This window comes from Diprion similis, chromosome 8, assembly GCF_021155765.1.
Source record: "Diprion similis isolate iyDipSimi1 chromosome 8, iyDipSimi1.1, whole genome shotgun sequence".
NCBI classification, from domain to species: Eukaryota; Metazoa; Arthropoda; class Insecta; order Hymenoptera; family Diprionidae; genus Diprion; species Diprion similis.
Genome location: NC_060112.1, coordinates 10,294,248 through 10,366,336, shown reverse-complemented (window position 1 = coordinate 10,366,336; position 72,089 = coordinate 10,294,248). Strand labels below are relative to the sequence as shown.

The following is a 72,089-nucleotide window of genomic DNA, read 5'->3' as shown; positions in this document are numbered from 1 at the left end:
TCGCTGAGCTGATAGCTTGGGACAGCTGTCCTACGGTGATCAAGATGACGAATTTTGTGGCGTCTTCGGTAAGTTAAGATTACAAAAATTCAACAGAAATGAAAATGTAATAAGATTCCCGAGGGGATTTTTACGGACAGCATAAATGCCGTTTGAAAAAATGTTCTTCATAAACAGTGTTGATGGTAAACGTATTCTCAGTATAATTCCTTTTAAATAATTTTTTGAGACTCGATCAAATTTGAAATACATATTGAAGACGGCCGTAACAATTAACGCAAAGCTGTGCTTGTATCTCTTCCTCAGTTTATATGACTTTGGTACAAGACCTACAGTTTTTTGGTTTATTAAATTTCCAGCGCCCATTTTTGGCGCTCCTAGAAAATGCCGCTCTAGGCCCGGGCTTCTCGGGCCTATAGGTAAGTCCGGCGCTGAGTAAGTCTCGTCTGCAAATTCAAGTATGATATGCTGGGGGATAATATTTGAGGTACAAGAACCTTGGGAAATAGATAGAATCATTTTTCTAAATCATAATTTGGATATCAATGATTGCGAGGAAAAAGTATGCGCGCGATACATTCTGAAGTGGATGTGGTGTGATTTAACACACCTCAAGGCTTTTTGAACAATGACAAGTGACAACGTTTAATGTCAAACAATACCAAATTATTCTGTAGAGAAAGTTTCCATTTCAACTACACGCCTGAATCTGAAGGAGGTTTGAAGTGTTGATGAAATTAGCAAATCGTGAGTCGTGATAACAGGATGATTATCGTGAAAATACCCCGATTGCAGTAGTAATCCTTACATTCGTGCTGGTCACGAGGATCGTGTTAACGAGACTGTGAGGATAACTACTCAGTTATCTTACTTGGTCTTACTTGCACTTTTTTGTTTTAATGGCTTGTTTCAACTATGCAAATCTGATATCACTGACAGGGGAGCACTTTTAATTGGCAATGTGTGGCCACAATAAAGACATTCTTACACATACAGTGATGGACTTTGATCACTCCATATACCCACGTTTCGAATCACGGATTCCTCTACAACTGTTTCACGTGATGATTTTCACAGCTCGGAGTTTGTCAAAATTACGAATTTGTTTCCTCTATCCATTAATAAATCGTGATATAACAAACATAAATTACGTCATCACAATTTTAATTATCGAAACACGGATTTCAGTAATTTTTCTTCTGAAAACTTATCAACGAAATTGAACGCTATACGAAGATGTAAAGTCTGATAATTTGGCGCTGGATTCGTGCACTGTTCACTCAAACGCGAGCGAGTGAGTCGGTAGCCGTGAAAAGATCGACCGAGGATCTTATCTTCGAATCTGTTTTACCCACTGAACAATCAACGAGTGTAGTCTGCGAAGGATCCTGCTCAGCCGACTACGGAGAAGGAAATTGATCTACAAACGTGGACAATGTCTACGAATGGAAAATCGTTAATTTGCCGTACCAGCCGAGGCGAAAAGACTTCAAAGCTCCGATAACGCAAGGAAAGATTCACATCAATAAATGAATAGTGGCTGCATTAGGTAAGAATCAAGGGCTTGAAGAAAATAGAAAGCGTGAAGTATGCATCATCTTCACGTCTATTCTATCTGCATCTCAAAATTCATGACGGACATATTATTCACTTTGATTACCGTAAAATTTCATTTTCAACTGATAAGGAGCTCAAACGTTCAATCTTTACTATATAGAGAATGATATTGTTATCAATTCAACAATTTGATTTATTGTCGTTGTGCAGGAAGCAATTAAAATACTGGACGCATATCAATGACTCACTATTGTATTCATATTTTCGTTTATCATTTAACTATTTTCGATCGAGCCTGTTCGAGATCGACGGCTCAGGTTCACACAGGGCTGAGCAATAGACAACGTTGGTTTCGCTGTTCTTTTGCTGGCGTTGAGCGGTAAGTTTCACAGAAAAATCTCGGTAAGTCGAGAACGTTTCGATCGATTTTCGGTCTGATATTTTTTAATGCTTTACTTTTTTCCTCGAACCCGGTTAGGAGGATAAATGGTTCTTATAAGATGCTGGCTGGTCAAAATTTAAGCTCGTTCTTTTGTCCACGTATCCGTTCTTCTTTAGGCAAGCAAAAAACAGTTATCATTATAAAAATATATTATGGATTTAGGTCAAAGGGATAAAGTGTACAGATACATTGACCCTACAATCGAAGTAAATCCGTCGAGACTGTCGCGAGATATAGATAGTGATCAACGCAAACCATGTCACCAGAACAGTTTGAGTTTGTAAATTTCCATGCGAAGATTCTTGAATATATCGAAGAAAATCGGATTCAGCATATAAGAAAAAACAATTCAAATGAACGGTTATCGAAATAAAAATTCTCGAAATTCACCTCCTTCGTTTAACCATTAACTCGTATACATACATTACTGCTCATGGTTCAATAGTTTGTAGTAGTCAAATAGTAAACATTCTTAAACACTTCTATACACACTTGAAAATTCTAGGCCCTGGATAGTGAGTCAAATAGCTAAGATGACTAATATTTTGTTCTGCGTGGAATCGCAGTTCCGAAATCTTCAACTTCAAATTAGTTTACAGCTATTTTTGATTACATGCTCAACATTTTTTCCTATTCAATTATGATCCTTTTGTTAGTCAAAGTACAAGCTGGATAAAAAATATCCGTACAATCGCAGTCAAGTTCCTCATTTTATAAGAAATATCAATAGATAATCATAGGTTGAAGAAAGTGAAGTAATGCTTTGACCATGCGTAGTATAAAATTCGACTTCAGCGGTTTGCATATAATTTTCCCCGCGCAGAGACCCGATTCAATAAAATTATTCAAACGTTGAGCTTTGCCTATTGTGGTAATAATTCAATTGTGTACTCTCATTAAAGTTACAGCAATATGAAAATGATATTGCATTACAGTTGAAATTTGGTTTCCACATTTTTTCGCGCCCATGGTTACATCGTTTTGAATAAATTCACCTTCATCAATTACGGTTTCACGTTAGAAATTACTGTTTTATCGTGTTCTTGTCTAGTGCATAATGGTTGTTTTTCGTAGTAAATCACAATTGAGATGAAGTAAGTCATTCATTAAGTATTTTCCCCATTAATACGCGATAAGTAGTGTAGCGTGAATAACGTTGATGATACGATTGTTGTAATGAGTAATCGAGCATCTAATACGTATTTCAATATTTATACGATAGATGTACGCATAATCTAATAAATCAGAATGAAATACGATACGCTTTCTTAAAATTAATCCACTGATCCGAAAATTTTTCTTATGTCTGCAAGAATGTTTCAAAACTATCGAATTTTTTTTAACCAAAAGTAAGTGTAAGTTTTCTCAAGAAATGATAAAATGCATTTTCAGATGTGAATATTAAATAATCCTCACCGTGAATTCAAGCTCCTCTCTCTACGCCATATAAATTCAATTGACTGTACGATGATGTCGCATTTCGCATATCACGTAACGTATATTAGTGCTGTAATATTTTAATCAAAGACACTCCGTAAGTTGTACCATAAAATGCAAATATATAATGAGAATTTAGCTTCTTCAAACATTACGGAAACTTCTGTAAATTTGTATACTTTTTTGATAGCTTTATCCTGCTGTTTGAGAGAACATATAAATTTGAGAAAAATAGTCCCACGCTTCGACGAAGCGTTTCAACCGAGATTAACCGCGATTTTACACAGTAGATATATATATATATCTATATATATGTGTGAAACTAAGCAAGGTAATAGCCGTACTTAAAATCTTGTAGAATCACGAATTTGACCGGTGTTATTCGAGTTGTATAACTTTTTAAAACGCCGCAATTATCTCACGTTTACTTATACATAAGTTTTCGTATCGTTACCTTGACCGGAGAGATGTTCGTTGTTCCTTTAGAAAATATCTATGATCTTATCGTTCAAGGCAATCATCTTTTCATTTCCTTTTTTCGTTACCTCCTAACACCGCGTTATCTGGGTGAAGAATCCGTCGGTCAACAGAGCGTTTCAATACAACTTGTAGGCAGAAATATCCGAAAATATTTTCGATAGGTTCAATCCTGTGATAAATTCGTCCTTTAATAAATTTATAACCGATGTCAGTTTGAATTAAAATAAGATTTGCCGTCAAATACTCATTCTTGATTAATTTTAGGAAACTTTAAACGATGAAAAATTATTTCGGATGCATTTACTCAGATCTCATATTCGTGTTATCGTTTACTAATCGTGATCTGCTCTAGAAACAAATAATGAACCTCAATTTTTCATCCAAATTTGTTTAAAGCTGCTTCTATTTTACATTAAAAGTATGATTGTGGTGTTTGTGATTTTATTTTACAATTTGAAATAATTATTTTCACATTTAATACTGATGCAGCTGCAATCTGTAGCCAGTCAAATCGCGAATTAATCTATCTACTAACAAAAAAACTTCTGATCAAAAGAAATGAATACTTTTTACATTTTCGCACATGTAGTATAATTTTTGCAAAAACATTTCTTAAAATAACTCAAAAGACTGGTCTTCACCACGGTCTACACCGGAAGTTAGTATCGCTCCATGACTCATCCCAGAGGTCCACCACGCAGAGTGGCAGAACGTTAGCCAAGCATACCAATGACTCACAGTCACCGTAAAAATTGATCTAAAAACCGAAGAAAACGTTATAAAAAATCAGGAGAGACAAAGAGAATTACAAACCTTTTCCAAACGGTGCCCAAAATCCCTGTTATAAGCGATTCCGCAGCCGGTGAGAAAGTGGCAAAACGCGATGCAGAAAACTGTCAACGACCAAGTAAAAATTCGAAAACAAACAAGGAGAACGTGACGTAATTCGAGAGCTGGGTTACACACGGTACGTGGGATAACAGAACTGCATACGTGATCTGAAAAAGCGGTAAAAATTCGGCTCCTTTGGTTGTATTTTTTTTTTGTTTTTTCTCTTTACCTTTTTTTTAAAATTCCTCCTTTTCTCCACACATTTTATCACAACCCCGTGTTCCGGGAGACGGAATGGCTACTGTGCGCCGGGCTTTATTGGTCAAATGTGGATTTGTGTCGAGAAGGGTTCCTTGAACCGAAGCGTCCCGTTACTGACCCACTATCGAACCCAGTGCGTCGAGAAAGACGCGTCTTCGACACAACAAATAAGTGTCGACCGCGTTCCTGGTCACATGCTCGGTCTGCGGTCACTGTCAGACGACCCACGGCTTACGGAGGAAGTCCATCTCTTGGCCATTCTCGCTCCACCGCAACGTCTAGTGCCATTTACCTATCCACGCCTAGATATATCATTAGTCATTAGAGTTACGAGTCTGGAACGGCGAGTTCCCGCTTCAAATACGTAATTTACCTTCTCGTTAATCGAATACGTCGACGAGGGATCATCCTTTGAGGATACGCTTCTTTCCGGCTATATCGTACGTATGGTTTTTCGTTTTTTTTTCTTTGTCGTTTTTTTTTTCAATCAATTTAAACAATCTTTATTTCGTGTTTGCGTTCATTCACCAACTTTCGACCAGATTCTTAGGATCGAAATTTCTATTTGGATGCAATCCAAAGAAAAAATCATTATTAAGAATATATTGTTTTCACCTTCGCATTTATGGGAATGAAAATGTTGAAAGTATTTTTTTTTTTTTTTTCGTAGCTTTCAAAGATTTAGTTTGAAATGGATTTCATACTACATACAAGAGATCAAACTTTTTGACACAAAAAAGAAATTCGATCATATTTTTGTTTTTGATGGCAAAAAATGCTGATAATTCTAAGAAAATAAATGTTCAATTTGGAAAGGCGATAAAATTTGTCGACCGCGTGTTTTTCATCGATGGTAATGCCTGAAAATTGAAAGATTTTTATACCTTATAATTTACACTGTAATATATTTGAATCGTAATTATACCGAAATTCTTACCACCAATAAAAAGCTGGCTAGATAGCCAAGAAGCAAGATATTACAGTAACACTGACAAACAATTATTTCTGTGATTATTCGGTGATTTTTATGCAAAACAACTCGAGTTGTTTACTCGTGTATGCGTCATGCATTCTTCCGTAGTTTTTCTTTTTTACTTTTTTAGTCTTCAAAGTGGTTTTAATTATTCTAAATCCATTTCTTATTTGCCTTCAAAATGCACCAATGTTTGCTGTAAATTTCCAAATTTCACTGGATCTTCAAGTTTTCGTAGAGTTCTCTAAGAAATCCTCATTCTTTAAGATTTTCTGCAATTTTGTTTGCTGTGATCTGGGTCGAAATTTTGAAAGTTTCCTTGAACGAATTACTCAGTATAATCGTTAAGAAGTAAAACAAAAATAGAATAAAACTGATTTTCATACAGTACACTGAGAAGGAAACCACCGATGTGAATAGTAATTTTAGTGATCCAATTCAGTTACATTCAACTTTATGTAATCTAGTGAATTTATTCTAACAAGTCAACATGAAGAGGCTCAATTGGATATTCTCTTTCGGGAAAGAAGATCACTCTTATATTTTTCTTGCTAATAAACCGAATATATTTGAATCGCATTCAATGAATTGGGATTCAAATATGCATAGAAATTTAGAAACTTGTGAAGTTTCTAAAGCATATTATTCAATTAAAAGTGAAAACGAAAAATTCTTCTAAAACTCTCAGTCAAGCGAATTAACTGTAAATTATTCCGGAAGTCCACACCGAGGAAAATTTTTTTTTCCTTATAGTTACCAGAAAATTATGGTCGGTCGTTGTAATAATGCTTTAAATGTAGTTAGAATTACAAAAAAATATAGTAAATTGAACCTCTCAGGGTAATTATGGTTGTCAATATTCAAAAATGACCATTTTTCATCACCTAAATAATTCCAAAAATTATCAAATCTTTATTGTGCAAACAATGGGATTTTAATAGAATTTTTTTTGCAAGCGTGGCGAATGAAATCTTTCCCACTGTCAGTGTATGCAACTGAAACTGCATTGCCAAATCCGAGGTATTAAATACAATACATTGTATCATTGCATTTACGATAGAAACCCACATGAGCAGAACTAAAGTTGCAGCATTTTTTCACAGAGCTATGACCGGGAAACGATATCGACGATGTAGTATTTATCTAGCAAGAATACAAATGACACATACATAATGTTACTTTACCTTGAACACTTAACATCCTTATGTAATCACTTTTTCACTAAGCAAGTATATATACTAGTTGAAAAAGCGACGCGAGTCAGTCAAACATTTGCCTGTTCCAACCTCACATCGAAACTTTAACTCGCAATTCGCGTCTACTTCAGAGAATCGAATCTTCAACGGGATTTCATACTCTTATACCCATAATTGAAGGTTTGACTTAGACTTAGATTTTTGTGTCACGCGGATAGATTTTATCAATATTTATCATCATCGGTATGGGGTAGTGACTAGAAAACTGCGCTTATTCGTGAATAAAGATTCTGACCAACTCTGGAAGTCCAGAAATCATACGCTAAAGTCCATTTCTAGAACACTAATCTTCTGATTCATGTATCCGATCAATGGGCTCTCAGGCTCCGATTGCGTAAGACTTTCGCTCATTTGTCATCTGACACGAGAAGAAAAATGTCTGTCCATCTTCTGTGTAGAAACGAAATGTGATTAATACTCGTGAGCCTTTGAACCTTGACAGCTATTTCAGGATGGTTGAAACTCTCGATAAAGGTTCGTTGATAAGTGACGTTCAAAAATGTATATTTGACTTCCAGATAAAAAATGCTGTGGATTACTCTGGTCTTGTTCTTTGTCGGTGGTTCCTTGGCGCAGGTTCCATTTCTGGGTGTTTGTCCAGCCGTTGAGACTGTACCAGGATTTGATGCTGCGAGGGTAAGATGTTTTCTGAAAATTTCAATTACCGACTTGTGATTCCCTCTGTAATTTGATGGTACGAATTTGAGGCGAGAAAATCTGTAAATACATGCGTTATTATACACTCTACACGGTGCGGTACTTTTAGCTTTTAGAAAGTTGTACTGAATTCACAACCGAGCATCGCATTACCGAATGACCGCATATTGTGTATTTACTGTTAAATTCCGCATCGATGCAGCGTTCCAAACGCCTGAATGACGTGTAAGTTTCGCTTGTAGAATATCATGGGAATTCTCCCAAAAACTTGACGGAGGTCGAAAAAACTTCTCGAATAAAACTTGGGCATCGTTATAATATTTATTACGTTGTTTGTTTCTTCCATTATGATCAGCGTTCTTACAATGTGCAATTTGCCGTGGAACTGCAGGCCTTGAATGATTTTCCATTGCCCTAGGGGCTTTAAGTTTTTAGATGGAACGACTATGGACTGTTAAGCTTGACAGGTTTAATCGTTGTACGGGAATCAGGTTATGAAAAAGAGGCATAATGCGCAACGGTGACGGTATCGGCGTAATCCGATGAAGTGTTGTAATAATACTATTTTGCCAATCCATTAACGATTATGTGCTCATTATGACGCTAGAAGCCACCGTTACTTATAAATTCAAAGGAATCTTTGGTTCTTTCTAACATGAACCAAATGGACTTCAAATTTACCGAAATTTACTTCATTGGAAATAATAGTGGAAGAACTCGCAACGATAATTCAAACAATAAACAGTGGGATGGCGGGATTAATAAACTTTGTTCCTGTTTCAGTACATGGGAAAATGGTACGAAGCTGAAAAGTACTTCGCCCTATTTCAATTCGGTGGTAAATGCGTGACAGCTAACTACGCACTGAGTGAAAATGGATCCATCAAGATCCGAAACAGTCAGATATCATCCATGTGAGTATAATGCGCATATACCTACCCATATGGGAGAAAGTGTTTCTGGATTGCTAATGTAGGAAATTATCTACATTATGTATGTTTGAGAAAACACTCATCGTCAGCCTTTGGCGTTGTTCTAAGTGATAGGTTTCTAAAAACGCTCTTGCGTTCTTATATAGTTTGACTATATTGCTAACAGATTTGAAATTTCTATAAGAATTTTCATCATTTTATTTGAAAAGATGTTGCACCTTCGTTGTAGAATGAATAGAAATTCAAAGCATTAGTGCACTTTTCACGTGAAGCACACGTAAGTGAAGAACACAGAAGTTCACAACTTCTCTATTTAATTCTTCGATTGATAACATAAATTAAAAGTTGATGTTCTAGCAAATCTTATCAATACAACATCCAGTAATTTTTGCAGTAAGTAAAGGCATGCATCTCAATCTTCAATGCCTCCATTACGTAGCTGTATTTAAATTTTTGCAACAACGCTTATTTCGCGGAATGCAACAAAAGTTACCGATTTCTATCTCATCGTGGAGTTTCTATTAATTACCAATATTGCCCCTGATTTCGAATGATTTCCGATCGTTCTTGGCGATTATCAGTGATTTCCAGACAGGATAAGACCATGGGAGTTCTCACAACCATTCACTCGATATCATTAGAAATCATTAGAAATTCTTTGAATTCCTTAGAACAATTCCCGCGATTTCTAACACTTGCTGCGAAGTTTCTTCATCGATATCATATAATTTCAAGTATCCGCAGTGATTTCTCGTTTCTTTCAAAAAATATTGCAGTCATTCGATTTCCTTTAATTTACAATTCAATTTCCAAGTCTTAAGTCTATGATATCTTCGTGTAAATGGCCCCTCGAATTATTCTTATCCAGAACCGGAGTTGCCTCCAGTCTCGACGGTATAGGCAGACTCATCGGCAGGGCAGATGACGCAAAATTGTCAGTCGTGTTTCCGTCACTTCCGGTTGGAATAGACGCGCCATATTGGATCGTCGACACGGACTACGATAATTGGGCTGTCGTATGGAGTTGCACGAATTTCGGTGTCTTCAGGTAATTATGGGTCGATAAATTTCCTTCAATCAATTTAAATCACTTGATCGAACGGTTTCAATTTGTAACAAAAATCATGTCTTCATTTTATTTCTTGTAGTGTCCGCTATTCTTGGGTTTTGACGAGGGAACGGAACCCGTCAGTCGCAGTTTTGGAAGAGGCGTACCGAACAATCGACAAAAACAAGATAAGCAGAGCGTATTTCCTCAGAACGGACCAAAAGAATTGTCCAGCGACGTATTAGTTACAATAGATCGTAATCCTGCATTCCCGCAGACACCATAACTCGTCATTTGCATAGTTTAAAGCGTGATAAGTCTTATTTTCTATATAGAAGAAAACAACAAATTTATTTATTAACTGCCACTCTGTTTTGAAATAAGAAATTAATTTATAAAGTTTATAATTAATGTAAATTGATCTCAAGTGACCAAAATATTCGCAATTTGTATCACTTTCGATAGGAATTTCTTCGATCGTAATTTGTACAATATATAATACATACGTTCGTACAAAACGATAATTAATCGCGGTCAATCAAATGAATGTATACGCCTTGGGGGTTCTCATTAAAGATTTTCACCCCATGAATGAACCGAAAAAACTGCGTCAGAGATCGCTAAAAATTCATAGAAATTAATACTCGACTGAAGAAATTTGCCGATGGTAAGAATTTGAAATGCTTCGTCCAGTTACCGATGTCGATAAGGGAGAAACCGCGTTCGAACTTTCTGCGACAGTTAATGTACTTATCGACTGGAATTGCACCGTCAGTTTTGATTCAACTTACCATCGCAGCGTGTGAGATTCTCAGAATTTTGTCTGATTGTACGAATCTTGATCCGAGAATTTTTTCGAGAAAATCGGTAGATATTCATATTTAAGTGTAAACTACCAAGTATAACGTATCCAAACTACAGCTACATCAAAATTTTTACCCTATAAAAAAACTAGACAAAAGTTGTATCGGATCGGCCCATATTTACGAATGAAGAATGTCTGAATGAGTTTGAAAAATAGGGACCATTTCGGAAATGGTGATGTTGATCTAAAGACAAAAGTGATGCTTGCGAGGATAATTGCGTTAGCGTATTACTAATTGTATTATTCACATGTCGTGGTACGCATGCGGCTAGAAGTACTTAGCAGTGATCACATCTTCCTGTTTGACGTGAGCAAATTATACCTTCCGTCACGTGAGCTAATACATTCGAAGGCAAGTAGCTTGTAGAGGTAAAATGTAAAATAGCCACAAGAACAACAATTTCTAATCTTCGTTGGCGTAAAAACGCGCGTTATTTGTTCTTTGAGGCTTGTCACGTTACCGCAGGAACCAGTCGCGAGCTCTCCGTCATTTCTTTTCACAACCTGTATACAACGCAATACTTCCGATGACCGCAGGAATGTCGTGCCTACAAAAATCGGCACAAAAAGCCAAGCCTTACTTGAGTGTAGGGGATTCTTGTTTCATTGCGGCGTCATCCTTGATCAAAAAGCAATCTGTACTACTTCCACGGCACGATTGAAAAATCATAGATTACAAATTATTATGAAATCACAGAAAAACTAAGTGCGTGACTGAAGAATATTGCTTTACTGATTCTTCTAACGATCAAAGTCGACATTGAAGAATAGTTTTTTTTTATACTGATGTGTAGAATTATACAGGCAGTTTTGATTAAATTATTGTAGTTATACATGAGTAAATAAAATTTCTCGTGCCTCATAACATTGTTAAAAGGTGAAAAACTGCTTAAAAAATCTTCAGCGATGTTATTTGCACGAATGAAACAATGCTTTCTACTGCATTTAGTAGATTTTACTCTTAGCAAATTTGAATAACACAAGCAATAACAGTAATGCGATACAAGGTTTTATAATTAAAACGTTTGAAATTATCAAACTCTGGTGTTTTAAATTTTGATGTTTTTGGGCTTCTTTTATCCATCATAGAGATCTCCAGCGGTTGTCTAAAGAATATTTGTTACGAACAAGTATGTCCAAACTGGATAACAATGAATTTTTATAAACAGTCTACAGAATTGGATCAAAAGCTTCAAGGTTCAATTATTCTTAACGTTCTAATTATAAGACCGTAGCTCGAATCGTTCTTGTTTTAGCTCGTAGTATTTAAATTTGCTGAAATATATTCTGAAAAATGAATGATAGTCACCAAATTCAAAAATTCATGCAAACCTGCTTTTCATTCTGTAATAATTTGGCCTTTATTCTTGAATTTGAGAAACATTGAACACTCTCGACCTCTGCAGGTTCAAATGGATGATAAAAAAAAACGTACTGAAAGCGAAGTATCAAAAAACAAAAAAAAAAACCAAAAAAAAAAAAAATAGAGCTGTGTGAGGATAAATGTTCGCTTTGAAAAATTGCATTGGAACGACGCTCTGAGATTGCTCTATTTCATTTCCATAACTGTTCTCCGAGCAACCTAATTAACAAGCTACCCGAATTCCCACGAAGAAAACAACTCTCCGGTAGTAGAGATAACCGTGACTTAATACACACCCTCCAAAGAGAGTTCGGCGTGGCTGATTCGGGCACGTGATCAGGATAGGGCGAGGGACCCGGGTCAAGGGTTCACTTCCATCAACCCCAAAGTGATTCAGGGTTGGGTTGGGGAACAGGACCGCGTAAATACGCCCCGTACGGTAGTAGAGATCGTAATCTCAAGTCTCTTACGATTAAGCAAACTGCAGGTCTGCATCGGAACACTTGTGTACCTTGGAATATAAGCGCCGAGGGCGCACTAAATACTGCGTAATTGATACACGACTCCTAAAAGCCTTTCATCAAAGAGTTGCGGATCCGAGGTATTGTGCATTTTTTCGCATGGCTCTTGAGTGCCGATTTATATGTTGTTTGGTTTTATGGGTACTTAGAAGTTGAATTAGCCTCTTGGTAAGTTTTCGGTTATAGCACTGCAGGGATAAGAAATTAGCGGAAATAACAGAAAATTAAAATTACTCGAAAGACTATAACTCGTAAATTGCTACACTGATCGTAAGAAAAATATCATTTTTTACAATAACCAGAAAATTGTGAAAGGTAAAAGAGGTATAATCGTTACGATAACAGTTTTAATATTATTATAATTGCAATAAAATGTGGTACGAGTGACTATTTCGAGTGTTTATAAGTTTTCGATGTCACATTTTTTGATTATTCCAACATCAAATCTATTTGTTTTATTTATCACATTCTGTAAAATTAATGAAAATCCAAGGATCTGTCTATTAGAATAATAAAAAAACACTTGATCCTGCATTTGGAAGTGGGAGTTGCAAGAGGAATTTCTTAAATGTGGAATTCACAAAAATTTTCTATAATGTATATAATTATATACGATTTTATGCAGAATCCAGGTGGACATTCGATTTCAGACGCATTTGTACGTGATTTTGATCAATGAGTGTAAGATCCATGAAAATGTTTGCTACATTTAGATTCAAATTCGTGCAAATTTTTGGATGGAAGTAAAAGTGTAAGTACAATATAAAATTTCGAAAATGCGATAAACATGGTTTTTGCAATTTGAAAATGTATTCGAAGGTAAACTTAGATAATAGAAAACCAAAGTATTGAAACTTCGAAATTCGTACTCATGCTTGAAAAACCTGTGAAACAGATTTTCTCGCATTTCAAAGTTCGATATTATGACTCATCTATTTTCTGATATTTGCACATTCTTGGACCCAGGCTAAATCTTTGATTATTTGACTGGCAACAACGCCTGAATCTAATCGAGCAGTCCTAACAAAATTCAACCACGAAATCAAATTTTAATTATCAATGTATATCGACCGAAAATCGTAGCGTGAGAACGGCTCACATGCAGATGCTGCATGGCGGATGCTGGACAGCCAATAAAATCTCTGCGAATGGCAAACGAAGTTAAACCGCGCAAACACTGGAATCGAGTTTCGCTCTATAGGCGCCGGCTGGGTTTAATTCGAAAATCCAAATTAAACATCAGTTTTGCCCCGGGGAGGATGGCGTTAAAAATGCATGGGAGTACATATAGTAGCGATGCAGTGCACGCGACCGCAATTGAATCAAGCCGCCCTTCAGTGGCGAAGCGACAATGCGAGGAAATTAAAGAAGTAAAACGGGCTGCGTGTGAACCCTGATCCAACCCTGATCACCACGATTTCTGCAACTGTCACGTGTCACGTGTCGTCTCTGTAAACATACAGAGACCGTCGCATTAAATTGTGTCTCGGCTTCATGCCTCATCAGCGCCGTATTGTGTCCTTCTGTCGAGCCAAAAAAAAAAGGGAAAAGGAAGAAAAGGGACGGACAGGAGGGCGGAAGACACCGGAAAATAGAGAAGGAGGGGAAGACACCCCGAAGTTCAAATGCGCATTCGTCCCACCAACTTATGCGCCACGTGAATCACCGTCCGATCGATCAAGATTTAGGACGCAAATTCACTTTTATGGCTGATTTTTTTGTGCTTTAGTTAGATTTTTTCGCGTCAGTAATTTTTATTCGTCATAAGACAGTTTTATTTCTCAGTAATTAATTTAATATTGCGATTTGTTCATCAGAATTAATATCTGCGCTATGTTGTAAAATTAAAATTTTAACGATGCCAACGCGATGAAGAGAAGTGTGTATTTGTAATTATTTCTTAACATATTACTCTGAATAAGATGACAATTAATTTATTAGATTTTCAACAATTTTCAAGTAATTGGAACTAAAGTATCGATATCTAACCTTTTTGTGACGCTAAATTCATGTAGTTTTGTAATTTTAAAGAGATCCTCGTGTATACGAATATAATAATTCAATAAGTACTAAATTTACGATTATCTTCTAATAAAATTAATAAGAAGTATGGATTTTTATAACCGGGCTATATTAAGTAAACATTTTAAACCACTAATCAAAAGTAATTCTGACAAATTTCCATTGCAGGTTTTTTAGAACACGATTTATTTTACTGACCGTTGGCAACGTATCATTCTCATACTTTGACAATAAGTTCATGCGGTTAGTTTAATTTCAACTATCGTAGGGTCCACTAACTCTTTGAAAAGAGAGTCTAAAATCTTAAATTACAAAGTTTATATCTAGACTATTATCGGAAGAAGGGAAACGTAATAAGAGAGTCGTGAAAGGAACAAGAAAAAGTTTGAGGTACGACCTACGTCGGCTTTCTGATCCCTTTGGGGAAGTTTTTTTAATTCATTCGTAATAAATTATAACCTATGGGTTGACATCGGTTACCCATATCTATGCTCTCAACTCGGTATGCATTTTTTTTCAAAATTTCTTTACACTTTTGTTTTACTTTTAATACGTCTTTCGGTGAAGCGATGAGTGCGGTAAATTGATATGGTTATAATTTACGAGCGCTTGCCGGGTAGTCATTGAATTTTAAAGCCACAATAAATTAACGCGATAATCACAGTCGGCTGATGTTGAAAAGATAACACTATTTGTAAAGCTGTCGGATTTTATAAAGGCTGGAATAATTAAGTCACGTACTATATTTAGTACTTCCTACATTGCTACGTCTTTTCTCAAGCTTTCATATACGAATGTAGATGCATGAGAGATGCAATATGGCGTTCGACAGTTTCGATCTATACCCTTTATTGATTGTAAAATTATTTTTTTTTATTTTGTATTCTTTGTTAATCGTTTATATTGTCAAATTACTCTTTGGAATATTAATTTTCATGTAATATCTGGCAAGGTTTTGAATAGATAAATTTTAGAAATTAGTATTTTATTACTTGAATCAGAATATTAAGTACATTGAAAAATGTGGAAATTGTTGATTCAAATTATTTGTCTTCGATTTTCATGTTTATAGGATCGTCTGAGTTCTTTTCGGTTATGTCCAAAAACACTCGGATTTTTTATTAAAACAAAACAATAAAAGTCAGATTTATTGAACTGAATCTTGGTTCTTTTTGATTGCTTAGATTACATTTTTGTAACCTCGATTCTTAATACATAAATCCTAATAGTATACATATCAATTGTATTTTGAACTAACATTTTTTCTTCACTTATGTAAACAAAAATAGAAGCCAAAAATAAAGGCAACTTGAATTAAAATCGGCTTCAAATTAAGTTGAATAGATTTTCTGAAGTGAGAAAACTTTCTCTCGTCGTTCGAAATCACGCAGAAGGTTAATAAAAAATTACTCAAGCTGTTTATCACTCGGGAAAAAAATTTGTCGCTGTACAGAGGTTGAATTTATAACCTTTCGACAATTTACGATTGCGTTATAAGTGTAAGCTACTAGACGATCCGTGCTAATAAATTTAAAACAAATGATAATAGTTGTAAATCTAAATATATATTAACTACATGTGTTATGTGTACACATGTGTATGTACATCTCATTGTCAGTTATTAGACTGGCTCGTTTCTCGACGTACGGCGTTTCGGTATTCGGGCCTCTCGGCTGCAGACGGATATTTTGGGGCCGTTTTAAGGGGAGCGGACACTGGGCCTAATAACAGGGTGCCGAGAGCTAAACAAACATACACGCCCACGGCTGCATCTCTCGTCAAAGGAATAAAACGAAAAGGAGAAATAAAATCGAGAAGAAAAAGAAAAAGAAAAAGTTTAAGACAAGAGTTGAAGAGGGTGGGGGGAGGGGGGGGGGGGGGTAAAAAAATAACGGTACGTATTCTGACGATACGCCAGAGGCGTACAGGTAGCCTTGGTGAACGAGGAGGAAAACGATGAACAAGAAACGATTTAGAAAAAATATTCTACCTCAGATTTATCTGAGAGATAGATTTTCGACGTTACACCGCGGCTGGCGCCGTTTCATCACGAGCCGAAGTCGAGTGTTCCATCACTTAAGTGTCTGCAGCCGACGGAACTGCTTCGGCTTAAAGTTTATTCATTACTTGCCGATAATTGAAGCCCCTGAGAATTTCTCGAGTCCTAGAGATTGCTCGAATGGCATTAGCCTCGATGTATTACGGCCAAGAAAATCTGTACATGGGTAAAATCCGTGAAATAATAAGGTGTCAAAATTTTTTTGGTTTCATAACACAGTGGAAGGCAGAATCTTTACGGCTGGAAAACGACGAGAGGAAAGGATAATGCATTCATTTTTTTTTTCATTCACCTCGAACTCTTGATACTTTAATTTATTTCAGACCGGTTGATCGAATGCGTTGCACGGAATTAATTTAATTATGATTTCAACTTATGTTTACGGTGAAATCTTTGATTAGTGAATTTTTTTTACCACTCGGTGTTACGCCATAAAAAAATCGGTAAATTTTTAATTCCAGCGAGACTCAAGACTATGATACTTTTCCAAAAGTTTATAAGAGAGTTTAAATTACCGATTACCAAAGACAATTAATTTTTCTCTTTTTTTCATTATTAATTTTATTAAGAAATCACCTAAGAATTGAATTGCGAACCGTCAACATATTTTGAATATTTCACAAATTATATTTTATGTTATTCTCCGTCTCGGTTGAATTTGAAATTAAAATGCCTGTAAGTTTTTCCTTTATCGTCTATAGATACTTGCTAACTATTATTTTTATAATAAAATGTAAGTTCCTGGATTCGAAAATTTAGCTCCATACAATTTAAATAGTGAATAAATAATGAAGGAATGAATAAGGTTAATAATTATCGTAGTTCTGTTGAAAATTTTTTTCCGCTTTCACTTGGAAAACTTCATGTCAGCGCGTAGCAAAAAGAAATCCTGAAAGAAATTTCAACGCTCGCTCTCGAAGTTTTCCCGTTTGAATTATACGGAGAAGAGGTCAATTATTTAAAAAATTGTTACTACTCAGCCATATTAAATGATACAAACTTGATTTTATAAGCATTTTATAAGCATTTTATAAAACACCAAGTCTCACACAAAGGTGTCACAAGAATTTTCAGCCACTTAAGACGATTAAAGATAAACTTTTACATAAATTTGACATTCGAACTTTTTGAGCTACGAAGTTCACCTAACAAACTCTATTGCACTGAGTGAAATTCTCTGCAATCTGCTCCCAGAATCATATCCATGTCATCGATTAATGCAACTAAATGACAACCATTTAAAAAATGACACATAATTTCTCCCATGTATTTTAAATGGTAAACCTGTGAATTTCGAGATTGATCCTTAAATATTTGATTCTTCTATTGATTCTTTTGCTTGCTATTTTGCTTGCTAGTTTACTTGACGAGAAGGTATACGGACGTTGCAGTGAAAAGTCGTTGGCAATCACCCCGTCAAAAGCAATAACATACCGGCGAACCGCCCCCGTCTTACGTCAGTCAAAACATACGTGACTTTAGCTCGGCGAGAACTTTACTACCTTGTAACTTGGAGTCAACGCTCTGCAAACGCTCCGGTATGGCATGGACGTTGCAGACATACAATACCTAAATAGCGACGTGATTAGATTCGACGAGGGATACCCTTGCGCTCAGCTTGATACCGACACGCTTGCGATTATGGATTGAGGTAGGCATTTTACTCTGACAATCGGATGTACTTCGCTGTTTGATAAGTATGAAATGGTATTCTGTACTTACTTTTTCATCGACGTGAAAAACGATCGTTTGATCCGTAATTATCATCCCGAAGTTATTTCAACCGGGAGTTAGTTAGATTCTTGTAATCCGGTGTACGTCATGCGTGAAACTTTTGAGATTACGTACGTCGAACTCACTTGATTGTCGAGGAATTTTGAGGAACCGTGAAAATCGTCGAAGGCATGTGAAATCTCGAGAGGTGACTGGATATTTTTTTTTTTTTTTTTATTATCAAGAATCTTTTCGTACCACAGTGAAATCTACCGGAACGTCATGAAACCTGCTAAGATCTTTCGTTACATCAAAAAACTTTTAAAAATCCCTCAAGTTGCATGAATATTGTGAGAGTCTAGTAAAGCATTCACTAAATTCCTCAAATTCTTTGAAAACATGCTAATTTATTTGAAGTCTACGAAAGATTAAAAATTTAAATTCTTAAATCCCATAAATTTTATAAGAAACTACAAATATTTTTTTAAGTTTACTAAAATTTTTAACAGTGCTGATAAAGACTCTTAAGCCTCTAAAAACTAATTAATTTTTTAATAAAACTATTACGTGTTATTTTGAAATTTCGATACTTGAAATACGTAAAATCTGAGCAAATCCTCTTAAATCTTGGAATCGTCTGTACATTCTAATTAGAAGTTGATCATTGTGTAGCCTCCAAATTTGGAAAGCCTTTTAGTCAAGCATGTATAACGTAGTTTACTGTATGCTGTCTAACGATCTCAAACACGCGTTCGATGTGTGAAAAGCATGCAAACACATCGACGAGTGTGCCTGTGTATATAAGACGTAAAGAATTTCTCACTTTGAATTTTGAAATTTGACTTAAAGAATCTAGACTGAGAAAAATTTCCTGTATCAAGATTAAAATAAGTATCGTTGTTATACAATAACGTTTTCAATATTTAACTTTAAAAGTAACTATTCAGTGTGATTATATATTTCAACACTTTTACATTTTCTGGTTATAGAAACGTAAAAACTGCATGTTTAATTTTTACATATTCTCAGTTGACTGGAGCCCTAATAATAATTTACTGCTATACCGACATAAAATATTGACGTAAATAACAAGAAGATAAAGTACGAGTGATCATAATCACAACGAATAGTACACCACATACCAGATTTTCTGGCTGCAGTTACAAAACTAATAATTATAAATTTCTCAAGGTGTATAATTTCACGGCGGTATTCGAGGAAAAGTTCCACATAGCCATTAATTTAATTTAAAAAAAAAAACGATCACCGACGACACTTGAAATCGACGCGTGAAAACAGCTTTACTCTGTTTCACGACTGCCCATGAAACGTAGCACAATACTCCGAACCATCTGTACCCTGTTCGTATCACTGCGATGGGTTTTCGATGGACGGCGTTTCCAAATCGCGCAGTTAAAATTCCGAGAGTCGTAGGTGAGCGTAGTCGCAGGTGATAAATTCACGCTCTATACGATGTCTATAAACCCATGGACCGCCTGATAGATCGAGCGTGGAGGTACAGATAGAGGGAGATTCCTCCATACGACTCGTGTCGTGTACGCACACTCATAACGTTGGAAAGATGCTGCGTGGTAGAAGGTTTTGAGTAAAAAGATGCGAGATAGATGACGAGGCGAGCGAGTCTGGTTTGTGGGCACAGTGCTGCCTGCAGCCCACAATTATGATAATGGGTACCGTCGTCTTGTTAGCCCAACATGCTCTCTTCTCTCCCGCGCTCTCCCCACTCTGCTCCCTCAGTCGATAACTATATGTATACACACATTCTCTCTCTTTCTCTCTCTCTGTTTTTTTCCTTCTCCCTCATTTTTCTTTTTATTCCAGTTGTCGGCGGGTATCCTCTCGTCCTTTTTCCTCCGCCTTGAATCGCATCCAGGGTCACGTAGGTTCAACCAAAGCGGGGTGAGCCAACAATACAAGAACCCGTGGAACGGCCGTATGGTACCATATGAATACATGTATCCTACGTAGGAATATGTATGCAGGGTATGTCTATATGCACACGCTCTCGCGTTTGTGTCAACAACAAGTAGCACCGACGGGGTTGCATACTATTTGGGGAGAAATTGTGTGCACAACACACACTGGACGCTCGCCGTTTACCGGCAGCTCTTGCATTTCGTGATCGAGGTTTCTTCACCGAATAATAGATGAGAGCTTCTAATGAGTATTTTTTTTAAATTATATTCAAACTTCCTTCGCATCTGCCGCGCTTTTCTCTGATTCGCTGGTGTTGAATGACGTCACGTTAGTGGCGCCGCTCGCGGGGATTCGCGGCATCAGATCCAATGGTTTATTTGACATTCAAATACTCATCCTGACAGCGTGGCCAGCCTCGCTATTTATTCCTTTGATTGTCTTAGAATAATAATGGTTTCTTAAAATAATGCTGGTTTATTAATTTTTGAATGTGTAAAATTTTTTTTGACCCACGTGCCTTACTAAAGGAGGAGAGAGTTGATTGAAAAGTGGTTAAAATAGAGCTACGTAGCCCTTAGTAACGCATCATGTTTTATTTAAAAGATTTAATAGGTGGTTATATTTTTGAATATACTTCGTGCTAAAGAAAATGTAAAACGTCTTTGGAACGAATTTTCGTTTCGCCGTAACCATTGCTGCACACGTTTATCACAATTTAAAACACAAGATGTTGAGTGGCTGGTGCAGGAAAACTTTTTAAGCAGCATAATATATAGTATAATAGGAGTCAGGTTCGTACTTTAAATTAACACTTCATTTAAAATGTTAAAGTTTTCTCTTTGAAAAATTGCAAGAAAATTCAAACAGGCGGTTTGAAAGCTTCGTAAGTTTCCTGAATACAGTTGGAGACAAGGTTTTGAAGCAAACAAGTGACAAATGCACGAATAAATTTGAGAAACGCACAAATATAGGATACATCCAATAGTCAAAGGTTTGGAATACACTATTTTTTTTTTTTTGTAATAGGTACTCCATTTTTATTGTACCAGTCAAAACTTGCAAAACAATCAAATTCACTGTACTGTATAAATAATAGCAGATATTTATTATTTCCACATGTATATCGAGGCCATACGCATTTGCCAGAGGGTGAAAACTCTTTCAGCTAATCCCTGTAGATTAAAGGGGTAAATTTGACCATTGAAACTGTATCAAGCGGCCCGGCGTCTGAAGCATGAAACTGCAATTTCATGATGAAAGGTAAGTCTCGAGAGATAGCGTACCCACTTGTCGTTTCCGGAAATTGGCGAAGTAGGTGAGTAATTCCGCAGGGGCGTCGCGTCGGGGTGTCTCAGTGATAATTACAGACGCCGCAATCAAGGCGGATTATCACCCTGTAAAGAGACGCGATAACGGCGCGGCTATCTTCACAAAAACTTTGGTGGTTTCTGCGGCTGCTGGTAGATCCTCGGTGCGCCGAAGCAGGCGGATGAAACGCTGCGGCTGCGGCTCGATCGCGTTAAATCCGCCGCGGTAGTAGCCGTAGATATACTGCTGTTTGCCCAGATTAGGCCCGACAAAGGAGCCCGTTCTTACGCGGACCGCCATGTTAACTCAGTCTTGATTTAACCGAAGCGGCTCTCTGCATTTGCTCGAGATTAAGAAAAGCCTCCTATCTCTGGGGCCTTGTTTATGTTTCCCTTTAGAAAAATTCAAAACGTCACACGGCGCGGCGCTGCGTGGCTCTTAATCTTCGAAGGGGCGCGGAGAAAGCTCGCAAGCTTCGTATCATCGCCACAGCATGAAAGAAACGAGCTTTTTTCTTCCTGTGTTTTCATAAATATTAAGAATTTTGGGGATTTATATCTTCAAGAACAATCGTTCGATTCGATTGGGCTTTGCTTTATTCAGAAGTCTGTTTAGCAGTTTCCTTTGCCTATTTTTGTAGTACAATAAATTTATCTGAAGAATTGTTATTGACAATAGCGTCAACTATTTCTCTTGTTCACATATTTTGAGGTGCGTGTAAGTAACTTAGAAATTAATAAACCGAATGAATTTAAACGAAAAGCTAGTATTCTTGGATATTTCGTCTTCTTTGTAACGATCCCTTTTTTTTTTTCAAAAGCACCATAATGGTGACAGTTTTGAGTTGGACTTGGATTTGTCGCGAAAAATTTACAATTTTCTTGTATATTCAACAAAAAAATATGATAATTGAAAACAGAGGATATATAGAACGACCAGGAATGTTTACTGCCCCTTGATTCAAAGTAAATAAGCTGAGCCGTTTTTGAGATATCGCGGATATTACACGAGATTAAAAGTCATAACGGATAAGGCACACACTTTTTCCACATTATTGGTACACAGTCTATAATTATGTTACCTGTAACAAATATTCACGAAGTTGGCAAAAAAAAAAAAAAAAAAAATGGCTCAGCGGCAAAAAATTCCCGAATGCGTACCTACCTCGTTGAAGCTGCTAAATACACCCCGTGCTTAGGGATTTACGAAGCAAAAAGTGCCTTTGCATTCGATAGGCGTATCTGTTGAGGAGCCGAGGGAAGGGGTGGTGGCTATTACGCGCCCGGGTGGTCTGCGAAATCAGTGCGAGGCGAGGGGGGGAGAGGGTGGAAATCTTCTATTTTTCAAATAGGTTGCACTCGTGCTGTCTGATCTGGCGGAGAGATATGGGTAAAGGGAACAAAGATGCGAGATGAAATTATAAGTTGTTATAAGTATGGAGTCGACGACTCGTCGTCATCGTCGTTCCGTATTTTCAGCACGACCGTAACAGTTTTCAATTAGCTGCAAATTTGCGAAACAAGTTTCAGACCGGGCGATTGCTTCGCAGTCCCTAACTCATCCTCTCCGAGAGGAGAGATCTCCTCGTGCAGTTTCCCCTCAGGCTCACTCACGATATGCACCAAAGTAGGTATACCTACGGTGCGCTGATCACGGCGTCCGGTAATTTCTTTCTTGATGAAAAAAAGGGATCAAGAAATGATAAAGCAGGCCTCCGTCTGGCCGACGGAACGTGACGTCGAACATGACCACGGCTTAAACGCACGCTGTGTTACTTCTTGCGTGCTAACTTCTCACCTGGATTACAGCTTTCTTGATCGCGCACGAATTACTAGACGTAGACAAAGGTATCACACTATGCACGCAGCTGCAGTGCAATAGAGCAATGGAAATGAGAGCCCTCAGAGCTGGAAGTTATGGAGAGCCTCTATGGATTACATTTTTGACTCCTCAGCTGCAGTAGCAGTGGTTCAATAATATCATGTATCATGTATCTGTTGCACAAAGCCACAACAGCCCGAGAGTCTTCGGTGCACTGCGAGATTATCAATCCACTTGAGAAGACGCACCTTACCTCTCCGATTCGCAACGGCTGATACATTTCATTTCATGCCATTCACTGCCTGTCAACCTGCTGTTCGGACAAGTGAGAAGAAGAACTTGAGAGGATATATATATAGGTATGTGATACCGTGAAATTGGATGACTGTCTTTGAAGGACTGGAGTGTCGGGCTCGGGGGAATTTTTTCGATAACGTTCTTGCAGTGCGGCTTTTAAACAGCTTTGAACTAGAAGTTCTTGTAAGGTTGAATAAGAAGTTACTATATGTATACTATATATGTCGCGCCACGATTATAATTGTTAGTCACTTTGAGTGTTCAGACTTGTCTACCAATTGAAATATGATCCCAATCTAATTCAACTTCGTTGCATCGTTATACTGCATGTAATTGTTCCTGAAAAAACTTTTTGATACTTTAAACATCAGAATTCAGTAGATATTGATTTGCTGGTGTAAGAACTCGCGTTTACAAATGACCAAATTTAAGTCAATTTTGGAGAATCGCCGAAAGATCTTGATGCATCACCATGCTGCAAGCTTGTTTTTAGTAATGACCACCAACGTTCCAACGTTCATTACTTATGCGACAGTCTCTCCGCACGGATCGTATATTTAAGTGTAACGCTCAGCGGATCGACATAATCGCATCTCTGCCCACACAGACAGGCACATAAATATATCGAACAAGGATCTTGGCACGGTAATCGACGATCACAAGAATCGCACGAAGAAAGAATGAATTGAGAACGATACCCGGATTGATCGGAAAGGCCTTTGGAGCAGTAGCTGGCTTGTTGGGATGTGGATGCGATGCTGGAAGTGAATCGAAGTGAAGTGGGGTGAACTCTGTCCGAGGTTCATAGGAGAAGGATCGTGTTTTTTTACCAATCGGACGCGCCGAGGCGGATCTAAATGGGAATCCAATTTTGTGGACTTCATTTTTTTGGCCGTTGATCAGTAACGCCGATTCGCCACAGCTGGCAATACCACCGCGACAAGTGTCGAAACTATCTCCCCTTATCCTATTCTCTGATCCTTCGCAAACGGACTCTCGAGTCAGAGAGGGACCGCCGAGACGCTCACCGGAGTTAGAACGAGACCGAGAAGTTGTTACTCCACTATTGTTGGCAAGAAAATCTCATTTTATCCTTACAATGGAACTACTGCAGTCTCCTCCCCATCGAATGGGATGGTGGTTGGATAAATGAATGTTTCCTTCGGTAATGTGAATCAAGTTGTATGTACAGATGCGTGTCCACACACGTTAATAGGACTTGGCACTCCTTTACTTCTCCTTTGGGCTTTGTATTAATCGTGCCAACTGTTTGAAGTGTTTTTCATATAAAATGTATCAAAAATGCCATACTTTCTATCAATATAGTGCACTCATGAATCACTGTACCAACTTTACCGCTGCACATGTGCGTACAGTGGGTCAGAGGCATTTCCTATCAACGGAGAATGGATAACCCTTTGAACCCAGTGCGTGTTTTCTTCAAGATGTTTTATTCCTATCTTTTTTTTTCCTTTTCAATGGGCAATGCGGCGAAGGAAAGAAGAGTACGTTCAAGCACACACATGTCTACGCCAACGCATTGCTTACTTTCGGTTGTCGAGTGACTCACATACTTGGATATAATATGCATATAGGAGGAAGAAAAATAGAGGAGTTCAGCTAGGAGAAACGCTTGCGTTGTGTTGTATGGCACAAGGCATTTAAAGATTCCTAGGCTATCGCCAAGTCGGTACCCGAACAAGAAACATCAAAATTTAACGTGATCCGAATTCTAGATCTCCGGGGTGTTCCAACAGAATAGAAAATTTCAGGCGACGTGATTTATGCCCTGTGCTTGAATAAGAATCCTTAATATGGAAATGTAAGATACTAATGTAAAACGAACGAAATTACACTTGGAGAAAAATTTACAAACTGGGCAAACAGTAGCCTACACAACGTTTTTGAATAGTTTTGTTCCTTCGGTTCGATGTAAATTCAAATTTCTTTCATTCTGTGTTTCTACTGCTATTTAAAAAAAATATTCATTTCAAAGTAAACTGTTGGGACAATGACTAACTGTCAGTTGGGCCTCAACAATTGTGCCGTATTCTCAGCAAGATACTTGTTAAACTCAAAAAACGTATGAGGGAATTTTGCTAAGTTCTCGACGTTTTTTTAAAGCTGCCGACTATATGGCATGCTATCATTTCAAGTGCGAAAGATAGCTTCAAGTAGCTGGTAGAAAATAGTCGCGTATGTTTCACTCAAATATTTAATCATGATTATGATTTAGCATCAAAGATTTTACATAACTCATTGTTACGATTAGAATCGGATGAAACTCTGTATGAAACGTTTAAGGGGGTGCCTCGGTCGATTTCAAAGTTTCGAAGGCCTCGTTCGCGTTTGAAATACATGGACTTCGATATCTGGAGATACATACGATGATGTCAAAATCGATCATGGCACCCTTAAAGGGGTGCAAAATATGAAACACCTATGTATTTTTAAATCGGTTGGATCTTTATTCCAATTTATTCCCTCCCCCAAAACTATTGAATGCCATCAGTTAAAGACTAATAACAGATTAAGCCTAGAAGGAACTACAAAATTTTTAATGCAGAAGTTGTTGAGTACCATGACGTGAATTTTATTTTGATTTTCTTCAACTTCACATACCTGGAATTGAACATTTCTTACAATTAGTGTGTCTTATCCTTCATAAGTTAGCTAATCGCCTTGAATCGATGATGTTCGTTTTTGGGGTGGAAAGAGGAGTAGGGAGGGGGGGGGGGGGTAGGGTAGTAAAACCAGAATTTATTCGATATAAAAATATATACGTGTTTAATTTCTGAAACCCTTAACTGGCCTACAAAAGTATTATTCGATTTCAAGGTAAACATTTGAGTCCTTTTGCAAAGAAAAATTTTTGAATTCTGAAACAAAATATAATTGTTAATTTGACAAGACAATTGAATTTGATTGATATTTATTTGGCGCTTGATTATTGTTGGTTTTTCTATTTTATGCTTGTTGAAAATTTTTTTTTATGCAAGGAGCGAAGTTAGTCCATCCCTCGTGAGGATTATTTTTTCAGCGATGGCAAGGGCGGTGACGCGTCGTTCCGAGGGGCGAGAAATTGCTCGAAAGTTAACACGAACAGACTGTAAGCAGAGCTTTGCCCAGTTATGGCGAAGGCACTATGGCACAGCGGGTGCTGCCGGGTCGTTCGGGCTTCTTCGACCAAATTCGGGCTACATCGTCGTCAGCGGCGAAATGCGAGGCCAGCGTGAGCGGGCGAAGCCGATGGCTGAGCAGACAACTGGCTGGAAGTAGTCGAGACGGAGCAACGCGATCGTCGCGTCGTCGAATATAAAGCGTCTGATAGACTTTTGGAGCGAAACGCGGGTTCCGAAATACACCGAAAAGGGGAAATCGCGAGGACGGATTCACCGAGGGTGCAGGTTAAAAGCCTCGCGAGCATTCTCGTCTCAGTTCGGCTAGCATTCACGATTATCGACGAATTTCTATCTCGCTTCGAGCTGTCAAACGCTCGGTTTATTTTCGGAGCTATTCTCGGCGGCTGCCGAGACACTCTTTTAGTCTCGATCTGAAAACTCGTGCGAATTTCATGTTAACACCCGGCGAGAAAAGGGGGGAGAGATATAGAGAGCTTGCGGCGGTTATAAGTTCGGAATAACGCGCGAGATTCGAATTGTCGAACGTAAACAGTTCGGCTTTTGTTTTTGTTTTTACTATCGTGTTTTATTGTGGACTTCGCAGTTTGTTCCGGCTGTACTAACCTGACGACAAGTGTGTTTTTGTCGATTAATAATATGTAATTATTCGTTCGACAACCCGGGACGACTCCAGGGTTTTATTCGGCTTTTAAAACTGTTCGATTTCGAGATGGTTTCTACGCTCTTCAGACTTGCTGTTTGCTTCCTTATCCTTCGTCCAGGCGCGGGCAACTTCAACCTGTTCCTGAGCCAGGCGGAGGTTCGAAAACTTATGGGTAAGCCGTTTCACTATTATTTTGGATGATCTGATTCTAATCTAGTTTAAACGTAAGTAGGAAAGGTTGTCGTGAAATGAAAGGCTTTCAGAACCGTTTCATCCATCGCGAATTCGTCTGCTTCAGGCGGTGAAATCAAATTTCTTTACGTGAAATCTGTATCGAGTTACGTTTTCTATCAAACTTCACTCTGATGACTCTTCAACTGCCTTTGGAACTAATTTTAGGGGTAAAGTTGAACTCACAATCTGTAGTACACAAAAAATTTTGAACCATTCACTTAGTTGTCATAGTTTTCAGTCTAGACAAGTAAACCATACATAGTAAGTATACCGATTAAACTTGGCATTCAGTATGAAATTTTCTTTCCATTGATTTTTTTGTTTTCTGAGATCTAGATTAATTTCTAACGGACAAAACAAAAGGATGATAAAACAGAGCTTATCGTTTGTTCTCCTAACAAACGAACGAGTATGCAGATAAATCAAGTCTGCAAGATTGTTCACACTGCCGGTGGAAAGTCAAATAAAAAATTATTACCGAATCATCGAACGTCCGTGAATATCTGGTTCAGATTGTTGTCCCATCTGATTAAAAAGTGGCAAAAAACGAGAAAAAGAAGCGTTTTTACCTAACACGTGACGCGACGAAAATTATTCGTCAGGTACAAAGGTGTTCGATTCACGTGATGTTTGAGAAGAAGAAAACTGAGTCGACTTTAGTCGGACACAAGACGCGCGGAGCGAACTGCCTACCTAAGTTATTTACCAGTTATCTCATCACTCGTCGTCTGTTTCCACTCACGTAGACGCTGCACTCGCACTCTCAAGTGCATGGTTTAAATTCTATCAAATAAATCTCACGGCGGATTATCTTACTTTTAACGAATCACGCAACGTGAAAGCGAGCCACGCGTTGAATCTCATCGCAGTCGGCTTTTTAAAGAATAAATCTTCTCACCCTGAGTCTTGATTCTCCGAATCGAACGACCAATAAAAATTAATCTGTCTTCAAAACCAAATTCACATATTCGCATTACTGCTAATCGCATCGCCCCATTTCGGCAATTATATTTTGCCCAGCGAGCATGGTAAGCAGGGATGCGAAAGAAGACAATTGCGGAAGCTCGGTGTTGGTTCGTCTAATCTTCGCTTCCGGTATCCTCCAGGAAGATTCCCTGCCGCAATATCCGCCTAGCTTTGCGATGATCGTGCATTTGCGTTTATTGCGGCTCAGTGGGCAGAGTGCAAAACTTTGTTCGCTCTGTTGAACGTTTACGCGGGAAAGCTTCTCAAACACGAGGGTGGACGGAATGAATTTTCAGAGGGAGAACGGTCAGCCTTGACGAAAATTAAATAGAGTGGATATGATATTAAAGAGGAACCGGACGAGGCTGAAGCTAGCAGCCAGAATTAGCAGCCAAACGTTCGTTCTTATGTTCTCTCGAATAAGGTAGTAAAATCCGAAGATGAAAACTTTGTGAGATGTCTTGAATCCCCAATACTTTTAAATTAAAGAATTATGAGGATAAAACTGAACTGCATTTTTTTTACTTCCTAAAAGTCTTACACTTTTGGCTGTTGGGTTCAGATTCATATATATGAATCGGTCTGAATCAAAAGTTGCGAGGACAAAATGAGGAATATCTTTACTAGTATGAGAAATGAATCTGCTTTTAAGGAATCGGGAATTTAAGACAGTGTTTTATAACTGAAACGTTCAAGATAATTAAACTGTTGTTGAATCGATTCTAACGTCTTTGCAATCATTTTACTCACTTACGCCTGAAAATCTTCAAAAATTGTCTGGAAAACATTAAAACAATCTTGCATTAAAGTACGACTACAAAGTTATAAAGCACCAATGTGATCGTTGTTCGTTCAAAAACACCAGTCCTCAATCATTTTGAACGTTCTAATAGTAAAACGTTGTTTCGAATTGTTTTCTCCGATGTGTTTTACATGTATCAGGACCGTTTTTTCACTCGTATTCACCATAATTAATGAAAACAGCATCTCCGAAGATTTTCCAAACGGTTCTTGCCTCTTTTCTCAAGTTTTGATCTTATCCTCGGAGTAAGAGGGTGAGAATACGATAATCGAAATTCCCGTGAAAAAAATGATCGGAGTGGACGGTTTACGCCACATCCAATATTATACAAACCTTATACTCTGACCGGAATATTTACGATCCATTATTCTCGACTCACCCCGCAGCTCATTGTCAGCAAGGCGACGTATGTGCCGACCTCTGCAGTGTAGGTACCCACACACCGGGGCTGTAATAAAATATTATAACGAGGGCCTTGTTAAACCGTGGAGGCGTGGGGCGCAACAGGACCGGTCCTAGTTTGTTTAGACACCGAATAATCGACAGTCACTTTTTCGTCCTTTATTTCCTTTCCCTCCGTTTTTCTCGCCCTCTCTTTCTATTTCTCGTCGCCTTTCCTCCCCCTCCATCCCCCCGTCGCTATCGCACTCGCTCGGTCTTTCTTCATTTTCTGTTTATTTTCCCGCTCCGTGGCTTCTTTTTCTTCTTCTTCTTCTTCTTCGTCTTCTTCTTTTTCTTATTCTCAATGGTCGTTTCTCTTTTTACGGTGGGCCTTACGGAAAGGGGGCAGAGGCCCTTCAGATCTTTCCTCCCCGATATATATATATATGGTGGGTTGGTATCTACCTACTTCTTTCTGACCGCTGCCCATATGGGCCCCCAGACTGTGGTTCAAGGAAAACGGGGTTTCTCATTTCGAACCCGAACTTGCTACTAGATTTCCCGAATGGGCGTTCTCCGGGGTAACTGATCGTGATGAATTAACCCGAGTATTATGCAGCCGTAGTATTTCGTGAATATGCAACTGAACTTCGACTGAAAAGAAAGAAGAATCTCTCTTCGAATTTCAGGTTATTTTGTTATTATTGTTTGGTCAGGAAAATTTATCCGTATGAAAATATATTCTCTCGTTACTTATGACACTTCCTCTTCTCACTTGACCATTCTTAAAATCTTGTTCAAACGTTTCAATATTGATACCCACAAATTCAACTCCCAGACGCTTTGTGTTGACGAGATTTTTCCCCAAAAAAATTTGTGATGAAGTGAAATTGCGGATTTTTAATAAACGAGGAGAAATCGATCGGAAAGTGAAAGTATAAAAAATTGTTCATGGAATGTTGAGACGTAAAGAAAAGAAAATTTCGATCAACCCTGAATGCAGATTTATGCAATGCAGCCACACCCACATGACCAGTTGTGATACAACGTGGGCGACCTACCGTACAAGTTTATATACTATGTAATATGAATTAATATTCTATAGCCGTGTAGGACAAGGTACATAGTTGTAATCGGTGCTACTTTATATTAATCAACGCTACGACGTCGACGACTGTAATATACGCATTGTGCGCGTGTGCATGGTTGGTAATTCAGTTGCACCAGCACGCGCTTGACAAAGTTACGTAATTACGGACAATACATAACGAGATACATACAGTATGATACGCGCACGATCCACATCACCCTAAGAGCTATTACCAGTACATGAATTGTTGTGTATTAATAATCACGTACATCAGAGTAATTAAACAATGCACGCTTTCTGGTTTAATTTTATCCCACTTCGTTAACAATATCGGCAGAGTGTGTTAAGCATTAATACACTTGCAGTATAACTCTGGAAATGGTAATATTATGTGGATTGCTCGTTTCTTTTATTATAACGTGACAAAAGACACCGTCAAGTTGTCGGCTCAAGAAATATACGTCGCATTATAATATTTCAACACCAGATTAGGTAGCTCTGAAGTTTTTCTCTTGCTTTCAACAAATATCTAGTCTTAGGTGTACCAAGGATAGTGAATTTTTATTTGCGCAAAAAATTAAAAGTTTGTAAAATTTGGAAATGCAGGGATATTTTTATCACGAATTTTGTGGGCTAGGCGAAGGTTCGTTTCTATAAAGTTCGTTATTATTGGTGGAAAAAATAGTGTCATAAGAAACAGGAGCTAGGGAAAGAAAAAAAATATTTGAATTTAGTTCCGGACGAATGAAAATATTATTATTCATTATAAACGAATGAATTTTTATTGGTAGATTAATCCAGTAATCGATATCTTTGTAGTAATGCGCTATTTTTATTTCATCGTGAGATGATAAACAAATTTAATCATTAGAATAAATAAATGACGAAACGATGAAATTTCATTTCACAATATCAACCTCGAGATCAACTTGGTTTTGTGGCAAGCAAATAAATTATTTGACTTAATATTCGACATGAATATATATATTTTTATGTCTAAACCACTTTTTACGATCCTTGTTATTCGAGGATTGGCTATTACCTTCATCTGCATAACAGTTTTTCTGAATTTCCAAGAAGACATGCAAATTCATCCCGAGATTCTCTGTATAATAAATGTCAATCTGAAGTATGGCGTACGATCCCGCATACCTGACATCGTGACCCACGGCGGCAAGAAGAATCGATAAAATTAGTTAGCGCTTCAGCCTATGAGAATCCAGGAAGCGGGGTATAAACAGGTCCCAAAAATTTGACCGTTATCTAATAACATCGGGATTCTGTGATCAGGGCGGCACCTCAGGGTCGTATATGGCATCCTATTTAGATAAGATAGTCTGAAATTTGTCTCGGAATAAGGCTTGCTTGCTCGCTTGTTTGCCTGCCTCTGGTGACCCACTCCGATGGAACTGATCTTTGGCATGCGCCCCTTATAGCCCCAAGTTTTAAACCCTCCCCGCCGTATTCAAGCCCCCTTTGGTCCAACCCACGCTGTTAAATATTGGTGAGCTTAGGAGGAAATGATTTTTTTCAAATACTTCTGACATCTGGAAGAGTCATCTGGTATCATAAAAGACTTGATGTTCGACGTTTAGTTGTTTTCGATTCTACAATTTGTATTTGTGGTGCAATTTTTTATTGAACCAAAGTAACTACAATTTTGTTTGTTGTCGAAAAGATTATATATAAATTGGTGATTTAATCAGAAAATTAACGCATCGATTGAAATGTACCGGCATTGCAATCTGCACATTCATTATAGTTCACGTGTAGATCGAGATGACTTACAACAGGATTATTCATATGTATTGTGTGTATAATATCTATATTACTATTGGCAATTGAAAACTGAGTTTCAATCTCACGTGGTTCATCATCACGCAAGTCTGACGAGAATTGCCTGCGGCAAGAAGTAATATTAGTATATGCAATTTTTCGTAAATAACTTAATCCAAGTTAAACTGCCACTCCTTATGCGATATCAAAGAGCGTTCGTGACGCTGAAACTTTCTTCTGAATTGACTCGTGATAGTGGAATTGGCTATTTGAAAAATTAGTTTGTATTATACTCATAAAATTATATATTTATTAACTTTTCAATTTTTAGATCATGTTCAAATCAACAACTGTTCACAAGTCATTCATTTTAAGATATTGGACCGCTGATTACAGGATTTTGAGATTTGTCGATATTTTGACACAATGATGTTTTCGTCAAATGGACTGAACGCACGTTTAGTGCTCAAAAAATGAGGGGTGGCAGACGGCAATTACTACTCAAGAGAGGCTTTGAAAATAATTTTGTACACTCGAGTGTAACTGGAGAAATCAATCACCTTGGGGTGACATAAATCATCCATCAGCCAACATCGATCCTCCTTACCATACACCGAATATTCCTATATAGATATCTGATGGATCGACATAGATGTCGAGGGAACTGTAGGCGGGAGAAAAATGCTGGGGTGAAAAATAATAACCATTCGAGATTAGGAACCCGTTTAATTTGGCCACGTCAAATCATTGGAAGTTGAACAGGAATCAACTGTCACGGGGCAGTGTCAAAACACTAAAACACACCGAAGCGAGAGGCTGGTTGCCTCGCTGGCTGGCTGGCTGGATGCTGCGATCCCGTAACGCTGGACCCAAGCAGCCTGGTTTAGCGTTGTGCGTCGGGCTTTCGGATCCTACCTAGTTAGGGCCTGACAGGCCCATCTTGATGTTACTAGCGGAGTGGGGGAGACCTCAAAGGGCCCGCTGGGACCCCGTGAAAACGTTTATGTACGCTCATAGGCGCCGAGAGAAAAAATTTGGGCGAAAAATATTGTCTGGATTCGAGATTCACATTCGATCTTTAGTGCTTTTACTTTTTCACTAAATCGTCTTTCAGAGACTTTCGATTAACCTTGAAAATGTGACGATATCGGAATGTTGAAATTTAGTCAATTGGTTAACGATTGGAATTGATTTCAGATTTTTTATGCTTACGATGAACGAAATTTCTTCAGATTTAAAAATAATAAAATTTTTAAAGTTACGTTTAACGCATGAATTGTCTAAAATTAAAATCGTAGTTTTTTAATTTTCAATTTGAATTAATTATTGGCATATTTTTTATGAATACTATTACTTGACTCTCTTTTTATCGCAATCGTAAAACGACTCATCTACGAGCATTTATTCGTATTCTGTAATGGCGATGGTGTCAGAAAAAGTGTATTCACCTTAGCTTTGTCAGATAATACATAAAAAAATTCAGAAATTTATTTTGAGGATTAGTAAAGTGGAAATAAGTTATAAGTTTATTACTAGAGTTTTATGAACACGGCGTTTTCGAGCAAAATAATTACATAATACTACGAAGAACATTCATGCATAGAGATCATCCACCATGTCAAACCACACAAGTCGTGACATTTTTTTACACCATCTCAAGAATCGTGTGAGTTTAAAAGATTTCAGTCACTTTCCCAAATGAAAAAGTTGCCAAACAGTTTGCAAAGTGCTTGCTATTACGACTGTTTAATCAGTCGGTATAAAAATGTTGAAAAAAATGAATCACCAAGTATAAAATGAGACTTCAACAGTAAAGCGAGGCTCATTCAAAGCATCAGCGTTGGATTAGCTCCAATCCATCATTGCGTACGACGTATTGTCAGTTCGCAATATAATTGAGAATGAGGCCTGATGATGTTGGCCGTTTTGCGTACCCACGTCTTGCGGGCAGAATAAGAAGCGACTGCAATGGAAAGACTTCGAGATGTCGGGCGGCATGAGAGGAACGAGCAGCGACGCCTCTGGTTCCATCAATCTCCGAGATCCTCGTTAAGACGGTCGCGTTATGCGCGATGCACGATGAGCTTCAGAATCATGTATGTGTGTGTGTGTGTGTGTGTGTGTGTGTCAGCCTTACGTATCCTGATTGTATCCTTCTCCTTTTCCCTTCCTGGTGTGCGTAAAAATAGGTAAAACAACTACGAAGACGACACGCGAAGGACCTTCGCTCGATGATCAGGAGTATTGGACATTTACATGCTCGGGGTCGACCCGGCGATGGAGCCCCGTTGATTCCTCATCTCGAGCTAACCACGGATTATTATTGTACGTATTATATACGCCTATGCATAACCGCACAGCGATTTATGTTCCTACTTGTGTATTTCGAATGCCGGTTATGCTCCTTCTCCTTCGTCTTCTTCGAGTATAAACATATATATATGTATATCTATATATATATATATATATATATATTATATATATATATGAAAGATACTACACCTGTAAAACCGATCGTTATCCGCTGACAAATAATATGTTCGCTTTTAAGACACGAATTTTTTTTCCAACGATATATAGTGTTGTGTAATAACGTCGATGATTCTTTTTTTTTTTCATTTTCATTTTCCACTGGAGTATATTTTTTTTCTCAATTTTTCCACTAAATAATTCCTCCGTATGTGACTGCCGAAGTTTTTATACTGCGTAAAAAGTCAGGGTGGCCACAGTTCGTCTTAGGAATCTCAAATATCTCGGCAAACGTTACGGGATTTCTTTGGTTGTAATTGAAACAAGACAGAAAGTTTAAAAAAAAAAATCGATGCCCAAAGTTTCGACACAAAATGACGCAGGATTTTGTAGAAATTTGCAGATTTAAAAAAGCAAAGAAAAAAAATTGCGAATCAAAAGGCAAATTATGAAATTTTTTACAATTTTGACAATTGACAGTAATGATAATTGATATCTCTATTCTAAAAATTTACTTTATACAGAAAACTTTTTGTAAAGAGTTCTGTACAAAGTATATTTTTCTTTTCTTTTTCGACACATTGATCTGTAAATATTTGTCATGGAAAATTATCACCGAAGAAATTATGCAGAGTAGTTGGAAAACAGGCTTCTCGATAGACAAATACACCCTCACAAACATTGGATGCCCTTCTTTTACAAGCTGCTCCGAGAATTGAATTGGTAAAAAGTAAGTGCGGAACGGACACGGACTCTGCTGCATTGGCACAAATACTCAGGGGAGATTCGCCGGGGACGTTTCCAGCCCTCTTAGTCATATATCTAATTCTTGAGAGCAGTACCTGGTCGAGTGTCTTTGGAATCCCTCGGGACATCAGGGGGGCTCAGAGTCAATTCCATTACTCGGTGATTCAATCGAAATAATCTCACACCCCTCTGTCACCCCATTTTCGAAAGTTTAAAAAGAAGGGTGTTTCGCGCTGTGACCCTAACTCGATTCGTTTCAAAGTCGTCTCGATAAAGCTGCTGCGCTGTCGGAGTCGGCCAATGAAACTGGAAATTATGGGTCTTCGCAGACAATAATTCACGGTTGAGGTATAGCCGAAGTCTTCCACTTATGGTTGGTCGATCGTCTCAAAAAATTTTTTTTGATTTTGAGCCACTTGACATTCTGCAATTTTTTATTATATATATATACATATATATATATATATCTGTTAGGTGATATGTGTTTTAATGCACAGTAAACGAGGGACCATTCACTATAGAGTGTGTCAAATTGAAAATTTATGGACATCAAATTGTTATTGGCGAAGGAACTTGAATGACTAAAGTATTGTTTGAAATAACAAGGAGTCAATAGAGATAACTGAAATCATTGAAAATCATTGCGAATCAGTTTAAATCAAATGATAACGCTAAAAAATTCTTGTAGCAAGCTTCAAATATCATTGGAAATCACGTGTTAAGTTATAGAAATCAACGTCAATTAACTGGAATCATTCTTTCGACTTCCATTTTCAAATTCCTCTCGGAAATAACTCTTTTAAGTTGAAATTTTTTTTATTTGTAATCGCTTTCAAATCAGAGCAGTAATCAACTTGAAATATATATATATAGGTAGGTGTATCTATATATATTTTACTAGATGTTGGTGAATAAATACACCAAGATAAGAGTGCAGAGAATAAAATTATAACAAATGAAACGTGACTATTATGTATAAGAGTCGTATATATTTTCTCAATTTCTCAGTCTCAGCTCTCTCTCTCTCTCTCTCTTTCTTTGTCTCGTTAGGTTTCTTATTTCACTCTAAACATTATTCTTCGTTCTTAAGCCTCACAAGCTTGCGACGCAATCTCTTGAAAGGCATCATTTTTGATCCGTAGCTAGAACATTCGACCACGTTTCATTCAACTCTTACAGTCTGCCATTATATACACTTGCTTTGTACGAGGAAAGTACTATAAACGGGATAGAAAATACATGATACCCCAAACATGACGCGCAGGTTCAAAATCGCCCCGAGTCCGTAAGTTAAAGTAAAACGTGCTTGAGTGACAGGATCTTAACGAGCATCTCTCGCTTCTCCCGCAAAGATGAGTCGTAACTTTTTACTGTTATAAGCATTACACCGCTGCGGCGTGCCAGTTGAATATATATTCATTTTTTAATTGATATTTCATTCCATCCCACCACGTACCGAAATCTATTTTTCATGTTCAATTTCTCGTTTCTCTTTCTTTTCTACGAAAGTTTCTCTATCGCCCTGTTCTTATCATTATCATTGCAAGTAAGTCGCAATTGCTTCTGTATGTTGATTTCTGTTATGTCTACTTCCACATGTATACACGCCTGTATATATATAAGTATACATTATACGTATACCAAAGTCGGACGATCATAAGGGAGCAGCTAACGAGACTGTAACGTGGAGCTGGTGGGGTGGGGGGCAGGGGGGGGGGGGGGGGATTTTTCCATTACTGACAAGACGGACAAACCCTTATGCTAGGTGACTCGACAAGAAGCGCTCTGATGCTTTGGAATACATAAATATATTATGTATATGTCTGTGTGTGTGTGTGTGTGTGTTATATATACACATATTTTTTGTTGAGAGAAACAGCTTTTGACAAATCAGAGTTTAAGTGGTTCGTATGTGGCAGCCGCGGTGGCTAGCTCGGATTTCCAGTCTTCCTTCTTTTTTTTTTCGATCTATTTTTTTTCACTTTCCTATACATATATATGTTATCTCCGGCATTTCAAATCAAAACCGGTAAATGGGTTGTTATTTGTTATTGTTATTATATGTATAGGTACGTTTGGTTCTTACAGCGTCTTCAGCTCTCGTTGGCACACTTTTATTCATTATCTGATTCTATCAAGGTGTGTAGTTGATTCTGTAATAAATATTATATAGATTTGCTACGACTGGAACAATTAAGATGTTCTTTTATAAATCTAATGAAGATTTTGTCTCGATAATGAAAATTATCGATGAGACGTATAAATTACGAATTATGCTTTGTTATAACCGATTTTTATTCTCCTTTCATAAAAATAAATTACTCACATTACTGCAGTTACCGAATGAATTACATTTATCGAAGCTTAGACTTGTAGGAATTTCTAATCAGCTTCAAAATATATGTTTCAATATTTATGAGAACGTTTGCTGATGATTTAGAAAACTTGTAATAGTATTCACGTGGTGAATAAATGACTATTTTGCAATTCAACAACAATTTTAAAAAACATGATTATCCAAAATATGAGTATACCCTCAGCTTTAATTATAGTTCGTTGAATTTCAGAGAATTCCAAAATTGAGTTGTGAATTAGTCCTTATATCGAGTTATTTTTGTGTTTTAACTATTATTTGATAAAAATTCACAGGCAAACGAGTAAATGAGTAAGTTTAACAATGTGTCTGAAGTTCGGAACGTCGGTTGGAACTAAAATTCTAACAGCTCTTATCATCCAAATTTTGACGACAAACCTTTTCCATAAATCAAAATATGTATTCATAAATTTGTGCTAATTTTTGCGAACATAGATGCAGGAGTAAAAAAATTGAAGCACATGTTTTACATTTTTCGTCACACCCAAACACTATAAAAAATAAAAGGTCACCGATATAAAAGGGTGAAAATGTAAAAATATTGTTAACGTTCAAAATTCAAGCCAAAGGTGATTCTTATCACGGATATGCCTGCGTATACTCAAACCCTCTGTGCGGCCTTGCGTCCTCGACGGAAAAGGAGCAACATTGGAAAGCTGTTTGAGATTTGGCCCTTTGAAAAAAAGAAAGGGAAAAAAGTACGCGGTACGCGGATATCTCGTCCGGGGATCGGGACTACGGGGGGCCAACAGCCCTGCTTGGTGCAGTTATAGGATAGGGACCCTGTCTGCCAGTCTGCCTTTTTACCGAGCCTCATCCCCCGGCGTGGCGGCCGCCTTGTCCTGCAGGCGAAGTGATAAATGGTACGCGACAATCCCTGTACACTCCTCAGGGAGTCGGTCGGTAAGGGAAGATATATCTATCCGAGGATCTCGAGGGCGTTTCAAGTGTGTGTATATTTGTGTATGAATGTATTATACAGCGAGAAACGTCCAACGATTTCCAGCCAGGCCTCCGAATAGTCACCGTCACCGTCACCGTCACCGTCACCGTCACGTCGCGTCTGCAGGGTAGGTCAGTATTTTCGTCCCTTTTCGTGATAATGATTACGGCCAAAGTCTCGAGGGGACCTAAAGTTTATACTATACGACAAGGGTATGAATATGATGAATGAAAATGGATTCTTCTGCGGGATCTTGACTTGCTTTTCAGAATTTTCTTGAATAATGGAGAGGTCATAGTACACTTATTTTTTAAAATATATGTCTATTGTGAGACATGAATTTTGAGTTATTGTCTTGAAAAATGTTGAATTTTTACATCTCGTGAATTTGAAAACAGATAATATCGCCAGATAAGTAGCGCAGTGATTGTTTAAAAAGTAATAAAATTTTAACTGGATTTACAATCTTCGTGTAATCAAAATAACAGCGAGGTGAATTTGTTTTTTTTTCAGTGAATTTTTGGACTAATACGAACATTCTTAAATACGAAAAAGTCACGTCTGCCGCAGGTGCTTGTCACCGTAACTAAATCCCGAGGCATGATCGAGCAACTTCTTTTTCCAGGTATAAGGATAACAGTCTTGGACATATAATAGGGTGAAAATTCAAATCCCCGTTTGCACAATCGGGACAGAATTGAGCCTCGTTAATGCGGGCTCCTAACTTTGGCTCAACTTCTGTCGGACTTGTATTTGCTGCTACATTGATGCGAAATGGTAAAATACACAGTGAAAACATCGACACGCATTTCCTGCTGCGGTTTTCGGAGCGACCATATGCTCGACATTGTCTGCTAATGTCTCAATCACGCTTCCATCTGTCACACCAAGCCACGAACAATGCGTGCTATTATTTCTTGGATCAATCGGGTCCCCTGAGCCAAGTGCCTGCACCTGCACGTACTTAAATGATGGTTCAATTTTCTGCTGGAATAATAAGGAGAAACACTATTACCGCTCCTTTTATTATCATTATTCTTATTACTTTTTCCTCTTTTGATGGGGCGAAGAATTTTTCCTATTTACTTTGGGAGCTTCGGGCTCCCTGAAACTACTCGTGTGAACAAATAACAGAGATGTGGAGACGAGGCTGGTACTTGAGTTTGCGGGGACCTACCGCATGCACTGCGCGTACACTCTTCAGAACTCCGGTGCATGACGTATTCAAAATTTGTTTTCTCACAGTCTTCATCCGAGATACCAGTGCCATGTGGACCAATAACGGATACTGCATTCAGAATGGAATGGGTTGTCCAAGTTTTCTGATCTATCGAAGTAATAAGTAGTCGAGGGACGCTTGACTATGTCGTGGAAATTAGAATTGGGAGCCTAACTGGCGATGAAGGAATGACGAGGATCGGGGGAGGGTGAAAAAAGAACGGGTGAGAACGTAATTTTTTTTTCTCTCCCTTTTTGTTCACTATCGCCGAGTTTTACGGCTATGAAATTTCTGAAAACTTAGGGTAACCGGATATATCGGAGGGTTTTGGAGTGCGGCTGCTGCAGGCCGTGTCTCCCGTTTCTTATAATCCTTAAAGACAATTCTCGTAAAGCAAGAAGCCCAGCTAGTGCTTGATTATTCTCGTAACTTTATACACAGCCGAGGTCTTAAGGTGAGTTACGACCGGTGTCACTTAACTTACGCCTTCCTGGACTGCAGGCTGCGTCCTCATCCTCGTCCTCAAGCTCTCGTACACTCGTCCAGGACCTTTGGCTGTATACAGACTTATGGGTTATTCAAAAGACCGACCTCCCTACACCCTGTTCCCTGAATTACACCCTTATCCTTCGAGCCTCCCTAGGATCTACCGGAAAATATGCTAAACACCGGCCTGACGGCTACGTTATCTTGTAAATTAATACGACACGCTACGAATTCGAAGACCTTACAGAGTCCAAATAGTGTTGTAGTAACATGGTTTACCGATTGGTGCGGTGTGGGCGGGAGCAAAAGTACGAACATTTTATCTGTCGGGATGAAGTCATAATATGTTAAAAATTAAAGTACCATTTCCTTATGGAGGGCAAGTCGTTTGTTTTCTTTATTCTCAAAATGGTCTGTCGTTATTGAAGAGTACTGATATACGAAAGTTACGTGCAGTAATGAAAAATATTTGAAATTTGACATTTTACGCATATTTACTACTCAAGTTCAGCGTTCGCCAGTAACTGTAATGAAGCCAAAACCGTTTTCGAAATTTCACGCTACGTTCTGAAACCATTTTGGAATTTTTAACTTTATTTGTTACGCCTTTTGAAATGATTTGAAAAACTCTGCAATAAAATTTGAGAAATCTGTAGTTCGTCGACTTGGCAAACGCGTGTATATTAATTCAAATAATAATCTTAATTATGAAGAAACGTGATATCGGTGGATGAACAGTTTTAAAAGTATAGTCTAATAAACTCTGGCATCTGAAGGTGAAAGCTGAATCGAGCTGCTTATTATAACGACACCGAAGCGACGAAAACCGCGGTAAAAATCGTGCTGGCAAGTCCAGATTTTGTAACCAGTGCCATGGGTGGGCATCAGTCGTGATCTCTCATCTTCTCGATTACATCTCGAAGATCGGTCCGAGTCAGATTTCGTCCCATGTCGACGAAGCTGACAACCGTTCTGCGCGAATTTGAAAAGGGACCTTCCGAGAGACGAGCATGAAAAAAGAGGAAAAAGCGACACCAAAAAATGAAATTACAGTCATCCTTTGTGCGCGGGCGTTGGTTCGTGGAGATCCAATATATATCGTACCCTGCAACCGGCGTGTTTCTCTCTCTCTCTTTCTCTCTTTCTCTCGCACTCGGTCCCTCGAACGGCAGTTCGTTATTCCTGGCCCAGAGCACACTGAAGGACTGAACAGGGCTGAAAGGGAGGGAGGAGGCCCAGGATTCGTGTTCCAAGGTGCCGGGTTTCTGGGCCTATTCACGCCGATCCCGGCGAGGCTGGGCCCCGGGTCTTTATTGTAGACGAAATTTCTCTCTTTGCCCGGCTTCGCCTCGGCTCGTCAACCGAGTGAAAAGAGTATTTTGACAGCGGGGGACACGGCCGCCTGCAAAATTCTCTCGGCTGTTTCACGCCTCGCAAAAAAATAATTCTCCCTCTTTCGTCGATTGTGTTAAGTAGTTGCTGCGAGGGCCTCGGAGGCGCTTCGAGACGACAGGTGTTCATTGATTATAACCTTAGTTGCCCCCCCCCCCCCGCCACTCGTTATCCTCGTTTTAATTGCAAGCCGTTGACTGCTCCTCTTGAGAATTGTGATGCTTGTGCACTGTTTGCACTGCTTTTGGTAAATACCGGCCACCGTCGTTCCTCCTGCTATTAAATGCTTGATAAAATATACATCAACAGTCAACACTGTATTTATTTATTGTTTTTTGGCTATTTTTATAGGCTGTAAAATCGCTCAACTGAAATAGCACTTTGGGCCTTCATTCGAAAAAATTTTCCCCTTTGTACTCAAAACTGCAGCAGCTGCTTTTGTCGGCCGAGAATAACTCGTTTTATGGCATATTTTTGTGTTGCATATATATTAGGGAGTTTTGTTCCTCGATATTCTCCGGCAATGATTTTTTATTGATTTTGGGATGAGGTTGGTTCATGGTTTCAAACTTTTGATAATTCTAGTTATGAAATGGAGATATAAAATTTATATTAATTTATGTACTTTTACATCGTTGAAAAAATTATGTCTACACTTTTCCGATGCGATAATATCATATTTCAATATTATTGTCACTTGGAACAGATTAATTTGTGTCAATTATTTCATGCCTTAATGAAAATGACCCGTCAATGTATCTTGGATACTGGAAAAAGTCCGAGAACTTCGAGTGCGAAAATTCGTCAAAAACTTGAATCAAACTTTTTGCAACGAGTATCGTTCTACACATTTCCAATTTATCCACAAACATTGCTGCACGTTGAAAACTGACGAAACAACGAATCAGCCTTATATAAAAGTTATCAATCAGACCAAGTCATGCATCAAATAAATATACATATATACGAAACAATTTTAAACTCACTGCATCACTTTTAGTTTTAAAATACAAGCTTTTAAATCATGCAGAAAGCTATTGAAAATTTCACGACATCTAAAGTTGTGATTTATGTTGACATTGGCTCGTACCTGAAATTCCAATAAATTGAAAAGCCTGCTCATTTATCCAAGAGGTTTGAAGTTCATCTACCCATGCGAGCGAGCATACTGGCTACGCATGTACCCAGGTACAATATATATTTAATATATGTATACACGCATGTGTACGTAACGTGTATTTACCTGCACGGACCTCGTTCGATTCTGGTAACCGCAGTAATTCAATTTAACGGCATCGTTAATAATTCCGCGTTTACCTTCACTTTGTACATCGTTTGCGCCGAGGTTTACTGTAGCTTCACTGTAGCCTGAGGATAGCAGTTCTCGCTGCTCCCGCAAAAAGCTGTACGACCTGCTGCAAGCGGACTGAAAGAGAAATCACTTCATGTGCAAAGTGGGATTGGAGAAGTGTGAGCCTTTCGGTTTTTCACTGTTTTGTGTTTTATGTGATGCTGATAACTGATAACTCTCAGTGTGTCAGGGTTTCACACCTGCAGGTACAGCTCGCTGCTATACTCGGGTGAACATTATTGTGAAGGTTTTAAAGATTGAAGAACTGTTCAACCCTCGAAATGTCAGAATATTTTAGCTATGGACAGAGCAAATTTGCTAAGAAAGTATGCCTACAGATTAAATTATGAAAATTACTCGTCCCGCTGTGATGAGTGAAAGTAAATACAAATATTCTAAGTATCAAAATTTCTCGATACATTTCATAACTTATAGTCAATGTTTGGTTGGCAAAATACGGAGAATTTCAAAAAAGTCAGAATTTTGTACGATCATCTCGAATTTTTGAGGAGCTACCGAAATTGTAAGAGTTCAGGTTCCAAAGTAATTTAAAAAAAGAAGTCTCAAAGCACTGTATACATGTACGTAGTACGTATATGCTATTTATTTCAAAACTGCTTACAAAAAAATTCCAATTCAATATGGCGATGAACGCTGAAAGATGAAAAACGTTAAAGAATTAAGATCCATTCAATATTTAGAATTTATAATTCATCAAAATACGAATCTGTTTTGAAAACTTTGTTTAGTTTAGCATAAATTTCTATTTCGCATAGCAAATTATTCGGATGAAATTTCTTTGTTCCCAGCAAACTTGAAAGAAATATTGTTCCGAGTTTAACTGCTCGTTCTACGATTTGTTTGAAAATTACTTACCTATAACGTACCGCTCGAAAAATTTGCCATTTGCAGGGCAAATAATTGCCTCCATGTGCAGGGTGGTCAGCATCTCGGTAACTAGCATGGTCTGCAATCATCGCCAGACTCGTTGGCACTGATCCCACGCAGCTGGCCACCTTAACTCACTGCAAGAAAGAGTCGATACGCATGCAGCTCTGTACACAGCACTGCTTTTTCTATGCATCGTGGTAATTCCTCTCTCGAGGAGCCTCGGCATTATTATGCCGTCGTCGGCACTTGTCTTTGAGGCAATGTTACATTGTGCCATGTGTGGCAAAGCAGGGTGCGAGTACCGAGCAGTCTTGACATGAAAACGGCCACACACTTGCGGTGGTGAGATGCATGTCTTGTGCAGAACTCGCTGCCGCAGGCTTTCAAAAGAAAATGGCAGCTTTCACCCCCACTTACCTAAATGCTACCCTTCTCGAGGTCTGGCACTTCCGAAGGGTCGTACTTTTCATTTGGAATCAGGGGAGCTCTGGAGATGCAGACATCAAAGGCCTGTGGCGGAACTCGCTTTTCAACTCCACATTCTATGTACTCCGCTATTTTACCTCGGGGGCTTGCAATGCTCAGGAAATATATTTCCGGGTTATTTTCTTGCTCTAGTGAAACCTATAATATGCTGTTTAGCGAATTGGTTGCGAAGTCGTTACTTCTTCACGGGTCATTGGAACCTGGTGAGCATAAATGGACGGACTTCGGGGTAACGATCTGTTCCTTTAATATTGGAACCCAGTGTTGGTGACTGTTGCGCTAACGATGAGGCTTTAGTCCAGCTTAATCGATAGCAACTTCAAAGTCCATGCTTATTTCATATTGCGAAAATGGAGTTAAAAAATATGACAATTTTTTTTATGGCAAACGAAGAATCCTGTCAAGAAGGTTGATGCCATTACAAGACTGACCAAATTCTTGACATCGAGTCATTGATTTCAATATATAAGATATTTTGTCTCTGTGAAACTAGACCAATGAAATCTGGACATCTAAAAAATCTCTAAACTCTAAAATTAAATTTTTCTCGACCACCCCGTATACCGCAGTTGGGTATTGTGGATCGGTAGAGAAAGATTTAAGGAAGTCCGGGCCGGAGTCGGGATCCGGTAACGAATGGCGATGATAACCGAGTCGAACCGCTGCTCGAGTAGTCGAGGGTAAGCTGCGCGCGGGTAACGAGGCACGAAGAGGAGATTTTCAAGTGACTTGAATGTACGCGGTTGTGTACGTTGTTTGCTGCTGCATACCTGGTACAAGGCATAAGCCATGCGGGGGCGCGGATGTGTGGAATAAGTGTGCATACCGAGTTGTGCACACATTCGCCTCGAGGTCGACCCACCGTGTCGCACGAATTCCTTTTGTTTCACTGCAGCGGATCGGCCTTTACCGGTTTTCTGCATCAGATATCGCACCCACGACCCAGCCTGTGCCCTCAGCCCTTCTTCCTTTTATTCTCTCTCTTGCTCCTTCGGCGCTGCTGACTCCTGCGGTTCACTTGCTCACTTCGTTTTCTCTCCGGACCCAACTCGCGTCCGGGTCCATGCAGGAATTGGATTATCCGTGTTGGCGTCGGTTATTCAGAAGTCAAGATTCATTAGGTCTAAAGCCATCGAGGAGAAGCTACAGCGTCTGAGAATGGATAGAAAGTTTAGAAAGAATGGAAAACCGTTTTAAAAATTATCAGAACGTTATTCACTCCAATGATGGTATAAACCGGAATGTAAAAATATTATTACTATTATGTAATAGAAATGAATCTGAAAAGAGATTTCATAATTAATCTGATTCTCATGTTTTGGATTTATTTTGTTCACCATGAAGATCTCCACAGATCGTCTGAAAATAAAATTCACAAATAACAGATGTTTGTAAACGATTACATTTGTGCTTTACAACTCTAATATGTAATTTAAGATTTCTTGAATGGTATTCAGATAAGGTTTGAGGATCTGACGGGGGATCAAAATAAGCCAAGAAACATTAAAATCGTTTTAATCCCATAGTAAGTTTTTCATTTTATTCGTGTATATTATTATCGTTCGTGGAAATAACGTTGCTAGAGACTTCTTGACGTACTTTTTTCTCTACCTAACAACAAGTTTTGTTTCACACAGTGAATCCCATTCACCCGTGAACCTTTTGAAACTAAAAATTGCTGTTTTTTGGAACGCTTCTTCTATCCCGAGCTAGTCATTACGATATAATCTTCATAAGAACTAGATATATGTAAACACATGTATCCCATGGTTAGCAGACACCGAGTCACCGTATTTCAATCCCTCACGACCAAAACTTTCTTGGAAATCCCCCTTAATCTTGTAAATCAGATTCGCGTGACACTGCACGTAGGGGGGATTGATCGATGTCCCCGAGTCATGGATGCATGCTGGTGAATGGCAGGCGAAAGTATTCGGCAAATTGGAAACCTCGGTCTATCAGTCGTGTGCACTCTCATAAGAAACGTCGAGGAATGCACGCGACATGCAGGCGTTCTGGTGCGAGCGGAGCAACACCTGCCCAGCATGTGTGTCGGTGGTAAAACTCGGAAGTTTCACGGCTAGGGGAGTTTGAGGCGGGCGATGCGAGGACCGGGGTGGAGTTGTTATTTATTTTCCTTGTCAGGACCTATTGACAGCCTCCCTAAATCAGGAAGAGGATATCCTTGTTACTCGTAATAAAAAAAACCCGGATCCTCTAATTCTTTCCATTCACTGTCGACTCGAGTTCAGTTCCCAACAATACCACTGCGTCTTACAATTAGGGTATAACAATAATTACTCGAGGAGGCTGAACAAAATTACCTCTAATAGGACTGTATTGAGTTCGATCCCCTTGCACATCCAAGCATTGGACGTAGAATTTATTGCGAATTGGTTTGGCCTTGATAGTTCCTGATTCTTCTGCGTGCCCAAAGTCCAAGAACTCACGGTCGCTTTGTTTCACCTTTGGAATGGCATAACGGCCGAGGTAATCAGAGCCGGGGTCTATAAAATATCGAATGTCGAATATATATTGGATATCAAATATCGCTTGTACATTATGTCAAACTGAGCCTGCAAGCAAGAGAGTAAATCAATAGACCAATTCTACAAATTGTTGAACAGACTTTGAAGTGCCTTTTACAATAGTGATCGATTGCACAAAATTCACTTTCTGCATTATAACATGAAAGCCCGAAATGCCCCTATCACATCCACGAGTGCACAAAAATAATGTATTAAGCATTTTGAGTCGCACTAGGATATCGCCTTTGCAATTTACACGTGGGTTTTGGATCGACTCTAGTAGAATAAAGTTACTGCAAACTTGTTTTGAACTGAGTTTATGTGATGCCAAGATATGAAATGAAACAATTTAACCGAATTCATAGAGTCACACGTGATTTCAAATGAATATAAATAATTTCTAAAGATTCGATCTGACTTCAAGTATCGTCAAACCCTCGATTGACATTACTTTCAGCCATTCGTAATGCCCATCCACAAAAAAAAAAAAAAAACCCGCTCACCAACGTGCTTAATTTCGGTATCGTGAAGACTTCTCGTTTTTTATTATCTTAATTGAAAACACATCGCTGTGAGAGCACGCAGGCGAGCGATCAACGCCAGATTTAATCGTGATCCTGAACTCTGTACCTGGAAGAAGTGGCCAAGAGGTGAGTACTGGTCTAACGACGTCCGGCTCCGTTGCTGCAAGCCCTCGGGTCACCATGCGATATGCCAATTTCGTGTACCTCAGTTTTACCCTGGCGAGGACTTCGCTTCTCCTCTAGGTCCCTGGCGTGTAATCGAGGGGCAAGATCTCCGGGGACCTTTCGGGCGACGGACCAACCTTCGGGTATAGTGCGCTTTTATTTTCTGACTCATCCTCTCTTGGCCATTCGTTCGTCCGTTCGTTATCGGATACACGATGCCCGTAGTGCAGTGCACTGCAGTCCAGCAGCCCAGCAGCCTACTTATCGGATCCCTTCTCTCCGGCGATGGGTTCTCGATAAACGCCCGACGACTCCCTCGCGACATATCAAACAAACCAACTATACTGCCCCTGGCAATAATGTACTCACTGCCTCACCAACGCCCCCCGTGCTACGTTAGAAGAGACACCACACCAACCTCTGACATCTCATCTTGTGTCACGTGACGTCATCCAATATGTTTAGACGCGTAAACGAATACTACATTTTAGAAATACGATGTACGTAGTTTTGTTTGATTTTCTGAGATAGGTTAGATTTGAAGTTGCTCTGATTACAGCCGAAAGAAAATAGAATATTGAAAGATCCATTGGAGGTTGGTAGTCATGGGTTTTTTTACCTTATGTCGTAATACTTTTATCTCTTGAGTTAATTACTGCGGCAATTGAAATGTCCTGTAGTCACATTCAGTGCCAATAACACTTGTCGTAAAATATGATTACATATCTTTACAGACAAATGATACGAATTTGTTCTCCATAAAATAATGCCTACTTTGACGATAGCACAGATTTGTCTTTGGAAATTCATGAAGGATTAGTGAATGAGTAAACACAAAGTAATAATCCGAGGAACTGGATTTGGTCGAACTATTGAGAACAATTACTGTAATATACCTAATCATTCAAAGTGTCTGACACTAATTTTAGCTAATTAATCATAAGCAGTCGATAGATTTATACAAGCAAAAATGTTATTAGTTATTGAGGAAATTATTATATTGTTGTTATTCGTTTCATGGCTATCTCTGGTTCAGCCTCAGCAACCAGAAAACAATTCTATAACGCCTGTGAATAAGGATTCGCATGCAAGGACCATTTTGTATTCTACGTAGTTATTTTCGAAAAATGTTATTTATACGGTAAATGCTTCGTTTTTTCTGAAGTGTTATAGAGACCGTAAGAATGGAAACGAAATCGTACAGATCTATTGCTACAGTGCCTGAAATTTCATTGACCATTATTTGTCTGAAAGACTTGTCTTGTCCCTTAAAGAATTATTGCACCCTGACAGACTTTTGATCACTGGACTTGACCATAACCATTCATAAAAAATTCCATTCCATGTTGCAGGGCTTCAGGCCGAGCTTTACTACGTTCGCAGCGGTGTAATCAACGAGTATGCAATGACGTTCGTAGTCCCGGTACCAGCGCAGGTTCACAAGCTGCACTTTACATGGGAAAGTCTAGCAGGTAGACCGGTAAGTCGTTTGAAAACAATTGCACCATACTTTATAGCAAAATATGAACTGATATTCTTTGTGGCCAGGTAAATGCACGTGTGTAGGTACGGCTTGTCCCGGCCGGAACCATTCCGGGTAAAATGTATATATTTCAGCTCGTAAAGTGCAGCAGCGGTTGTGTACCCTTCGGTAATCATCCGAGCTGGCAAAACACTTCCAAGGTTCACCGTGTGGTTACACGAGCGTATATAATTCTGACGCTCCGTTCCTTGCATCATTCGTGAGCCAGGAGACCTGCATGTATTCACTCTTATCGTTAACCCAGCTATCGAAGCGTGCGCGAAACTCTGCAACACATTTTGTTCGCCGGTTCCGCGACCTGGGGAAGATGCTCACTGATGCGTACTCTGCTGCCCAATGGCGTAAAACGAATCGTAGATGGGCATCACAGAAAACCCGCTACTGTAACAATCCGGAATCTGTTAACTGCGATGAGTTTGTGGCAAAGTCGAAATGTTTTTGTGGTTTTTTTTCCGACAAATTGCAGTAAGGCTTCCGATGATCTCAGAATATGTAGCGAGGAGCGGGCGTATTCGTTAAGGAATTACTACAGCTCTCACCATCAAGGAATGGCGGACTATCCGCCCCCCAAAATTTAGGGCATGTAGCGTACCTCGCGGTGTCGGATTGACTCGTTCAGGAGGAGTTTAAAAAGAAATCCACAACCACCCGGGAGGGGACAAAGTATCGCCGCGGCTTCAGCCTCCTTCGGGTTGACACGGAAGAGTGACGAGCTGCTCGAAGACATCTGTCAGACGTCTTGACTTAACGCACGCGAGTCGGTGTCCCAAATAGCTTTAAAAGGCCCGAACTCGCGATCCTCGGTTGTTTGACCAGTGGTATTGGTACAGGACCTGCGATACACGTACACGGCACATGGTGCGACCACAGTCACTTTGACCGGAACTTGAATTCATTCGAACTGCAGTACGATGAGTGTTCTTCGCCAATTTTTACCAACTGCATTTAACGCTTGAGTTCCTCGCAGCTGAGCACTGATCTGTGCAACCGGATGTCCTTTTTTTTTTGTTGTTTTCTTCGAATCATTCTCGTCTATTGTGATCAGCGCGTGTGTGTATGTATTTATGTAGATAGATAGAAGCGGAAATTGTCGCGCTGGGACGGAGAAAAATAGAGGGCTACGAGGATATTACATTTGTACGATCAATACCATAAAAGTTGATGATTAAATTGGAGATTCTTTCATGGAAAATATTTCAAATGGTTTCTGAAGTCACATTACGCGTGTTCTCGACTTGAATTACTCGAAATGAAACTTGGAGCTGTAATGTGTTTTTTTGTGGTGGAATTTTCGTTTTAACAAAACGTAGAAGGACGATTTTGGGATTCCTTTACACGAACAGTAGATTCAGAATATTCTGAACCTTGTTGATTTAGACAAATTCTGGTTCGTGGTATTGCCTTATTTGAACTTACTTTGTATCGACATATGTATAGAATAATCTTTTGAAATAATTGCTGGATAAACTTTACGTGAGTAAAGGTGTATTACTCCAAAAGACAGAAGTTTAATACCTTCAATTCAGGGCTGTCACAAAAAAATATGGATAATATAGAACCTGGGAAAATCAGGAAATTTTACAGAATGTGACCTTGACATTTCCACTTTCCAAAAAACATATTTTTACTTCAGTCCGTAATTTTCATATTGTTTTAATTTTATCCAAACACTGTACGTCCATGTCTATTGTAGAAAATGAACTGTAAATCAAAATCGATATTTAACACAAAAAAAAAGATCACATTTCGCTTTACCGTACCTTTGAAAACAAACTTAAAAAATTTATTAGTAAACATAAAAGCGTGGTAACCCTGTTAATTGAGTTGGTCAAGTATAAAATTAGGGACTATTTAATTAAGGACTAAAATTATATAAATTTTCAATTGTTGTCAACCATTATCATTCCAGCTACCCTATACAATGTCGGTGAACATCAGCAACCCGTCGGCGCTAACCAGTTCCTTGAACATCTCTCAAGTTGGTGAAATTCCGATAGGCGGAGTGCAGACTTGGGCCTTGTCTTTAAACTGTGGGCCATACGACGCAGAGATTGATCTTGCGCTTCGCATCGACGTTTCACGGTCTCGTTATAACACAACGAGCGTAGTTCTTCGCCGGAAGAAAATATGCCTAAAGGATAACGGGTATCCTGGACCGGAAGAAGTCCTAGTCGCTGCCCCCGGTTCCAGTTCCAGTGGCCAGATATTTTACGCCTCCATAGGCTGCGCCTGCGCCTTCATTGCGGCCATATGTGTTCTCGTCATCGCGTACTATGTGAGGGACAAGAAGACCCGAAGACACAGAGATCCTCTGCAGTGAGTAATCCTGAAAAATCTGGGGATTTCGGAGAATTTATTATCATGAGAAATTTAACTTTTACATTCTCCAAACAGATTTCCTTAATTCGTTTATACACTCGCCTTGATACACTGAGTTTGGGGTATTTTTTGTGGAATATCGTAGGCCACTTTGGCAGTGCTTGGATAGGAGTAAAAATGGTTGGAAGCTTTCGACCGATGATAGACTAAATGTGCTTTTCATCTTTTGCCTCCAGAGAGTCACGGGGCCTCAGCTCTGCCTGCAGCGTGGAAAGGGGCGCGGGTGTTGGTCCAGCACAGACCTTCCTACCTCCGGAAACTCCCCCGCCTTTGTCGGCTGCTTCCACTTCCAGTTACAGGAGATTGGACGACAGACCCAGTCGAGAATTGCACGAAAGAATCCAGGAGATAACCGTTCAAAGGTTTGTTAACCGTTTATGTGTTTGGTGTTGTGACGGGATTCTCAAAACTTGAGAAACGCTGGAAGATGTAGAGACATTTTTATCAATATCCGGAATTCACATGGTTTTTTTTCTCCGCTGAATCTTATTCCCGCCTGTCATGATCCGCAAGTTACTGAAAGAGGTGTTTTGATGTCATATCATTTGTTGAGTTTGCAATGTGATCGTGAAATCAATTTATTTTTAGCGTTCTAATTCCATGAATACCACTTTTATCCCCGAGTCCGAGTGGTTGATAACTTATCACTTTGTATATTATATACGTCAGGTTTCAAGCTTGTAGGATTTCGCAAAATGTCACATGGTTCCAAATAGTTTATAGAATTTAAAAAATTTTAGAGCTTTCAGAAGATTTTATGGAATTTCAAATTATTTCAAGAGGTTTCCAATGACTAAACGAGATGTCATGAGTAATGCACACAGAGTTCCAAATGTGGTCAACCCCTCACCAAAGTCTAAAGTACTCTAAAACATTTGTATTCTATCTCCGGAGCTCAATATTACGTATCTTTCTTTAGAATATTTACTACAATTTCATTACACACAAAGTTCCAACTCAGGGCGAAAAGTGCTTTCTCAACATCTGCACATGAGTTAAGGACGATTTTTCACGTCACTGTAGAACCGCGTCGACGTAAAAGGTACAACGAGCAACGGCTCTATGCCTGAAATAAACTCTGCGTAAAGCTTCGGAACGCAATGCGTTGATCTATAGTCTTTACACGGGGCGAGGACGACGTGCACGTTGGTCTAATTTAGTCCGTTTCGAAAATAAAGGGCTGCTTGATCGATGTCGATGATCCTCGCTACGTGGAACAACTATTCGACCATCGACGCGACTCCTAGTCTGATTTATTCAATCAGTATTCTTTCCCTTCTCAAGGTGCAGAGTTCGCCTACTGAGCATTGAACTTGAGGGCACTTTTGGGCGAGTATACAGGGGCAGCTATCACGAGGAAGGTGCTCAGGCGCCGAGGGACGTTCTCGTCAAAACTGCCGCCGAACACGCCTCTCAATCACAGGTGAATATTGAGTTTCAAATATAAGTTTTATAGTAGATTAATAATGTGACAAATTTTGAGAGAGGAATGAAGTCTCATCGTTTAAGCATGATGAATTGGATCGGAATCAAACGTTAGGAAAAGAGAAAGAAAACACGTTCAAACAATCTCGAGGAATTATTTGTGCTAACTATTGTAAACGCGAATTGAAGAACATTATTACTATGTGTATAGTAGAAATTATTTGAGCAAATTCGACTAAGAAGAGGTCGAATTCTTCTTACTGAGCAAATATGTGAAGTATGATCCAACTTTGTGTTTATTTTCTGATCATTATTTGATGAATTAAAAATTATTGCAGTGATTTTATACGGAAAAATAACCTCTTATGAATAATTCAAAATGTTGTCAAATATCTTCGGATTATTGATGAAAATTTTTAAAATTTCGCACACCGTCAAAGCTCGATGTGAAGCGATCAAAAGTATCGTGATTTACTATTAATATGAAATGAAATACAGACCGAAAGTTTTCCGAAAAAGTATGTGTAAACAAATAAAACAAAGTTATTGACTAAAAATTTCCAAATCCAAGTCGCAACTCTAACGATGATCAACAAGGTCTAAATATTTGCATAATATAATTGTGCCAAATATTTGAAAACTTAAATTTTGGTCTGTGTTAATTTGCCAGAATTGCCAGAATAATCAAAATGAAATCAGGAACTCGTTTCAGGATGATTTATCAACTTGACTTCCTTCTCTCCTCAAAACTTTTTGAACCAAATCCACATTCATCACATCGACTTAAATCCACTTTAAATGACGAAACACCGTTTCTCTTTGACAGGTCGCTCTGTTGCTTCGCGAGGGCTTAGCTTTGTACGGACTCAGTCATTCGGCCCTGCTCCCAGTCTTGGGTGTCTCCATTGAAGACAGAGGTGCGCCGTTTCTGTTGTATCCACACACCGGGTACAGAAACATGAAGAGGTTTTTGGTCAGATGCAAATTAAGCAGTGAAGGCCCTCCCCGAGCTCTTACTACTCAGGGTGTCGTTGAAATGGCTCTACAGGCTGCTAAAGGCGCCCAGTACCTCCACAAAAAACGCCTCGTGCACAGAGACTTGGCCGCGAGAAACTGCGTGTAAGTATTTTCAATTTCAAACTGTCTATACGATGCGTTTGTTTTACGTATAGAGTTGAAATGTATTCACAACGATTCTTTATGGGCAATTGTAAGTTTTCGTTTGTAACTCCAGTAACTTTTCATTTTTGAATAAATATTCGCATCTTATAAATACAATATTTGATACATACCTAAAGTGCTACTATCGTGTAACGAAATCTAAAAAAGTACCGATATTAGCCTTTCAACCTCATTAATCAATAATGGCAAATTTATTAGAGGAAGATTTTGATTGTTTTTCAATTATTTCCTTCATTGGAAGTATAAATTCCTTAAAATATATCCTGATCTATTTTTTCAAATTTCAGAGTGGACGACGACTTGAGAGTCCAGATAACGGACAACGCTTTGGCTAGAGATTTGTTTCCTCAAGATTACCATTGCCTGGGTGACAATGAAAACCGACCGATCAAATGGTTAGCCATAGAGAGTCTGACAAACAAGACATTCACGACTGCTTCAGACGTGGTAAGATTCAAAAAGTCATAGTTCTAGTTAATGGAAATCACACCAAATCCGGCTACCAACTGATGACAAAAAGTGATATTTTCTTGTTTCTTAAAGTTCCATTCCGTGTGGTTCAACGTTTATATTTATTTCAGTGGGCCTTTGGCGTTCTTCTATGGGAATTGACCACCCTGGCACAGCAGCCGTACGTCGAAGTCGATCCCTTCGAAATGGCGGCGTACCTGAGGGACGGTTACAGATTGGCGCAGCCGATAAATTGTCCGGATGAACTTTTCGCCGTGATGGCATACTGCTGGGCGATGTCGGCTGACGAGAGGCCGACTTTTAGCCAGCTAATTGTATGCCTGCAAGATTTCCACACGCAGCTAACTAGATACGTCTGAGTTGACAATAAAAGGGGAAATAGGAGGGTTGAAAAACTCTGAAGAAAAAGAAGGAGAAGAAGAAGACGAAAACAATAATCAACAACAAATGTACAAATTTAGTTTGATTCCGAGAAATCTCAACACATATTGCTATATGTTCTATATATCTGTAAATATATTTTTTTCGACTAGTGTCTGTTGTAATTTTATAACGAATGACTAATTGTGGAGTCTCTTTTATGAGGCGAAGAAGTCCAGATCTGATTATCAGCTTGCGGGGCGTCAATTGACCCTGAAACTCAGGGTTAAATCGAAGAATGTCTAGGTTATCGAGAGAACGTCTAAAAATGTCTCCGAAAAACTGAAATGATAGACAAATTCGGTATACAACATCGAATGTGACAATGTAATAAGTCACCTTTAAGGTCGGGTGTGTAGAGTTTCAGATTTTTAATGTTTTCCTGTATATATGAACCACAGTGAAGTTCAGTTTGGAATTGAAAGTGATAATAATTTGCGGTTTTTATACTTAATTTAGAATTGTAATATAACTAAACGAGATGGAAGAGACTAAACAAGTATACACTATGCTCATATTCTTACACAATTTTCCGCAAACTATTATACTTGAAGGGAAATACCAACAGTCAAAGACGTTATTTCTAAACAAAAGACTATGAAACGGATTGGAAAATTGACTTTCAAGTTTCAGTTGACGCTCTGGTTTCGATGCGATGAGAGAGAAGACAATTCTTCGTTGATTGTAACTATCGCTACGCTTACGTGCACAGGATTGTATGCAACTGACTATTAATTTCCGTATCACTCATCATTCAACAACGCATCGAAAGTTCAAATTCAACATTTTCACTCGATGAGAAAAGATAAGTAATTGTGTTATAGGGATAAAAAACAATAAGTAAAAGTTTGACTGCGTTCAAGTTATTGAAGTAAATTCAGTGCACGTGAATTATAAGCATACCTATGATATACGTATACGTAATTAAATTAAGAAAAAAAAAAGAAAAGATTTTTACTGTTGACAGCTCATCACTGCCAATATTTTGAAAATTTATTTTACTATTCATGCAAATCAAAGAGAGTAGATGATAAATGAAAATAAACACTTAAGACTAGATTACAGATGTGTATATGAGAATTTCGCATACCGCTTTGCTCGTGAACAAAAAAAATATGAACGTTCGATGTGCCAATTTTTGTACTTTTGTATATATTTATCATAACCTAAGGACCTTTGTAAATAGAAAAATACATATTATAACTTTACGTTTACTAATTAACGTAACTACGCGGTGATTACAATAAATGTGTTATTGTCTCTGTAAACGACGTCATTTTTTTCTGTTTGGTTTTATTTCGTTTACGTGAGTCATTATTCGCATAAATCAATAAGAATTCCCTACCATATTCTAGTAATAAGTACTCGATAATAACTCACTCACTTGAGGATAAAATAGCTAGAAAAAGAACGTTCACGAAGGAATCATTCGTCAAGCTATGAAATATGTCTTGTCTGAGCTCCCAACCCTGTAATTCATATCTGGTGGGCGGGTCGGGTAACAAAATTGATGGTATTTCAGTGACGTCTTGTTTAAAATGACAAATGACAAACGTCCTTTGAAATCGGATATCAAACGAAATTTATTCTCAAAAGGATCGTGACATCTGCAGCCGAGTTAAAAATGAGAAGGGAACTAGCACATGCTTCATTTTCTCTTTTCCTTTTTTTCCGTCCCTTTTCTATTTTCTTACACGTGATGCCGTATGATGCTTTAATGTGGTAAACGATTAGAAGTCCATTCCTGGTTTGGAAATGTGCTAAAAATTCAAATTTGAAATCAATTTTTATGAATTCTCTGTTGAAAACTAAAGGTAAGAAATTTATATCCGATAAACTATGGGTAAAAAATAAGAAAAGGTTAGTAACAAGTGAGTTGTATTCTTGCTGCAAACGTTTTTGTTTTCTACAAATCAAATTACCTAATCGAACTGAATATTGACTGTTTCAAAAAAATTAAAGGACCTGCTTAGGAATTTTTTAAAGTTAATAGTGAATTAGAAATATCATGTATTATTGTATACTTGATCAAACTTCTGTTAGCAAATGTCAGCTTTGCGCACTTTTTGTAAATAAGAGAATCTATTTAGAAATAATATTCTCAAGAATCTAAGCTTTAGTCTTGAGAAAGTCCTGGGAGAGTTCAAAAACTCTGTGTGTCAATTGATTGCACACATTGTTATGACGTTGCGATAAAAACCGTAAATAGTTGTACGCAATTTTCGGCAACGCAATTCAAAACAGTTAAATATTATATCACGATCTGCTCACTAGTCATACATCCAGATCTTCGCAGCTCATAAATATGATAATTAGATGAATCCTAAATTTGCGACTATCTCGTGATAAAATCCATAAAAACTATGAATTTTTGTGCAAATGATCTCCATAAAGCAACTACTGATAAGAAATAAAGTAACGAAAGGAAGGGAAGACGGGAAGCGGGATCCTATATTCGTGCCGTAATACACTTACGGATGGGAGCTTTCGAAGCATGAATTAAATCATCAAACGCACAACACGTCGAGTGTCAAAGAATGAGATAAGCGCGTCGGAGGTTCCCGTGTTTAGAAATCGTACAACGAGCAGTTACGGCTTGTGATGTGTTTACTTCTACATGAAACGGCCATCAATCTATGGATATATTCGAGCCGTCATTACCAGCTGACATTTCGCCAATGCTCATGCTTCGATTAGTCACGGAACATTAGCCACAGTTCTTTATCAACTAGGCCCCTCTGCAATTCATGGGCCTTGGGAATGGCCAGGCCAACAGGAAGTTCGAACGTGTGAAAAACCTCCACTGTTGATCCACTCTCAGCTGCATTACAAATTGGTGGGAAATTATTTCGAGAATTTTGCGTATCTCTTTGAAAACATCATTCAGGAATTACGTCAAGTCGATAAAGTGAAGTAATTTAACTGAAAAGGCTAGTTGTTGATTGTCTTTTATATTACTTTTGCAGATCTAATTTTAATGGTGATCTAATTTTTATTTTTGGGAAATCAATGGAACGAGAAAGAAGAAAAAAATTAGCATTTATAAATAGTCGAGAAAAAGAGAGAAAATGTTTTTCAAGTTTTTACAATCCATTAACACTTGTGAGACATTTTTTTAACGATATTTAAGCTAAACAATATCTAAATCTGACCAAAGATCAGAGTTTACTTTTTCCGCTTTAGACTCTGGAGTTTTTAGATATTTTTCAAATATTTTTAGTGTACACTACAACGTATCCAAGTTGCGGCCAGATCAAAATGTCAACCTATTCAAAAAGCTGGTCAAAATTTGGTGGATCATCCCAGATTTAGTGATTTATACAAAAAAATCTCTTCAGACAAACTGTGAGCGGCTAAAATGACGTTGCAAGTGGTGACCGTCATTTTGAGAATACGATTCGATTGACATTGAAACGAAGCAACTCATGTGAGATGCAGAAAGACACACGCGTGTCGCTTCTTATGCGGACTCAGCCCCAAGCAGGGCAATTATATGAGAGCCGAAACGTGACCGATGGCATGAGGTACAAAGTATAATGTACATACATACCTCTATTATAACGAGGAGATGAAAGAGGAGCGGTCATCGAACGTGGCTATCGAAACGTGACTCTGATTTGTGGCCGAGGTTCTGCGGTTATTTTATCTCCAAATAATAAACATAATCCATATCCGCAGGCGGCGTCCGATGCGATACATTTCAATGGGTGTTATAGTATCAGTAAGTGCATGTGCGATGCTCAAGGTGAATGTTGATTCTCACTTGTACCATTAACTCAACTACCTGAAGGATATTTTTTGACCGAAAATAGCCCCCGTATACTTGAGACTGTACGTAAGGTCTAACGCGTGGGTCACGAATGTTTAACAATATTCTCACGAATTTATACTCGCTTACGCTAAAAAATCAATCTCACGTATCTTGGCCTTCGAACACTGGCAGTAGAAGGTTCGGGTGTTCCGAACAAATTTGTTCATTAACCGACGTCGATATCGTGGATGCGGATCACTTCGGTCGATTTTACACATTATGGAAATTCGAGACATGAGGATATTTTGTTTCGACGGTAAAATACTACTTTGACTGTGATAATTTTGGAATTAGAGTGTGCTGAAGTCTCTTTGAGGGATTTTACACATTACAACATGACATTAATGAGGTATAAAGTGAAGTATACTGTGGATTACTGAACTTGTCAGGCAGTTCTCGCCTAAATACCGGATTAGAATATTGAGAAAAACATAATTTTGAATTAAATTGATTCAAATTTCTCACAAATGAGAATTCGCTTGCACCTTTTTTACAGTCACGTGGAATTCTAAGTAATTTCAATGCTGTATTATGTAGTGGATATTTTTATCCAGATTAGGACAAGTTATTTGTTCGTTCACGTAATCATCTAGATGTCATGAAGGATAGTTACTTATGCAATTATCTCTGCAGAATGTAGAAGTTTTCTTGCTTTCGTTGATATGGTAGTCACAGGCATGATGATAAAAACGATAGATTATTGATACACCGATAAAAAAAAAGTGTAGATCTAACTGGAAAGTATTTGCTACTGAGAAATAGAAATGTTATGATTACTATATACGCGTAAATGTTTCTTGGGGTGACGGGAGATTGGGTAAGATCAACTGGACAGAATAGGTGTTTTTGAAAAAACAAAAGATTTGGTCTGGTAAAGTGAGAATTGATTTATTCAGCATTTTTGTTTTTTTCATACACCAAACAAAACACATTTATTTCCAAAGCTCATTTTTTTCGGTGTAGAAGATATTATATGCATTCTTTCAGAAAACAATGATGCTGCACCCGTTGTTATAAAATTACATCGACCTTTTGATACGAAATGGCTCACAATCAGCGAATGTGTTTAATGCGACAACATGCGTGGGGGTGCGATGCAAGTGTATTGTATGCGATATGTATGAGATTGTGTCAGTACCATTTGATGTAACCCGAATGAAAATAAAAGAATACGTATAGACTTGCTGGTCTTCCCCCAACTATTTTTGAGATAAGGTTTTCATTGCCTTTTCAGGGTTCCTTGGTCCAATTACTCTAAAAAAAATCATTCAATTTGATTTCGCGACAGAAAGTTTCCGGCCCCAAAAACATAAAAAAGGTAAGTTGAACTCTTAAGATTTTTTAAGGCAAAAAAATTACGATGTCCGCGAATAGTAAGATTGATCTCTTGAAACCCTCGGGTGACGTAATTTTGCGGTAGGAATCAAACAATCATGGTCCGCAATCGCTGCGAGCAGCGTGTGAAAAGTTGCAGCCCAAAGACGAGAAGTTTCCTCGGTATCTCGTCAGCTGTTGCTCCCACCAGGTTTTGAATGCCTTTCCTAGCGTCCGAAAAATGTCAAAAGGGTCAGTCAGTTTGATTCCGGAACCAGAAGTTTTCCGCCCGAAAATCGCCGGGGAAGGATGGTTAACCCCTTTGGATTTTTTGTGAAGATTGCATCGATTTTGAAAAGTGCTGCGATTGATTCGGTGAGGCACTATTCCGACGTAATTTTGCGAGAGGAATCGATTAAAAGCAGTCCCAATACGCTGCGAGCAACGCCTGAGGAGTTACGGGCAAAAAACTGCTTATTTTCGTCCTCATTTCTCTGCTGTCGGTCCTACGCTCTTTTTCATGTGTTTTTTGAGTTCCTGGGGGTCGATTTACTCCGGAAAGAGTCATACAAATCGATTCCAGCATGAAAAATTTTCGGCTCCGGAAATGAGGAAAAAACTAAGGCTAACCCCTTTGGATTTTTGGCAAAAATTTCGACGAGTTTGAAAAGTGCTGCAATTAATTCTTTAAGGCACTATTCCGACGTAATTTTGCGAGAGGAATCGATTAAGCGCAGTCCCAATACGCTGCGAGCAACGCCTGAGAAGTTACGGGCGAAAAACTGCTTATTTTTGTCCTCATTTCTCTGCTGTTGGTCCTACGCTCTTTTTCATGTGTTTTTTGAGTTCCTGGGGGTCGATTTACTCCGGAAAGGGTCATACAAATCGATTCCAGCATGAAAAATTTTCGGCTCTGGAAATGAGGAAAAAACTAAGGCTAACCCCTTTGGATTTTTGGCAAAAATTTCGACGAGTTTGAAAAGTGCTGCAATTAATTTTTTAAGGCACTATTCCGACGTAATTTTGCGAGAGGAATCGATTAAGCGCAGTCCCAATACGCTGCGAGCAACGCCTGAGAAGTTACGGGCGAAAAACTGCTTATTTTCGTCCTCATTTCTCTGCTGTTGGTCCTACGCTCTTTTTCATGTGTTTTTTGAGTTCCTGGGGGTCGATTTACTCCGGAAAGAGTCATACAAATCGATTCCAGCATGAAAAATTTTCGGCTCCGGAAATGAGGAAAAAACTAAGGCTAACCCCTTTGGATTTTTGGCAAAAATTTCGACGAGTTTGAAAAGTGCTGCAATTGATTCTTTAAGGCACTATTCCGACGTAATTTTGCGAGAGGAATCGATTAAGCGCAGTCCCAATACGCTGCGAGCAACGCCTGAGAAGTTACGGGCGAAAAACTGCTTATTTTTGTCCTCATTTCTCTGCTGTTGGTCGTACGCTCTTTTTGATGTGTTTTTTGAGTTCCTGGGGGTCGATTTACTCCGGAAAGGGTCATACAAATCGATTCCAGCATGAAAAATTCTCGGCTCCGGAAATGAGGAAAAAACTAAGGCTAACCCCTTTGGTTTTTTGGCAAAAATTTCGACGAGTTTGAAAAGTGCTGCAATTAATTCTTTCAAGCACTATTCCGACGTAATTTTGCGAGAGGAATCGATTAAGCGCAGTCCCAATACGCTGCGAGCAACGCCTGAGAAGTTACGGGCGAAAAACTGCTTATTTTTGTCCTCATTTCTCTGCTGTTGGTCCTACGCTCTTTTTGATGTGTTTTTTAAGTTCCTGGGGGTCGATTTACTCCGGAAAGGGTCATACAAATCGATTCCAGCATGAAAAATTTTCGGCTCCGGAAATGAGGGAAAAACTAAGGCTAACCCCTTTGGTTTTTTGGCAAAAATTTCGACGAGTTTGAAAAGTGCTGCAATTAATTCTTTGAGGTACTATTCCGACGTAATTTTGCGAGAGGAATCGATTAAGCGCAGTCCCAATACGCTGCGAGCAACGCCTGAGAAGTTACGGGCGAAAAACTGCTTATTTTCGTCCTCATTTCTCTGCTGTTGGTCCTACGCTCTTTTTCATGTGTTTTTTGAGTTCCTGGGGGTCGATTTACTCCGGAAAGGGTCATACAAATCGATTCCAGCATGAAAAATTTTCGGCTCCGGAAATGAGGAAAAAACTAAGGCTAACCCCTTTGGATTTTTGGCAAAAATTTCGACGAGTTTGAAAAGTGCTGCAATTAATTCTTTAAAGCACTATTCCGACGTAATTTTGCGAGAGGAATCGATTAAGCGCAGTCCCAATACGCTGCGAGCAACGCCTGAGAAGTTACGGGCGAAAAACTGCTTATTTTTGTCCTCATTTCTCTGCTGTTGGTCGTACGCTCTTTTTTATGTGTTTTTTAAGTTCCTGGGGGTCGATTTACTCCGGAAAGGGTCATACAAATCGATTCCAGCATGAAAAATTTTCGGCTCCGGAAATGAGGAAAAAACTAAGGCTAACCCCTTTGGATTTTTGGCAAAAATTTCGACGAGTTTGAAAAGTGCTGCAATTAATTCTTTAAGGCACTATTCCGACGTAATTTTGCGAGAGGAATCGATTAAGCGCAGTCCCAATACGCTGCGAGCAACGCCTGAGAAGTTACGGGCGAAAAACTGCTTATTTTCGTCCTCATTTCTCTGCTGTTGGTCCTACGCTCTTTTTCATGTGTTTTTTGAGTTCCTGGGGGTCGATTTACTCCGGAAAGGGTCATACAAATCGATTCCAGCATGAAAAATTTTCGGCTTCGGAAATGAGGAAAAAACTAAGGCTAACCCCTTTGGTTTTTTGGCAAAAATTTCGACGAGTTTGAAAAGTGCTGCAATTATTTCTTTAAAGCACTATTTCGACGTAATTTCGCGAGAGGAATCGATTAAGCGCAGTCCCAATACGCTGCGAGCAACGCCTGAGAAGTTACGGGCGAAAAACTGCTTATTTTCGTCCTCATTTCTCTGCTGTTGGTCCTACGCTCTTTTTCATGTGTTTTTTGAGTTCCTGGGGGTCGATTTACTCCGGAAAGGGTCATACAAATCGATTCCAGCATGAAAAATTCTCGGCTCCGGAAATGAGGAAAAAACTAAGGCTAACCCCTTTGGTTTTTTGGCAAAAATTTCGACGAGTTTGAAAAGTGCTGCAATTAATTCTTTAAGGCACTATTCCGACGTAATTTTGCGAGAGGAATCGATTAAGCGCAGTCCCAATACGCTGCGAGCAACGCCTGAGAAGTTACGGGCGAAAAACTGCTTATTTTCGTCCTCATTTCTCTGCTGTTGGTCCTACGCTCTTTTTCATGTGTTTTTTGAGTTCCTGGGGGTCGATTTACTCCGGAAAGGGTCATACAAATCGATTCCAGCATGAAAAATTCTCGGCTCCGGAAATGAGGAAAAAACTACGGCTAACCCCTTTGGTTTTTTGGCAAAAATTTCGACGAGTTTGAAAAGTGCTGCAATTAATTCTTTGAGGTACTATTCCGACGTAATTTTGCGAGAGGAATCGATTAAGCGCAGTCACAATACGCTGCGAGCAACGCCTGAGAAGTTACGGGCGAAAAACTGCTTATTTTCGTCCTCATTTCTCTGCTGTTGGTCCTACGCTCTTTTTTATGTGTTTTTTAAGTTCCTGGGGGTCGATTTACTCCGGAAAGGGTCATACAAATCGATTCCAGCATGAAAAATTTTCGGCTCCGGAAATGAGGGAAAAACTAAGGCTAACCCCTTTGGTTTTTTGGCAAAAATTTCGACGAGTTTGAAAAGTGCTGCAATTAATTCTTTAAGGCACTATTCCGACGTAATTTTGCGAGAGGAATCGATTAAGCGCAGTCCCAATACGCTGCGAGCAACGCCTGAGAAGTTACGGGCGAAAAACTGCTTATTTTCGTCCTCATTTCTCTGCTGTTGGTCCTACGCTCTTTTTCATGTGTTTTTTGAGTTCCTGGGGGTCGATTTACTCCGGAAAGGGTCATACAAATCGATTCCAGCATGAAAAATTTTCGGCTTCGGAAATGAGGAAAAAACTAAGGCTAACCCCTTTGGTTTTTTGGCAAAAATTTCGACGAGTTTGAAAAGTGCTGCAATTATTTCTTTAAAGCACTATTTCGACGTAATTTTGCGAGAGGAATCGATTAAGCGCAGTCCCAATACGCTGCGAGCAACGCCTGAGAAGTTACGGGCGAAAAACTGCTTATTTTCGTCCTCATTTCTCTGCTGTTGGTCCTACGCTCTTTTTCATGTGTTTTTTGAGTTCCTGGGGGTCGATTTACTCCGGAAAGGGTCATACAAATCGATTCCAGCATGAAAAATTTTCGGCTCCGGAAATGAGGAAAAAACTAAGGCTAACCCCTTTGGATTTTTGGCAAAAATTTCGACGAGTTTGAAAAGTGCTGCAATTAATTCTTTAAAGCACTATTCCGACGTAATTTTGCGAGAGGAATCGATTAAGCGCAGTCCCAATACGCTGCGAGCAACGCCTGAGAAGTTAAGGGCGAAAAACTGCTTATTTTTGTCCTCATTTCTCTGCTGTTTGTCCTACGCTCTTTTTCATGTGTTTTTTGAGTTCCTGGGGGTCGATTTACTCCGGAAAGGGTCATACAAATCGATTCCAGCATGAAAAATTCTCGGCTCCGGAAATGAGGAAAAAACTAAGGCTAACCCCTTTGGTTTTTTGGCAAAAATTTCGACGAGTTTGAAAAGTGCTGCAATTAATTCTTTCAAGCACTATTCCGACGTAATTTTGCGAGAGGAATCGATTAAGCGCAGTCCCAATACGCTGCGAGCAACGCCTGAGAAGTTACGGGCGAAAAACTGCTTATTTTTGTCCTCATTTCTCTGCTGTTGTCCTACGCTCTTTTTCATGTGTTTTTTGAGTTCCTGGGGGTCGATTTACTCCGGAAAGGGTCATACAAATCGATTCCAGCATGAAAAATTTTCGGCTCCGGAAATGAGGAAAAAACTAAGGCTAACCCCTTTGGATTTTTGGCAAAAATTTCGACGAGTTTGAAAAGTGCTGCAATTAATTCTTCAAAGCACTATTCCGACGTAATTTTGCGAGAGGAATCGATTAAGCGCAGTCCCAATACGCTGCGAGCAACGCCTGAGAAGTTACGGGCGAAAAACTGCTTATTTTTGTCCTCATTTCTCTGCTGTTGGTCGTACGCTCTTTTTTATGTGTTTTTCAAGTTCCTGGGGGTCGATTTACTCCGGAAAGGGTCATACAAATCGATTCCAGCATGGAAAATTTTCGGCTCCGGAACTGAGGAAAAAACTAAGGCTAACCCCTTTGGTTTTTTGGCAAAAATTCCGACGAGTTTGAAAAGTGCTGCAATTAATTCTTTAAAGCACTATTCCGACGTAATTTTGCGGGAGGAATCGATTAAGCGCAGTCCCAATACGCTGCGAGCAACGCCTGAGAAGTTACGGGCGAAAAACTGCTTATTTTTGTCCTCATTTCTCTGCTGTTGGTCCTACGCTCTTTTTCATGTGTTTTTTGAGTTCCTGGGGGTCGATTTACTCCGGAAAGGGTCATACAAATCGATTCCAGCATGAAAAATTTTCGGCTCCGGAAATGAGGAAAAAACTAAGGCTAACCCCTTTGGATTTTTGGCAAAAATTTCGACGAGTTTGAAAAGTGCTGCAATTAATTCTTCAAAGCACTATTCCGACGTAATTTTGCGAGAGGAATCGATTAAGCGCAGTCCCAATACGCTGCGAGCAACGCCTGAGAAGTTACGGGCGAAAAACTGCTTATTTTTGTCCTCATTTCTCTGCTGTTGGTCGTACGCTCTTTTTTATGTGTTTTTCAAGTTCCTGGGGGTCGATTTACTCCGGAAAGGGTCATACAAATCGATTCCAGCATGAAAAATTTTCGGCTCCGGAACTGAGGAAAAAACTAAGGCTAACCCCTTTGGTTTTTTGGCAAAAATTCCGACGAGTTTGAAAAGTGCTGCAATTAATTCTTTAAAGCACTATTCCGACGTAATTTTGCGGGAGGAATCGATTAAGCGCAGTCCCAATACGCTGCGAGCAACGCCTGAGAAGTTACGGGCGAAAAACTGCTTATTTTCGTCCTCATTTCTCTGCTGTTGGTCCTACGCTCTTTTTCATGTGTTTTTTGAGTTCCTGGGGGTCGATTTACTCCGGAAAGGGTCATACAAATCGATTCCAGCATGAAAAATTTTCGGCTCCGGAAATGAGGAAAAAACTAAGGCTCACCCCTTTGGATTTTTGGCAAAAATTTCGACGAGTTTGAAAAGTGCTGCAATTAATTCTTTCAAGCTCTATTCCGACGTAATTTTGCGAGAGGAATCGATTAAGCGCAGTCCCAATACGCTGCGAGCAACGCCTGAGAAGTTACGGGCGAAAAACTGCTTATTTTCGTCCTCATTTCTCTGCTGTTGGTCCTACGCTCTTTTTCATGTGTTTTTTGAGTTCCTGGGGGTCGATTTACTCCGGAAAGGGTCATACAAATCGATTCCAGCATGAAAAATTCTCGGCTACGGAAATGAGGAAAAAACTAAGGCTAACCCCTTTGGTTTTTTGGCAAAAATTTCGACGAGTTTGAAAAGTGCTGCAATTAATTCTTTCAAGCACTATTCCGACGTAATTTTGCGAGAGGAATCGATTAAGCGCAGTCCCAATACGCTGCGAGCAACGCCTGAGAAGTTACGGGCGAAAAACTGCTTATTTTTGTCCTCATTTCTCTGCTGTTGGTCCTACGCTCTTTTTCATGTGTTTTTTGAGTTCCTGGGGGTCGATTTACTCCGGAAAGGGCCATACAAATCGATTCCAGCATGAAAAATTCTCGGCTCCGGAAATGAGGAAAAAACTAAGGCTAACCCCTTTGGTTTTTTGGCAAAAATTTCGACGAGTTTGAAAAGTGCTGCAATTAATTCTTTAACGCACTATTCCGACGTAATTTTGCGAGAGGAATCGATTAAGCGCAGTCCCAATACGCTGCGAGCAACGCCTGAGAAGTTACGGGCGAAAAACTGCTTATTTTCGTCCTCATTTCTCTGCTGTTGGTCCTACGCTCTTTTTCATGTGTTTTTTGAGTTCCTGGGGGTCGATTTACTCCGGAAAGGGTCATACAAATCGATTCCAGCATGAAAAATTTTCGGCTCCGGAAATGAGGAAAAAACTAAGGCTTACCCCTTTGGATTTTTGGCAAAAATTTCGACGAGTTTGAAAAGTGCTGCAATTAATTCTTTCAAGCACTATTCCGACGTAATTTTGCGAGAGGAATCGATTAAGCGCAGTCCCAATACGCTGCGAGCAACGCCTGAGAAGTTACGGGCGAAAAACTGCTTATTTTCGTCCTCATTTCTCTGCTGTTGGTCCTACGCTCTTTTTCATGTGTTTTTTGAGTTCCTGGGGGTCGATTTACTCCGGAAAGGGTCATACAAATCGATTCCAGCATGAAAAATTTTCGGCTCCGGAAATGAGGAAAAAACTAAGGCTAACCCCTTTGGATTTTTGGCAAAAATTTCGACGAGTTTGAAAAGTGCTGCAATTAATTCTTCAAAGCACTATTCCGACGTAATTTTGCGAGAGGAATCGATTAAGCGCAGTCCCAATACGCTGCGAGCAACGCCTGAGAAGTTACGGGCGAAAAACTGCTTATTTTTGTCCTCATTTCTCTGCTGTTGGTCGTACGCTCTTTTTTATGTGTTTTTCAAGTTCCTGGGGGTCGATTTACTCCGGAAAGGGTCATACAAATCGATTCCAGCATGAAAAATTTTCGGCTCCGGAACTGAGGAAAAAACTAAGGCTAACCCCTTTGGTTTTTTGGCAAAAATTCCGACGAGTTTGAAAAGTGCTGCAATTAATTCTTTAAAGCACTATTCCGACGTAATTTTGCGGGAGGAATCGATTAAGCGCAGTCCCAATACGCTGCGAGCAACGCCTGAGAAGTTACGGGCGAAAAACTGCTTATTTTCGTCCTCATTTCTCTGCTGTTGGTCCTACGCTCTTTTTCATGTGTTTTTTGAGTTCCTGGGGGTCGATTTACTCCGGAAAGGGTCATACAAATCGATTCCAGCATGAAAAATTTTCGGCTCCGGAAATGAGGAAAAAACTAAGGCTAACCCCTTTGGATTTTTGGCAAAAATTTCGACGAGTTTGAAAAGTGCTGCAATTAATTCTTCAAAGCACTATTCCGACGTAATTTTGCGAGAGGAATCGATTAAGCGCAGTCCCAATACGCTGCGAGCAACGCCTGAGAAGTTACGGGCGAAAAACTGCTTATTTTTGTCCTCATTTCTCTGCTGTTGGTCGTACGCTCTTTTTTATGTGTTTTTCAAGTTCCTGGGGGTCGATTTACTCCGGAAAGGGTCATACAAATCGATTCCAGCATGAAAAATTTTCGGCTCCGGAACTGAGGAAAAAACTAAGGCTAACCCCTTTGGTTTTTTGGCAAAAATTTCGACGAGTTTGAAAAGTGCTGCAATTAATTCTTTAACGCACTATCCCGACGTAATTTTGCGAGAGGAATCGATTAAGCGCAGTCCCAATACGCTGCGAGCAACGCCTGAGAAGTTACGGGCGAAAAACTGCTTATTTTCGTCCTCATTTCTCTGCTGTTGGTCCTACGCTCTTCTTCATGTGTTTTTTGAGTTCCTGGGGGTCGATTTACTCCGGAAAGGGTCATACAAATCGATTCCAGCATGAAAAATTTTCGGCTCCGGAAATGAGGAAAAAACTAAGGCTTACCCCTTTGGATTTTTGGCAAAAATTTCGACGAGTTTGAAAAGTGCTGCAATTAATTCTTTCAAGCACTATTCCGACGTAATTTTGCGAGAGGAATCGATTAAGCGCAGTCCCAATACGCTGCGAGCAACGCCTGAGAAGTTACGGGCGAAAAACTGCTTATTTTCGTCCTCATTTCTCTGCTGTTGGTCCTACGCTCTTTTTCATGTGTTTTTTGAGTTCCTGGGGGTCGATTCACTCCGGAAAGGGTCATACAAATCGATTCCAGCATGAAAAATTTTCGGCTCCGGAAATGAGGAAAAAACTAAGGCTAACCCCTTTGGATTTTTGGCAAAAATTTCGACGAGTTTGAAAAGTGCTGCAATTAATTCTTTAAGGCACTATTCCGACGTAATTTTGCGAGAGGAATCGATTAAGCGCAGTCCCAATACGCTGCGAGCAACGCCTGAGAAGTTACGGGCGAAAAACTGCTTATTTTCGTTCTCATTTCTCTGCTGTCTGTCCTACGCTCTTTTTCATGTGTTTTTTGAGTTCCTGGGGGTCGATTCACTCCGGAAAGGGTCATACAAATCGATCCCAGCATGAAAAATTTTCGGCTCCGGAAATGAGGAAAAAACTAAGGCTAACCCCTTCGGATTTTTTGCGAAAATTATACGGATTTCGAAAAGTGTTCTTATTGATCCGTCAAGGCACTATCTTATCCTAATTTTGCGAGAGAAAACGATTGATTGCAGTCTGAATGCGCTGCGAACAACGGATCAAAAGCTACTGCCGAACAACGAATGCGAAATAATTTTGTCAGTCATTCAGTTTCTGATCTTCTTTACGGTATTTCCTTGCCGTTAGTCTTACGCTTCTCTTGGTGCGTTCTCTGCGTTTATGGGGATTAAATTAGTCTAGAACGGGTTATTCCAATCGATTCGAGGACCAAAAGTTTCATACTTAAACATCACCCAAAAAAGAAGGAACCCTCCGGATTATTTGAGGCAAAAAATTAACGATTTCTACTCCTTGTAGAATTGATACCCTACGGCGACGTAATTTTGCGAGAAGAATCGATTGGGCATGGGACGGAATCCCTACGAGCAGTGGGTGAGAAGTTAGAGCCCAAACACGAAAGACTGTCTCCAGATCTCCTAAGCTGTTGCTGAGAAGACGCGAAAACATGGGACTTCAAGCAATAACGTTTCTGATAAAGTGGGTGAGGAAAATGACAAACGCACATGGAATTTTTTCGTTCTGTCTTACTCAATATGTATTTGTGCCAGTACAATTGTTTGGGTGTCAGTGTGAAGTATCTTACCAAGTAGCCTGCATATAATAATAAATACAATGTCAAAAGAAATATCAAAATATTAGGAATGCTGTATGAGTCACTGATTATTGTAGTTCGTAAGTATTACTCAAGTATTGGCCAACGTTTACGTGCAATGCATCTGTCAGAATACAATGTGTATGATATTGCGTAATTCTATTTGATGTAACCTGAAACAAAATAAATAAATACATATCAAATTGCGTTTTTTTTCCAACTGTCCCTTTTACAAGTTTTCAATTGAATGTTCTCGTGTACTCGGGGTCCAATTAGTCTAGAACATGTCATTACAGTCGATTCCCCGAGACAAAGTTTTTGTTTCCAAAATCGCCACCAAATTATCCGATTTAGAATAACGATAGGATGCAATCATTGACACACGAATTCATCGTAATTTTATGAAGGAGATCGATTGCGTGAAGTTAGGAGTCGCTGTTTCCAGAAGGTTAAAAGTTAGACGTACGGACAACATAAGATCATACCAGGTTTTCCAAGTGGCGCGGAAGACTCATGCCAAACCGGAGCCTCAATGTTCGAGTTTTACTCCATTCGATGTACCCCAATATTAGTACAATCGTTAGAGTTTCAGTGTATAGTATTGCAACAAGTAGTCAAATAGTATTGAAGACAAGATCACCCAGAAATTCAGTAGAAAAAAATTGATTGAATAGTCAAGAAAAAGTCGAATTCTCACGTACGGAAAAAAGAGTGCAATAAACATCACCTCAAGTAGAAAGTTAAGAATGTCGTAGGATATGGTTATCATTGTAGTTTTCAAGTATTGCTTAAATGAGGAGTTGATTTTATCGTGACATCACGTTGTCTCTATGAATTAAAAGATCAAGTGAATCCATTTGAAAGGCTCATATTGCAGGATAAAACTATTCAGCTAATCTGCAGTATTGGTTATATTTGATCAAAATTAGAGTATCACATAACGTGCGAATAAAATTGCGTAAGTACATTCAAGTAGGATCAAAATTACCCAAAGGAAAAACGAGTCGGAATAGACGAATAAACATCTCCAAGAACCAGCTGTCTCGAAAGTTGCGCAACACGCACACGGTACGTTTATATATTGCTTATCTATACATATATAT

At 39.0% G+C, this 72,089-nt stretch overlaps 2 protein-coding genes across 4 annotated transcripts; both read left to right on the top strand.

Moving 5' to 3' along the window:
* The first annotated feature begins 5,077 nt into the window (after positions 1–5,077).
* On the top strand, positions 5,078–10,424 carry LOC124409383 (apolipoprotein D-like). 2 transcript variants are annotated; one of them, XM_046886968.1, is made up of 5 exons: positions 5,078–5,351; positions 7,756–7,873; positions 8,678–8,808; positions 9,695–9,874; positions 9,975–10,424. In XM_046886968.1, the coding sequence occupies exons 2-5, from the start codon at positions 7,763–7,765 to the stop codon at positions 10,117–10,119; spliced, it is 567 nt and encodes a 188-aa protein (XP_046742924.1). In that variant the 5' UTR covers positions 5,078–5,351; positions 7,756–7,762; the 3' UTR covers positions 10,120–10,424. The 2 variants fall into 2 exon arrangements, with proteins under 2 accessions (XP_046742924.1, XP_046742923.1); XM_046886967.1 differs by lacking the exon at positions 5,078–5,351 and adding an exon at positions 7,164–7,312.
* Positions 10,425–27,513: 17,089 nt separating this feature from the next.
* On the top strand, positions 27,514–56,093 carry LOC124409303 (tyrosine-protein kinase Dnt-like). 2 transcript variants are annotated; one of them, XM_046886841.1, is made up of 8 exons: positions 27,514–27,739; positions 49,744–49,871; positions 51,844–52,250; positions 52,490–52,675; positions 53,604–53,736; positions 54,565–54,857; positions 55,208–55,367; positions 55,502–56,093. In XM_046886841.1, exons 1-8 carry the CDS (start codon positions 27,634–27,636, stop codon positions 55,748–55,750), a joined length of 1,662 nt encoding a protein of 553 aa, XP_046742797.1. In that variant the 5' UTR covers positions 27,514–27,633; the 3' UTR covers positions 55,751–56,093. The 2 variants fall into 2 exon arrangements, with proteins under 2 accessions (XP_046742797.1, XP_046742796.1); XM_046886840.1 differs by having other exon boundaries at positions 53,598–53,736.
* The last annotated feature ends 15,996 nt before the right edge of the window (positions 56,094–72,089 follow it).

Excerpts from the sequence above, each read along its gene's own strand:
- LOC124409383 (XM_046886968.1), top strand. The coding sequence starts at position 7,763 with ATGCTGTGGATTACTCTGGTCTTGTTCTTTGTCGGTGGTTCCTTGGCG. Across the intron at positions 8,809-9,694 it reads AACAGTCAGATATCATCCAT|AACCGGAGTTGCCTCCAGTC; the intron begins GTGAGTATAATG and ends ATTCTTATCCAG. Across the intron at positions 9,875-9,974 it reads ACGAATTTCGGTGTCTTCAG|TGTCCGCTATTCTTGGGTTT; the intron begins GTAATTATGGGT and ends TATTTCTTGTAG.
- LOC124409303 (XM_046886840.1), top strand. The coding sequence starts at position 27,634 with ATGGTTTCTACGCTCTTCAGACTTGCTGTTTGCTTCCTTATCCTTCGT. Across the intron at positions 27,740-49,743 it reads GGAGGTTCGAAAACTTATGG|GGCTTCAGGCCGAGCTTTAC; the intron begins GTAAGCCGTTTC and ends TCCATGTTGCAG. Across the intron at positions 54,858-55,207 it reads TTGGCCGCGAGAAACTGCGT|AGTGGACGACGACTTGAGAG; the intron begins GTAAGTATTTTC and ends TTCAAATTTCAG.